The sequence below is a fragment of the Chenopodium album genome, chromosome 17 (assembly GCF_948465745.1).
Source record: "Chenopodium album chromosome 17, dcCheAlbu1.1, whole genome shotgun sequence".
Lineage (NCBI taxonomy): Eukaryota > Viridiplantae > Streptophyta > Magnoliopsida > Caryophyllales > Amaranthaceae > Chenopodium > Chenopodium album.
The window spans coordinates 33755104-33812699 of NC_137850.1; the positions used below are offsets into that span (position 1 = coordinate 33755104).

General features: G+C 36.1%; 2 protein-coding genes across 5 annotated transcripts; both read right to left on the minus strand.

Moving 5' to 3' along the window:
• Positions 1-2020: 2020 nt before the first annotated feature.
• Positions 2021-24769, minus strand: LOC145589595 (vacuolar protein sorting-associated protein 41 homolog). 4 transcript variants are annotated; one of them, XM_081646237.1, is made up of 19 exons: positions 24206-24769; positions 19106-19375; positions 18840-19019; positions 18447-18707; positions 17464-17596; positions 17155-17212; positions 14220-14322; positions 12834-12937; positions 12666-12759; positions 12432-12587; positions 12268-12330; positions 12100-12165; positions 11666-11866; positions 10441-10518; positions 10237-10356; positions 10027-10107; positions 9848-9933; positions 2891-2972; positions 2021-2807 (listed from the first exon to the last, which is right to left on the minus strand). In XM_081646237.1, the coding sequence occupies exons 1-19, from the start codon at positions 24470-24472 to the stop codon at positions 2388-2390; spliced, it is 2823 nt and encodes a 940-aa protein (XP_081502363.1). In that variant the 5' UTR covers positions 24473-24769; the 3' UTR covers positions 2021-2387. The 4 variants fall into 4 exon arrangements, with proteins under 4 accessions (XP_081502363.1, XP_081502364.1, XP_081502362.1 ...); XM_081646236.1 differs by having other exon boundaries at positions 2022-2807; positions 17155-17245; XM_081646238.1 differs by lacking the exon at positions 19106-19375 and having other exon boundaries at positions 17155-17245.
• A 10220-nt stretch (positions 24770-34989) lies between these two features.
• Positions 34990-36596, minus strand: LOC145588843 (acyltransferase GLAUCE-like). Its single transcript, XM_081645440.1, has 2 exons — positions 36240-36596; positions 34990-35895 (listed from the first exon to the last, which is right to left on the minus strand). Exons 1-2 carry the CDS (start codon positions 36594-36596, stop codon positions 34990-34992), a joined length of 1263 nt encoding a protein of 420 aa, XP_081501566.1.
• Between the last annotated feature and the right edge of the window lie 21000 nt (positions 36597-57596).

Sequence of the window (57596 nt, forward strand, 5' to 3'; positions counted from 1 at the left end):
AACATACTATAAAAATGGTTGCAACATATTATACTCTATACTATATGTAACAATTTTTTTTTCCATTTTAGGTTTCATATTTTTCTATCTTTTAGTTCATCACATCCATTAGTAAGTCTTGAACAAGGCAGGTGTACGTTACTTTTATTATAAGACGGTCATTTTTGGGGTAATTTAACTATTTTTATGTTAACTTTAACTTCTTAAAGGGTAACTTTTAATTTGTCATTGATTTGAATTGGATTTTAATTAATGTGTAATTTATTTTATAGATTCATGATTACATACTACTCCCTTCGTTCCCTTGTGTTTTTTACGTTTGGAATCTTGTGTGGTTATTAAGAAATTGTATAAATTAGAGGTATATTGGAATGTTTCAATGATTGAAAGTACAATTTTATTGAAAAAAATAATATTGTGCATGTGGGGTGAACAAAGTAGAGGAGAGAGGAGAGAAAAAGTAAAAATAAGTATTGAAAAACCATTAAAATAGTATAAAAAGTACAATAGCACATGGGAAAGTAAGGACTTTTGAGTATTGAAACTGTAAAACAAGGATAATTTTGTCCAAAATTTATGACTTAAAAGAAAAAGATACTAAATATAAAGAATAAAAAGAAACACCTTAAATGGAAACGTAAAAAACAAATGGGAACGTAGAGAGTAGAAACACTAATGTGATTAATATAATACATTATAAATGTTTTGTAAGATAAAATTTAAGGATTCTACTTGGTGGCCTCGTGGAATTTAAATTCAACGTGTAAGACAAACTTTTTTTAGTTCTCTAAAGAGACACTATAGACTTAATAAATTCATTTAAGTGGTCTAATCATCATTAAATTGACTAACCATGACTTAAATGGTACATTCATCCCTTAAGTACTATTTTTCTCACACACTCAAGCACTAAACTTGTCCTCGTAATTTCACCATCCATCCCTTAAGTACTCCAAGTAGTCCGTGCTTTGTACGAAGTTCCGTACTCAAACCAAGACGTAAAAAGTAGAATTGTTCTAGGGTTTGGACCAAATCAACTCTACTTTCATTTAATTTAATTTTCATTATATTTATTATTTTTCTTGAAGTTATTGACGTGTTTATTGTTTTATAGTTGCAAGCAAACGCGATCAAATTAAGAATCATGCTCCTATGTTCTTATTATTTTTCTAACGATTTTTATTATGTTGTTCATATAGTAATTTTTATATTATTATGGTTAAATTACTTCCAATATTATTGCTGATTCTATATTATTTTGATCATCACATTGCATATTTATAAGGAATATGTAATTGCAAATCACACCTAATGCTGATTTAGGATCCTTTCAATCTTGTTGTTAATCGACGGAATCACTAATATTTAGAATTATGTATACATTAATATTCAACCAATATGGCATAAGTTAGTTTGGAGCAAATTGAATCTTTATTTGTATGTCTTTGAGATCATAGGAATGACTCACTTCGTATCATCATCTCGGATCCTCCATTCGTGGTTCCTGGCCATATAAAGTTCGTAATCTCGTGGATTATGAATGGGGTGTAACCTTTACGGATCAATCGTTGTTGTCTTTCGGTGTCCCTTATCGTGGTTGTCTTAAATGATCCATGAACGGTTTACAAGTTCCTTAAAAAATTTATTGACGACTCTCAACTTTTATTGTCTCCTATCATATAACATCAAATCCCACTTCCTATGATTGTCAAACACACTCCCAATATGCTTAAGTAGGTGTTTCAAATGTCGCTTATAGTAACTTTGACCAAGTAACCAGAGAAAGTAACCCATGTATAACTGAGCAACCCCTATAACTCTAATAAAATAACCCCTATTATGGCTTACCACACAGTGTGGCTAACATAAGAATTTGTGTAAAACGTTTGCGTTACATCAGTATGTTACCTTTGAAAACTTAATATATTTGCTATCCAAAGAAAAAAAAAAAAAAAAAAAAAAACTAAAAACTTGTAATAATATACAAAGTATAACAGCTAGTAGTAAATTCATTTAGTAGGGGGTTTTTTTTTTTTTTATATCAAAACATAATTAAGGATAATGTTAATAAGACTTTGTTTGTACAAAAGATGTTAAAACACCATTGCAGATCCAAAATATGCACATATGATTAAGTATGATCAAACAAGTTTATTACAATGAATGACCATCGATAAAATATCAATTGACAAACAAATAGACTCGGGAATTCCAATGACCCCAAAAAAACCATGCTCTCGTTGTACAAGCAAAGCAGCCTCCCACACTCTCAAGTCTCAATCTCGAAACTTGCTGTTACAAACAAAAGAATAAGAAAAAGAAATGAGATAAAACAGATAGCAAAAGATACAATTTATACAACAAACCACCTCATCAAACCATTTTAGTCATCTAGCTGCATTAGTACATAATATACACCGCATTCGAGAGGAGTCTGACTGACTTTCACCATTCTCTTCGTCATCAAATTCATCATACTCAGAATCAAGGGAACCATCCTGAGCTTCATTCTCATCACTATATGTATTAACTGAGTCCATATAACAAGTCATGTGATATGCATGACAGCAAAAGAAAATGACAACCGAGACATTTTGGATGGAAAAAGGATCAAAGCATATGCAACATCTGCCTCCCACCCTAGTCTTGGACTTCAAATCCATGTTTTTAAAACTTGGTGGTTTTGCAAAGGACTCTTCCATCCTCTTTTCATCTCTCTTAGTTCTAGCCTCATCCTCTGTGTTATTCATATAAACCGCATGCCTTGCTTCTTTGTAGTACTTAACCAAAAGATTGACGATATCAGCCTGTTGTTCCCACCAAAACAACCAATAATTTCAGTGCAAATTGAAGATGATTCAAACAGCAGGCTACTAAATTGAAGGATTACCTTTAAAATATCATTACAACCATGTCTGAGTGAGGTTTCAGTTCTATAGTCAGTTATGATTTTGACCAATCGATCCCTGAGCCTGTAATTACATTACGGAGAATTAGTAACAACAATAGAGATTAGTAAAAACCAAAGTACTTTTAAGGTATCTATAATAATAATATTGGCTTTTTTGTTGTAGAGCAACTGTATAAAATTAATTTTAAGATATGCTAGTAGCTCAAGCTCACATATACAAATTTACCAAAACAATTGTATAACTTTTGTTTATACATGGATTTTACTCTAATCCTAAAAAAACTTCAATAGGTATGTAATTGTGCAGAACCATGCAAAACACAAACTTAAGCATTAATGACCCATTTAATAAGTAATAAAAAAGATGGTAATTGAAATAAGTTTATATACTTCTTTGTTTCACTATAGTTGCATCATTTTGACCATGCATGTTTGTTAATACTACACATGAAAGGATACTCGACCATTATCTTCTTTAATCTCTACCATCTTACACTATACAACCATAGTGTACATCCTTTCCTTAAAACAAGACTGCAATTGTAGTGCAGACATGATCTTCAGGCCTTTTTTCTTCCCTTCATTTTAATAGGTCACTTTTATTCAATTTGAGCCAACTAAGATCAACTTTTGGGCTTCACAATAGATGTGGCTTGGCATATTCCCAACCAATCCATTCCGAATTTACATCTAGGTCCTTCATCTCATTACAACTAAACCAAGCCATAGCTAGAATAAAGGGAACAAGTATCTGCCATACTCCACCAACTGCGATCAATCAACAGATTATTGAAGCAGCAAAGGGGAAAAGGCGGAGACACAGAGTTATGGTTACAACCAATACATAGAGCGTTTTAGCTTTAAATCAACACAAAGATATTTTTCAGCTTGTAACTCCATAAACTCCTCCATCTGCAGCTTCAAGTGAACCTAAAAGCGCAGAGTATCATCCTTAATATCCTAGCCATCCTAAAGTATTACATGAACCCAAGAGTACCTATTTCGAGCCAGTGAGCCCAGAAAATAATGCTCCTTACTCAGATTTTGAATGGCATGGTTCATTCAGCCCCTTTGGCCTTATATGATACAAATGATAACAGGAACTAAGTGCATGTCTCACTCTTAGAACTGTTCTATTTTAATTTGTTAATAATGTAAAGTGCTGGCAAGAATAGCTAGATTTTGTTTAAGTGGTTTAGTTTGTCTTCAAATAAAGCTGGGAAAACGGTATGATGATTTTATTTATTTCTAAAGGATAAATTGAGTGTTAAATGATTAGCAAGTTTAGCTTTTTTTTTTCCCTGATTGTGACTAAACAATCATTTGAATTAATCGGTTAAGCTTAGATTACTTGCGTCAATTACTTGGTTACTGTACAATATTATTATTCAGAAATTATGGCTCAAAAAGAGCTGGAAATAAAAGAAGAAATGATACAAGTACAAATGTTATATCAAACAACCGACCAACATAGTGAAAAGAAATAACCTAGTTATAGCCAGCTAGAGTAATTACTAAATTGCGTTAAACACTTAATAAAGTACTTCAGAGATTGGATGCAATTAAACCACCCCTTTATCTTAGGAAAGAAGACTATGATGCTGTAATAGACTGGTTTTGCTCAAACTATATTTACTCAATTTAATAGAAGGAGGACTGATTGCTCATATAATTAATCGAAAGGTTACAAAGGATAGTGGGAGTAGCTTGAGGCTACAACTCTCCAAGCAACTTGAGGTTGTAACTCTCTAGTGTTTACCTTACAAATTTCTGGATAATCTTCTCTAAGTTCCTCCTACAATTCTTATACTAGTGGACAAGTTGACCTTAGGGAGAATACATGTAATACTTTACTAAATAAGAAAAACCATAACTAAGCATTACTAAAGTTGATTGCCCTTCCTCCCTTCATACTTCTTAATTGAATTTGTCTTGATGTAAAGAAATGCTTCTTCCCTATGCTTGCTGTTGCCGCCTTTTCTCCCGCCTCGAATAAACCAACAATGGTTGACTTGGATCCATCACAGATGCCTAGAAAACTGATTCATGGATTAAGACAAATTGTTTGATACAATATATTGTCCAGAGAGAGGAGAAGCTAACTTGTGGTGAACTCAAAGGAGGGAGGCTCTTATGCAAAGAAGCTTTAGGGACTAAGTTTTAACCAGCCTAAAAGTTCTAGGAGTTTACTAACTTGAGAATGAGAACAATGACCATAAATGATAAGGTGGTACCCACTGTGACCATCACATCCCAAAGGTATGAGCGAGGAGCAACCTTGACTCTTCAAGGAAGGTGCTAATCTTAGACCCTGGACTAGGTGTATGGTACAACAACCCATCTTAATGGGATTCAAGGAAGAGAGCATGAAGAGAATATCTATGGAGAGGAAAAGAAAAAAAAAAAAAAAAAAAAAAAAAAAAAAAAAAAAAAAAAAAAAAAGAAAAGAAATGAAAATCACCAAGGGAATGACAAGATACCCAAAATGAATGGTGACTCAAGTGGAGAGAGACAATCATAACCCCAATTAGAGAGTAGATGGATACAAAAATGGGGAAAATACTGAGAGAGTCTTTCACTGCAAGAGGTATGACAAAAAAAACATCCAGAAAGAGATTGTAAGGTAAACTTGGGGACTTGTTTCAGTCATAAATTAGGGCACCGTGAGTACGAGTGCTATAAAAATGGTCCTGGTCCTCAAGCAAGGTTCCTCATAATGGAGAGCAAGGCTTGAATCAGTAAGCTGAGATAATTCCAAAACTAGGAACAAGTTAGAACGAGCCAGCCTAAGGGCGGAAGGGCTGTGCATTCGAGATGAATAGTTATGATGATGCGTAAAATGCTTCTGCTTATTTGTATTTAACCTACTATAATTTTATTTGATTCAAGAACGTCTCATTCTTTCATTTCTAAAACTTTAGTGGAAAGTATTAGATTAGGGAGTTCATTATCAGTTTCATTAGATATTGCGTTGCTGTGTAGGAAGTTTTAAACCATACTAGGTTGCATAGTAGTGGATTCCCTAAATAGCTAGGGCAACATTTCCTTCCAACATGGTTGAATTTGAAAGGAAGGATCTAGATGTGATTCAAAGAAGGATTAATTGGTTGAATACCAAGCGTAAATCAATAGTGAAACCCCAAAGGTGATCTTGGTTGGCCCCAAAAGATTAAAAATGACTTACCAAAAGGAAGGGAAGAAATTTCAGGTAATCCAACTTTAAGCGAGCTCATAGTTAATGCCTAGAACTTGATCCTTTACTAAATCTATATATTGTATGGCTCCCGCTGATATGAATGAAGTGAATGTCTAAACTAGATGACTACTTAGCAAAATATTATATAAGACCAAAGTCCTCAACAAGGCAAGCACCAATATTGTTGGTGAAGAAAAAAATAGGAGTCTAAGGTTGAGCACTAAGTAATGTAACCATCAAGAACAAGTACACCCACCTCCAAGAATAAATGTTTAGCTAAGTAGGTAGGAAAGGGGGAATATTGTGATAAATTTAGAATGTGGGAAAAAGACATTCGATATTCAACCGGACGCGCTATGGTCATTATGAGTTCATAGTAACGCCACCTTTACAAGATTCTTCAACCATACTTGGATGAGTCTGTAGTGAAAAAGAGCATGAGAGGCATTTGAGGGATGTATCAATGACTTTAATGGAAAATCAGTTGTATCTCATACTCTCAAAGTGTGACTTTAAATAAAGAAGGTTGCCTTAAATGGTAATGACACCATAATTGCAACACACAATAAAAGGAAGGTTTTTATGGTGAAAATTGTACTATTACCTTTAATTAAACTCATTGCCCACTTGTGTATACTTCTAACAACCCCTTGATTCCATTTTAAGTGTATTATATCATGTGAGGTCCACTTTTCTGAAATACTGCGATAAAGTGTATGTTGCAACTATAAAGAAATGGAAGAAGTATAATTTTAAAGGAGGCATGTTATGGAGATCCAACTAAGATTCAAGCTGTAAGAAGGATTGTAAAGGACTTTTCAAAAACTTCCAGGCCTATGACAAATCTAATGAAGAAAAAATCTAAATTTGTGACTCTAGAATGTGAGCAGTCAGGAAGCCTTTCTAAGGAAATGGGATGACTTTGTTAGCTTTTCCATATGGGAGAGCACATGTGTCTGTATAGTGATGCGACAAGTATGGATTGGGATGTGAGTTGATGCGAGATAGAAGGGTAATTGTATATGCATCAAGACAGGTGAGGCCCTATGAGGCGGATTACCCAATGCAAGACTTAGAATTGACTGGTATAATGTAGTATAATGTGTTACTCCGACACTTCCTTGGCTATGCGTGTTGCGTGTCGCGTGTCGACACAACACGACACGCGACACGACCCTTGACATGGCTCCGGGAAAGTGTCGACTCGGGGATCGAAAAAGTGTCTGAAACAGGTGTCGATTTCAGATAATCAAGATTTGTAATTTAAAAATTTTAGGGTTTAATTCAAAAATCTACCAAAATTTTGTGAATTGCTGAATTGCAGGACACATACAGACAATAAAAGTATACTAGTATACGGCTTTTGGTCGCCTGAAAATTCCGATTTCACCGATGTATTTTCCGGCACATTGAAAAGATCGCCGACAAGTTGTGGTTGCTATTTGTGGTGGCTGGCTGTTGAATGAAAGAACAAAGAAGTGTTTGCAAAAATTTGGTTACATTTCAGAAGAATCACCCAATTTTTAGACAAAAAGAAAGGGAAAAGGGAAAAGGAATGAGGAAACGCCATTAAAACTAGGGCTGGCAAACAGATCAGGTCGGGTCAGGTTCGTGTTCAGGTCAGCTAATTTTGGGTCAGCTACCCCCCAACCCGAACCTGATCCATTTAAGTTTTCGGGTTGAAAAACCCAACCTGAACCTAATATTTTCAGGTTCGTGTCAACCTGAAACTGACCCACTTTGACCTGATTTTTGTTTTTTCTATTTTGGGTTTTAAACTTTAAATCGGGTTGATTTTTATTGGGTTGGGGGTTGGCCAACCTGAACAACCTAATTATCCAAACAACATGATTTTTCAAAAAACAACAATTCAATCCATATCATTCTCACAATAAAGAATTAATCAAAAACACAATTGTAATACAAGTGAAAATTTGGGTCACATTTGTAACAAAAAAAGGCCAAACAAGTGGCTGTCAAGATGAACTCACCATATAGTTCTATTAATGATAGTTGTATAGTAAATTTGCATGAACTCCATAATAATTTCTCATCAATATGTATAAAGAAAAAGATAAATAAAATATATTAAAAGAAACCCCATAATAGTAGTAACGAGTGATGATTATGCATGTACATTGAAGATCAACTAATAGTCTAATACTAATTTTCAGAGTACTAATTAAGACTGAAGCTTGAGGATCAAATACATTGGAGGTTGATTGGCGGAGCAACCAAGTGACCCAACAAGAGTAGCAGACCATGACTCTTCCTTGAGAAATTGAGAGTTAAAGAGAAAGAAAATAAAGGAAAATAAAGGAGAGAAAGAAAGTGAGTTAGAGTGCGGCACGGCTGAACAATGTTAGGCATTTAGGTTTAATGGTTTATGATTCATATTTTAGGCTTGGGCCATGCTTTACTTCAAGGTTTTTGTAGAAAAATTTAGTCTACCTACCGATTTATTATTTTTTCGGGTTATATGGGTCATTTTCGGGTTGAAAATTTCAACCTTAATCTAACCCATTTAATTTCAGGTCGGATTCGTGTCAACCCATTTATGAAATCGGGTTGAAAATCTCAACCCTAACCCGTTATTTTCAGGTCGGGTTCGAGTCGGGTCAGATTTTGCCACCCCTAATTAAAACCGATGAGTTCTTAGATCTGAACTAAAAGAAGAGAGAGAAAGTACATTGTTTGACAGCTGTAAAGAGTAGCACGTGTAGATTTTATGTAATGGGTTTAGAAGGTTTATTTTTTTTATTTTATAATTTTATAAAGTTGGTGGGACAGTAGTGGGCCACTAGTCACTGGCTAAGTGGCTATAACAGATGGCCTTTTAAATTGTTGTACACAAATAAGCTTTGTAGTAATAAGTACTCCTAGGTAACTAGGTACTGTACTTGGATTTTTTCAAAAAAAAAAAAAAAAAGGTACTGTATTTGGATAAAAGGTCATAATAAATTATAATAATTAAATTTAAAACCCAAATAAAAATTAATCAAAAATTCAGTTTTATGACTTTTATCTATTTTTTATTTTTAAGTGTCGGATTAAATGTTTTTGGACACTTTATACAGTAGCCGTATCCTAAATATTAGTCAAGACACTCCCTTGACCGTGTCGAAGTGTCGACCAAAATTTAGGATTGAGATGTCGGACACTTCGACACCTTGTCGGACACGACACTTAGAGACGAGTCCGAGTAACATTTGTATAATGTGTCTTAAAGATTTGGCGATATTATAATAAGATCTGAAATTCAGTATCACGAAGGAAAGACGAATGTGGTTACAGATGCCTAAAGTACAAAGTCTGTGATGATACTGCAAGATCAGTTAAGTGCAGATTTTCAAAGATGGCCTTGGAAGTTATGGAGCATGGAAGTGTGGAGAAAATGTTGAATGTTTAGCCTATCCAACACTCGGATTATTTAGAAGTCACAGAAAGGTGGCCTGAGGATAAGAAGCGGGAGAAAATTCAAGAAGGCAAGTTTTGAATTTTAAGATATTTGGAGATGGGAAATGGGAAGTTGCATATGATGCTGAAGTCGAAGAGACTAAAATGAGTGGATGATATTCCAACATTCAGAGAGGAAAAGACAGATAGAGCTTACTAAAGACAAACAATGATTGACACGAAATGCAGTCTGAAAACCATCAGCACAAGGAAGATCAGAAAGGGCCTTTATATCGAATGTACATCTACATTTACAAGTACTACAAGGACATAACAGTACTAACCTAGGTATTTCCAGTCCATCGGGCACAACATTTACAATATGAAGAGGATCAAGGTTGCCAACAGTATGTTCCAGCAACATTCCAACCTGCAAACAGGAAAAGGCAAGCATGTGAAAAACAGAGACAATGATTGTTTCCCGTATAAATGGTTTAGGGGAAGGAATACAACAATTTTATACCATTTCAGGCCTCTGGGTAGATTGCTTGATCAATTCTTCCCAAATGTCATCATCGTTCTGCATGCTAGCAAACTCTAAAGCCTGCAAACAATAAGAACGCAAGCACCCACATGAATACGACCCGGACACACACCCTGACACCCGCACACATACATATATTAATTGTCAAACATAAATAGCAAACTGCAATATCTGATGAAAGATAATTACCTCTTCCATATCACCTAATTCATTGATGATAACAGCAAGGGCTTGTTTTGAATTTCCCATTCTTCCAAGAATGAATGCTTTCTCTTTCAGGAGACCTTTTCTCACACAAAGATCATAGGCCTGTATTCAACAAGAACTAAATACTTTAATACCAACTCTGACGTTCTAAATATTTGAATTAACTGCTTAATTGAATCTGCATACCTTCTCCAGTGTATAATGTTGACTGCTACGAAGGAAAGTAAGTAGCATTTTTGTATCATAATCTGCATATAGCTCCACCTATTAGCAAAAAATTACAAAATAAATAAATAAATAAATAATGACAGAAGCTCAAGAAGTCCAAACTACAATACAGAGAAATATGCTCTAATGCTCTAACAGAAGAACATGAATGCATGAGTCAACTAGAAATTTGAAATTGTATAGTGACTAAAAATGCAAACATCCTGAAATGCAGAGAGCAAAATCTACTTAGCAAGACAACTAAACCTGGCTAAAGGACTGTAGAGCAACAATCTGACAATCATGATTCATAAGTGAACTCCTGGTGAAGAGGCTGAGCAAGGTCGGGGTCTAAAGTTTCCTGGTGTAGATTCTGCTACCTTAAATTCATTCCCCAAATCCCAAGAAAAAGGACAGTAGAGCAACAATCTGACAATCATGATTCATAAATGAAATCCTGGTAAAGAGGCTGAGCAAGGTCGGGGTTTAAAGTTTCTTGGTATAGATTCTGCTACCATAAATTCATTCCCCAAATCCCAAGAAAAAGGGGAGAAAAAAAAAGGTGAACCAAACTTAATACTTCCTCTGTTAAATGCTAATTGCAACAAAGGAATATTTTATATGTCACAAGTAATACCCCTTTGTTGCAATTAATATTTAACGGAGAAAGTAGCATAATCGCCAAATTTAATATAAACACGACCCGAGTGTTTTGACACCATATCATAAGGCGCACTCTTTCCTATCAGTCAGCAAAGGTGCCACCCGTGTGAGGAAAGGGGGCTTATGTGGCGCCTGATTATAGAAGGCACATTCTTACTTATCAGCAATAAGAGCAAAGACGAGCGTCGATTGGGGAGCTTGAGAGCGCACAGCAGGCACAAGCAGGGCCAATAAAATAGCACAAGCACTGAAGGAAGGCAACACAGGATAGGAAGCTTTGCTTCTCATTCCCTAATAATTACTCCCTAAGAGCTTAGAAATTACAATAATTGCCTAATGAACACTAGATTGGCAGTAACATAATAATTCTATTTGAAGCCTAAAAAACTTTAGAAAATGTCTAAGAATGCATTAAAACATAAAATGGTGAGTTGGATTCAAACAGAAAGCTTCTAAGGCTTAAGCATCCTTAAGAAAAATTTTGAACTAAGCTAGCTAAGGAAATCAGATTTTGAAATTATGTCCATGATCTCTACAATACCTGCATATCATGAAAATCCCTTCCAGCATGAGGACTGGCCTCAAATAGAGCATGCAAGTACAGATACAAAAAGTATCTGGAATCACACTTATCTCCAGCCTTTAAAAGCTGCGACACTACATCAGGTGGGGTAATCAGATCCCTTTGCTGGATCAGCAAGGATGTTGCACGTTTGGTGTCAAGCATCATCAGTTGGACAACCTGTGATAAACAAAAGAAAGCTTTAAGTAGCAATATGCAAATATCCAGGGATCTATGACTAGTTGACTACAAAGTCATATGAAAATTGTGCATCAGTGAAAATGTCTACAGCACATGTATGGTGGAATTACAAAAATAGTAATGCCTTCCTATGTCAAAAGACAATCATAACCAAACAAAATACACAGTGGGACTCAAAGTCAATACCAAAGCTCATGATTACATTACTGTACCTTTTCACGAACAGCAGCATGCAAGTTATGCCTCTCAATGAAGTCGAAAACTTCTGGTTTCAAAAGCTGCAAAAAGAGGCGCAATGAGCATCATTACAGCACAATGTTGCATGTTCAGCATATCTGCAAATAGGCTTGGGAAAAAAATATATAGATCTACACACTTACATCAGCAAAGAATGAAAATGCTTTCTCATTTTGCCCAGTTCTCACGTATAGCTCTGCCAATGCCTGGATATTTGGCATTATTTATTAGTAACAATAAGAATGAAACACACCATATGAGGAAAGCATAATATTCGAAAACAGAGAGCAAGAACAAAGAGAATGACCTCTTTCAGATCGTCAGTCATTAAAGAAGCTCTAAGCTGAGGCTCTATCTCTGACAAAACAGTCAGGGCAGAGTAAATTGATCGTGGCCATGACTTCACAGCTGATAAGAAATCCTTGTGGTACGCAGGATTCATTGCAAGAGCCACTAGGGCAAGCTGGATCATAACAAAGGTAAAATCTCTAGTACATGGAAATCATATCAACATTGCAGCAAATTTTGTGGCACAACAAACCTCATATAAAGTATCACTGAGCTTAGGGTTCTCAGTTGGCATGTAACGGGCTAAAGCTGGTAGCTGACGAAGCTGAGCAAAGCGAATAATCCATCTATGAAGAGAAACCAACCCTCAGTACCAAGGGAAAAAAAGTAGCACAATGTAATATAGTGAAACCATAGTTACCTTTCCCATGCTGAAGCAGACCCTTGCAGCAATTTGGGACATAAAGCTGCAGCTTCACCATATCTTTTCTCAGCAAGTAAATGCTCAAGATACCTTGATCCCACCTGTTAATATAATATAAGGAAATCACAAGAGCTTAACAGTGAAACTAGATGTCAAAAAAAGTCAACCTCGAACACATGGGAATTTCTGATAATCAATGTATACATGCTAAATATAAGACAGAACTGTTTTTGTATTGAACAGACAGTCCAATGCTTGCAAGAAACAGACAGAAAGTGCTTCCAGGGCTCTAGTTTCAGAATCTTACAAAAGCTACTAAGATAAAAACATACACCAGAAGCAGAAAGTCGAAATCAACAAAAAAAATTCACAATAAGATTTCATCAACAACTCTGAGATTACACTACTGCAATTCAGTGGTTTCACAAGAACAAGGACACATGAAACGTAATGACAAGGAGAACAGCTTGTGAAGGAAACAACAAAAGCCCCAAAAATATTCAAGGTAAGTGAATTGGCAAGTATAGGGCACAACTTGAACAGCCCTATGGAAAGCTTCAGCTTTTGTCATGACATGGTAACACTTGAGACTTACAGAAAATACAGACAAATGCTGGCTTACTATTGAGGATAATGGCAAAAGGAATCATCTTTCCCTTGGCTTAAAGACGTAAACATTCCTAGTGTAAGATAGCCTTTATTGCAGACAATTGGAGGATAGACGCTTCAAATCTTCAATAATGCACCTACTTGTCTCAACACAGCCTCGCATTGTGGCATTCCTCCTTCCAAGGTAAATTCTATCCTCAACATCAAATATGATTTCTTTTTTTTGACATGCACAGGTTCAGCAGCAACCCACCAATGGTATAATTGTAGGACTTACAAGGTAAAAAATCTTATAGACAGAAAATATAACACATCCAAGATTAATAGCATTTGCTAGGGAAAGAAGAAAAGTGTAAAGGCAGTGCGGAGACTATAGACTCTGTGGAGAGCATGAGATACAGGGAGGAAAAAGGGAACACGAGATTTATCTAAAGAAAAAGGAGGGAAAAAAAATTCATAGACAATGCAGTTCAGATCTCAAAGACAAAACTGGTAACATGGTCTCCTAGGTATATTTTTATGATGGATGTGGGAATGTGTTAGAGGAAAGATGTGGCGGAGGTCAAGGAGGGAATGGGGGGGGGGGGGGGGGGGTGGGAGGTGGGGGGAGGGCACATTGAACTCTGAAGCCATCAAATACAAGACTCCTTTGCTTTAGGAGACTTTCCTTGCAAATAGGCCAATTAAACTGCAATGGGCCTAGATATGCTAGATAGGTAAATACCACTCCAGAAAATCACATAATACTATATAATCTGCGAAGGGAAGACCAACCTCTTCGAAAAGTTCTTTTCGTCCATGTGTTGCCTCAACTTCGGCGAGAGCTTTGTCATACCATCCATGTTCAAGAAGCCAATTGATATGATCTTCAGCATCCCTTGTAAATAGCCATAAATCATATCAGCTAAATACTAATTTAATTCAGTTATGGGATGATAGAGAAATAACTTGTAAAAAAGAAGGGAAAAAAAAAAAAAAAAAAAAAAAAAAAAAAAAAAAAAAACATAAGGCAACATAGAGAGGTAGAAGACGTTTTTGTAGGGTCCTCCTTAACTGGGTTCCCCTTCACTTTTCAACAGCACAAAGCAGAAACAGGATGCCTATTAAATCTTGATTGGCTATTACTGAATCCTGGCAACCTACTACTGTCAGATGAAGTATCAAGCAATCAGGAGAGCACATAGCCCAAAGCGCAATCAGGAGAGCACATAGCCCAAAGAGCAATCAGGAGAGCACATAGCCCAAAGAGCAATAATGTCTCGAAGTTCTATTCTATACCAAAATTTTGTCTGATATGATTCAACAAGTAGCTTAAATTACATTGACATAAAAGTCTAAACTAGTTCAAATTATTTCTTGATCTTTCCTAATTGAAATACAATGCATATAGCAACTATTGAAATGCACCAAGCACTGCAACGGGAATCAAAGAGGTCAACTTCAAAGCAGTATTACTTGCAAGCAATAAAGGCCCTCCATTTTACAATCTTCTTCAAAGGAGATATTGAACAAAGCAGACATAATTTTACAATAAAGGCCATCCACTAGATCATCCATAGCATATATGACATTTGTAACCCCGGGAAAATCTACTGCAAATTCCTCACTGAAGAGCCCTCCACATTTTCCTAGTTTGTAAATGTCAATGCCCAGAGCAATTCAAAAGTTTAATTTGCCATTCCGAGTTTTGCCCTCCCTTAGAAAGAATCAGCAAATCAACTTCCTACTTCATTTGAGGACAGAACATCCTTAGACTAAAATTTGATCCAAAAAACTAGCAAAGTATGAACCCTGAGTACAAACTTGTGTAAATTTTCTACTTTTACTTATAGTTTGGATTAGCTTAGAGTAATTATTCAAATTTTAAAACCCACTTGCAGATCATACATACGGACTTACATGTTATGCAGTGGGCCAAGCCAAACTCATGTACTCCCTCCGTCCCCAAAACTTCGACCCTTTTGGCCTAATTTTAGTCCCAAAATGATTGACCATTTGCATTAAAATACCCACCAATTTACATGTGCAAAATTAGCTTTCCCATATAAAATTTGGTTTTTTCATGCATTTTAATACTTTTATCTCTCTACTTTTTTACAAACCCCATGTAAATTTATCTTTCCAATATGTTTTTATTTCTTTTTATTTAAATTTCTTAATAACCGCGAAATCAACCCAAAAGGGTCGAAGTTTCGGGGACGGAGGGAGTATAAACATACCAAGCTTGAGCTTGGAAGTGGCTCATTTAATAAGAAAAAACAATTAAAATTTGAAAATAATAATCCCAACTATTGTCAATTTGTCAGCCTACTTTAAACAATCCCAACTTTCAATTAATTAGGAATAGCCCCAACTTTTGGGATGACTTTCCGAATCTGTCCAATAAAAAATAAAAATAAAAAAGTCGCAGAAAAAATTAGTCTTTCAGCTGATTTTCACTTAAATCCCCTTTATAATCCCTTTGGGCTTTGGCCATTACAACACTCCATTTTCACCCCCTCCCTTCATCACTATGGCCCACCACCATCTCCAGCACAAAGGTACCTCACTAGAATTCATTGTATATAGATCCACCACTGCCCCATCTTTGACCTTCTCTCCTTTCACCAATTCACCCTCCTCACTGCTGCCCAATCAGCCCCTCTTTCCCATTAACAACATTGTCCCCTCAGCATCATCAAACAAGCCCCAACTGTCCACTTTAGACAGCCACCTGCCCTCTCTATCTATGTACTCTTCCCTGAGAGCATCCATGCTCCCACTTTCTCTCTCTTCTTTTTCATCAATCCCTTGATCCCTCTGTCTCTCCTCTTTTTCATCAAGGTATGACATAAAAAGAAAATATCTTGCCCAAATCACTACATAGGCCCAGATAAAGAGGAAATTCAGCTCAAATTACTGCTCAAACTCATTCATATGTAGCCAAGCCAAGGACATAGTGGATTAAACCAATCTCAAACTCCAGACTTCTAATCAAACCAAGCTGAACCTTACCAATACTCTTCTCCACCAGATAGCTTGTGACCAATCATTCCGTGCACTTCAAAGGCTCATATAGCGCACCTGTTCTCACGGATGTTCTTTTATGCATCCACGAGTAAATAAGACAACTTTTAAGCAAATTGGGGTAAAGCAGAAAAGATTTAGGAAATAGGATTTCTTTTTCCCAGATTTCAATGTCATATTAGTCTATAGAAACAAAGAGCACAAAAGGAATTGAACAAATCAGAAAATACAAAGTCACCCCTTAGCTAGACCATACCGTTGGGTAGAATCTGTTTCTTCATATGCTACCAGAAACGTTGTTGGAAGTCTGTTTCTGGTAGCATATAAGGAAATAGAATTTCCTCAAAAGGAAAGAAAAGACAATCAGTTTCCTCAAAGCTCCAAAAACAGTCTTCCAACAGTTCCAATAGCTTTGCCAAACACTAACTAAGAAGTATTGTCTTCATATGCTACCATCTTAGCAGCTAGTTAGAAAACCCATTACACCCAACTATCTGCATCTTCTAGCTTTCTTCATTTTGTACCATTTTCATTCAATTAAACACAAGTTGATCGCCATAAAGGGGAAGAAGCAAAAAGAAAAGAGAAAGGAGGAAAAAAAAACACTTACATCAATCTAACATCAGATATAAATAAACAACAGATGAAAGAGAAGATGTGAAGAATGTAAAACACAGGGAAGGAGGTGGTATAATAAACTAACCTTGGTTTTGCAATTACTATGTCTTTTGGGGATACAACATAGTATAGTGGCTCATCACCTGCAGCCCATCGACCATTAGTATAGTTGCTCCCTGTAATAATAATAATTCTTAGAAGTCCAATAAAAAAATGTAAAGGCATGCATACTCAAGCCAAATAAAAGGCATGAACAGTCCCCCTCCCAGCTACTTAAGTCCTTAACAGGGAGCCTCCACCAATAACTCCCTTCTTCCCTTACCCAAAAAAAAAAAGGACAAGAAAATAGAAAAGAAGAATAATTGTGGATGATAAAAGACTTAATAAACTAAACCTGATAGAGGAGTGTGTGAGAGACAGTAGTCTTTTGCTTTATAATGTTCAAAACCATGAACTGGTAAAGCGTCAGTTGCCAGCTCATCATTAGTCCATGTAACAATGCGTACTTCTGGCCTCTGCGCATTAGCCTGATTAGAGAGCCAAAAACATCAAGCATATCACTGGCCTTGATCCAAGACTGATTAGCAGAAATATAAAAAGACAGTAAAGCACTACAAACCCAATGGTAAACTTATGAAACTGTTAACTTCATAAGCATACAGAAAAAGAGAATAGCTCCATGGATGAGAAATATGTCCATGTTATTTTGAAAAAAAAATATCTGTTCAGCAGTAACTAGACAATACAATTTTAATCATTAAAGTAACTGAATTTCCATTTATTAACTACTTTGTATTAGCATAACAACAAGAAGTTAATAGCTACTACAACAATTTTAAGCACCCTTTTCAGCGTACCATACACTCCATTGATGAAAATGAGTGTGTCTTTCCAGACAATATTAATGTACAGTTTAATTATATCTTCTGTTCTTACTTTCATAAACCACTAGGACAATTGCTAAAAAAAATACCAAGACAGTGTTTATTCAGGAGTTTAGCTTAATATATGATTTACATTTCTGTGTTGTGTGAAACCATGATGTAAATACAACTGTTAAATAGATCTGCTGCACAAAGCACTATCAATCTGATCACAATTTTTCACAGAGAAAGTTACAAAAGTCCTCCCTCCATCAACATTATCAGTACTTATGTGTGCTACCTCGTGACTTCACACCTAAAATACTCCACAACCGACCAAATCCCGATCAAGATCTAATACAGTAAAGAGATCTCTGTACAACCTCTCCCTAGAAGCCCAAGATCTTAAAACAAGTACCAGCAGTTTTAAATGACAGGCATTAAGCAACCAAAACAATATCAACATCAGACACTTAAAAGTACTCAAAGATCCAGATCCATCAAGAAGAAATACCTGACGTGATGGAGCTGTACTACTAAAGTCCTTCTCTCCATCTTCCTCTCCAGGGACATAGGCTAGAATAGCCAAACATTCACCAAATGGAGCAATGCCGGATATATAATAGTTTGTCTGGAAAGATGCAACAATATCCACCTGGTTTGAGCTTGATACATAAACAGGCTTGTAGGACCCATTGGCTCCTACATTCTGATTTCCCCTTAAAGAAGCAATCTTCACTGATGTGCCCCAACCAATAATCAGAAGTGCATCATCCTGAATTCAGCTAATTTTAGTAAGAAAAAGCATGAAGTCAAAAGTTGGGACACAAATAAACAGGCCTAGATTGAAACTAGCAAGTATTTTTATCATGCTAAGTACTGAAAGTAATAATAGTTCGATGACAACCTGCCAAACTAGGTGCGGGAGCAAGAGCTCAGGATGTGGACTTCCTCGCGGTCTCTCAATAAAAGTCACGCGCTGATCATTGGCAGTGTCATAAACCTTCACACCTGCATCATTAGCCCAAGCAATGAAACTCGTCCTCCATGCCACTGCATGTATTGGACCCTCGCCAGAGTGCAATACCTAAAATCAGAGTAAGCATAAAACAAATCAAAAATGCATCAATTCATTAACTGTAACTATCATAAGCCAAAAAAACAACTCCAAACCTGCTCCTGATAACCAAACCACTTCTTAGCGTAGAATATTAATTGACCAGCTAATCCTCCAGCCACAAATCTTTTTAATGATTTTCTTGCATAATCAGGATCGAGAGCTATTGCCTTCATTGGTCTATGATACTCGAATTTGCGTTTTTCGTCAGTAAAGAGACTGCTTATAACAATTGATCCATCATCAGAACAACTCCCAATATATTCGCCATCTATATCAAAATTAAGGTCATTTACAGCAGCCTTGTGTGCATGAAATTCCTTTACCTGTAAAAGCCAATCAAGTCCTTTAGAATTGAAAATTCTTCAATATTTAATCTGGATTTTAACTCCGCCAGTGGGTTTCCCGCCAGTGGGTTTCCCGCTGCCAGTCCCAAGCCTGGATAAAGGAGGAGGGTTACGGTAGGCCAGTGACAGCCAGTATAAAACTTCGTCACATCCCATGACATGAGCCAAACAGATATTTTCGTGGGGGCGTTCCCTACTCAGCGACGCGCTGCACTTCCTAGACCCGGGTGTAGTGATAAGTATGCAAGGGTTGCTAGGTCGTCGCCCAGAAGCGACGCGCCACATTGCCCGAGTGTGGTGTCAAATGAGCAAGGGCGTGCCATTGGGGCGTTCCCTACTGAGCGACGCGCTGCACTTCCCAGACCCGGGTGCAGTGATAAGTATGTAAGGGTTGCTAGGTCGTCGCCCAGAAGCGACGCGCCATATTGCCCAATTGTGGTGTCAAATAATCAAGGGCTTGGAGTTGGGATCAGGAGGGAGCGTGGGAGAAAAGAATTTAGTTTGCGGATTGGTTCTTGGAATGTGGGGTCTCTTACGGGAAAATCAGCAGAATTGGTAGAAGTAATGAAAAGACGACGCGTGAACATCATGTGCCTCCAAGAGACAAGATGGACAGGAGAAGGAGCTCGAGGCTTGGTTTTGGGGTATAAGGTATGGTATGTTGGGCAAGAAACGAGCCACAGAACAAGGAATGGTGGAGCTAGGAACGGAGTTGGTGTGGTTCTCGATGAGAGGTTGGCAAAAGAGGTGATCGAGGTCTATCGGAAGAACGATAGGTTGATAAGGCTGAAGTTGCTATGTGGCAAGGAGATTGTGAATGTTATCAGTGCTTATGCTCCCCAAGTGGGTTTAGATGCAGAAGAGAAACGACAATTTTGGGAGGACCTAGACGAGGTGGTGCAGGGTGTCCACCACTCTTATATTGGAGGGGATCTAAATGGGCACGTTGGGGCGAGCCGAGATGGCTATGAGAGTGTCCATGGAGGCTTTGGGTATGGGCAGAGGGACGCCGGTGGTGAAGCTATTATGGATTTTGCCCAATCATATGATTTAATTTTGGCTAATACTTGGTTTAAGAAGAGGGATTCACACTTGATAACTTTTCGGAATGGAGCAAATGCAACTCAAATAGACTTCCTGCTCACAAGGAGCATAGATAGACAAAGTTGCATAAACTGTAAGGTTATCCCAGGGGAGAGTGTGGTCACCCAACACCGGCTATTGGTAATGACTATTCGTCTGAAAGAGAAGGCGAAGAAAAAAGTTAGACAAGAAGAACCAAGGATAAGATGGTGGACCCTAAGGGATGCAAAAGCTAAGGTTTTTACAGAAAAGGTAATTGAAGAAGCGGATTGGGATGGAGAGGTGGATCCGGACATGACTTGGTTACGAATGAAGAACTGTTTCCTAAGAGTGGCCAAAGAGGTCTTAGGGGAAGTAAGGGGAAGAACTTCGGTACAGAGAGATACTTCGTGGTGGAATGAAGAGGTGAAAGCAGTAATTAAGCAAAAAAGGGAATGCTATCAAGCCTTAGGAAAATGTAGGAGTGATGAAACCTTTGCAGCGTATAAGGAGGCTAAGAGCAAGGCAAAGGCAGCTGTTCGCCAAGCAAAAGAAAAGGCATATCAGGAGGTTTATGAAAAGCTTGATTCCAAGGAGGGAGAAAGGATCATTTATAAGATGGCAAAGAGAAGACAAGAGGCAAGGAAGGATATTGGCATGGTGAAGTGTGTCAAAGATAAGAACCAAATGGTCCTAGTGCAAGAGGAGGGCATCAAGGACAGGTGGAAGGGGTACTTCGATGAATTATTTAATGGAAGTAATGGAGTTGTGATAGGAGATACCTCTATGAGTGATGAAGAAATCAACATGGAGTATGTGCGAAGGATTAGGAGAGTAGAGGTGGAGATTGCACTGAGGAAGATGAAACCTAAGAAGGCGGTTGGCCCTGATGGGGTACCGATAGAGGTGTGGAGGTGTTTGGGTAAGATTGGTATTGATTGGTTAACAAACCTTTTCAACAAGATATGGACGGCTACAAGGATCCCACAAGATTGGAGGAAGAGCACCTTGGTCCCGGTTTATAAAAACAAAGGAGACGCTCAAGATTGTTCTAACTATCGAGGAATTAAGCTTATGAGCCATACTATGAAGTTGTGGGAAAGGGTGATTGAACAAAGGTTGAGGGCATGCACAAGCATTTCAGATAACCAATTTGGTTTTATGCCTGGGAGATCTACTATGGAGGCAATCCATTTGATAAGACAAATGATGGAGTTTTATAGGGTAAAGAAGAAAGATCTTCATATGGTCTTTATTGATTTAGAGAAGGCATATGACAAGGTGCCAAGAGAGATACTTTGGTGGGCAATGTTGAAGAAAGGTATCCCACGAAGGTATGTAGACCTAGTTAAGGATATGTATCGGGATGTGTCAACAAATGTGAGGACATGCGGAGGGTTGACAAAAGATTTCCCTATTACAATCGGATTGCATCAAGGGTCTGCATTAAGCCCTTTTCTTTTTGCAACGGTTCTAGATGAATTAACTAGACCAATTCAAGATGAGGTTCCATGGTGTATGCTGTTCGCAGATGATATCGTTTTGGTGGATGAGACTAAGGATGGGGTTAATGTCAAGTTGGAGCAATGGAGGCAAAGGTTGGAATCTAGAGGGTTTAAGCTAAGTCGGAGTAAGACTGAATATTTGGTATGTCGTTTTGGCACTCAGAGGGGGACAAGCAATGAAGTGGTGAGTTTGGATGGAAAGGATTTGACCATGAGTGAATGTTTTAAGTACCTAGGGTCGATCATCCAGAAGAATGGTGACATTGATCAAGACGTGACCCACAGGATTAAGTCAGGGTGGCTTAAATGGAGAGCGGCCACGGGAGTGTTATGCGACCGCAGCATTCCCTTAAAGTTGAAGGGAAAATTCTACAGGACTGCCATAAGACCAGTGTTGCTCTATGGTACAGAATGTTGGGCTTCTAAGAAAGAGCATATTAAAAAGATGGAGGTTACGGAAATGCGCATGTTAAGGTGGATGTGTGGAAACACTTTAAGAGATAGAATCAGAAATGAGGTTATTCGCAAGAAAGTAGGTGTGGCGGACATTGTAGATAAATTAAGGGAAAATCGTCTGCGTTGGTTTGGACATGTAAGACGGAGACCCGAGGGTGCACCGGTGCGAAGAGTGGAAGAGTGGGACCATGGAGGGATTAAACGAGGAAGAGGGAGACCAAAGATGACTTGGTTGGAAGGAGTGAGGAAGGATATGAAGTGCATGGATTTACGTGAGGATGAAGTTTTGGATCGTAAGGGATGGAGGAGAAAGATTTATGTTGATGACTACACGGAATAATCAAATTTGGTTCATGTTAGCCGACCCCACTTTTGGGATTAAGGCTTTGATTGATTGATTGATTGATTGATTTAATCTGGATTTTCTATCTCAAGCAAGATAGATACTATTTAAACAGAAAGCAAAGTAGCAAGTAACAAAGAGAAGCCTCTTGAGTACCAAAACATCTCTCACCATCACCCAGCATGGCAGCATGTGTAAAAGGGGCAAGAAAATTAAAAGGGAGAGAGATCTACAGTTATGATTACTTCTAGTCAGATTATGAACTTCATAAAGTCCATTTACGATGGAGCTGATTAATTCACCATCTTTGGTTCTCAAATACTATTGACTTAATCAAAATTACACGGTAAATTGTCACCATCCTTATATTGTGAAGTTCAAACAATCCATTTACGGTAATAATGATCATGGCACATTGGATACCCCGCTTCGGGCGATATCCTTACAAGATTACTATGGTGACATGGGTCCAAGTGTTAGTGTTAAATATGACAGGGGTGTAGATTACCCTCGTAAAAAAAATTCCTAGGAAAAAAGTTTATTGACCTGAAACTCCAAAAATTAGATATGTATACAAGTGGCTTTCACGATATAAGAGAGTTTGCGTCTTCAAAAAAAAAAAAAATAGAGGGTTTGTTTTGTTTGAGGATGAGAGGAAGGGGGAGAGGAGTACCTAGGTCACCAAATTCTCATCATGTCAATCCAAGATGATTACAGCATAACGCATCTATGTTAGATGCAATAAAAAGAAAACTCAATGCCATGGACATATAGCAAGTTTCTAATGTAAAGTTAGACATGAATCTCCATTATTAGAAAAAGAACACACCATTAAGCAAATTCAAGCAAATGCAGCAAATACTTCGCGAGAGGGAAAACTACAAACACTCATTAATTAATTGTATTACCCCCTTGCTCTAGACTTCTAGGAGGATTATTATTTGAATAGCAACACCGACATGACCTTCTCGGTACCTATTTCTCTTTTTTCTTTTTTTTTTTTCCTCTTCTTGAAGCAGATGAACTGCAACACAGTTCAGATGAAAAAAAACACCCAAGACCACCCACCCGAAATTTTGCGAATTATTGATTAAAACATAGTACAATTCAATGTGCATCGTTCTGTAAAAATCAATCTTGCACCAATCGTCCTAAATTTCTAGGTCATTCTAGTAATTTACAAGTAACTATGCTATGACAATAATAGAACAAGTTAGTCAATTTTACACAATGAGCAAACAACCTAATTTGAGAATATTAGAAGCATGCTAAATTCGATACTAAAATGCTAAATTCGACACGAAAAACAAAAACAAATGCTGAATTCAACTCATTATCCAATTCCAAAACCGATTAAAATCAAAAAAATTCCACACTATCCCTTAAACCGATTAAAGCACAAAATTGGGGAAAATTAAGAAAGATTGAGATCATAGGAAATACCTGATTTCCGAGAAAATCAAGCAAATAAACGGCACCACAATGAGTACCAAGCGCGATCATACGTTCAGAAACAGCGATACAAGTAGCAGCATCGGTCGATAACAAAGAAGATAAACTGCCCCCCATTCTCTGATACTTGAGCTTCGGTTCTTCTTCGTCAGAAGCTGTTGCTTCTTCATCTTCTGATAATTCTTCTTCTTCATCTTCTTCTTCCTCCTCTCTTTCATCGTCGCCATCGACGCCATTTTCCGAAGGAAAAGGGGCCATCTGGAGAGGAATTGGAGAAGGTATGATTGAAATTGATGATGAAGATTGAAATTAGCTGATTGAATTACGAATTGGAGAATTATGAAAAAGGATGAAATTGAGATCGATGAAGAAGTAGTGAAGTAGGGTTAATGGAGGAGTGCAGAGGAAGAAGATGATGATTATGAAGAAGAAGCCATTGATGTTCTCTGTTATCAGGTTAGTTTCTCTCTCCTCTTAGGAGAACGAAGCTGGCATGTACAGATGTACAGGATGAAAGTGAACGTCGCCCTTTTTTTTCAGATTGATTTTGTTGGGAAAGTGATTAAAAATGAAGTCGGATTCAAACTTTAAACCAAGCTCTATCTATATTACGGAGTATTTTCTCGAAAAAAAAAAAAAATTCTATATTCCGGAGTATAATTTAGGAAATTTTGTTAAAAAAAAAAAAAATGCATTATTTTGTTACAAAAAATCTTTTAAAAGTTTTTGGAAATTTTGATATTTGCTACCTAGGAAAACACCCGTCCTCACATTTGCTATTGATTTAAAGTTTTTTTTTACTTTGCTACCACCTAAATCGGAGGTATTACCGCCACACTCGACAACTTGTGAAGTGCTAAGGCTTATAAAATCTCAATAATACAACCCAATAAATCTAAGTGAGCTATTTATACAACTTTACAAACTTGTTATAAAAACACTAATCGATCACTTGAGCTCCTTTAGATACGATCGCTTGATAAACCTACTTAAACAATCTTGACTGCTCACCATTAAGGACAAATTCCAAAATAGACCGTCGCAGGGCCACCATAAGAAAAAGATATGGCCGCAAACACAAATAGCACAACAAAACAACACACTCGTCAACAAAAAGCTGAGTAATCTCCGCATATCAGAATACAGAGTATAACAAAATAATCAACATTACTAGCTCAATTAAACAATGTAGTTCAAACTACATTACACATTGTACTCTGAAAATAACCTTTATCAACTCAACCTCGAATAATAATATGAACCTTCACTCAATTAACTTATAACCAATAAGTGTGTCACGCTCTTTGTTTTATACCTAGCCTTGGACATGGGTAATTCGAATAAATAAACCAACAAGTATAAAAACTTGAATACTCTCAATAACTAGAAAACACCTTGAACCATACCACATACGGGCCAATTCCCACTGTAGGGGACCATAGAAAAATAAATAATAAAGATTATACCTCATTCTTAGCTCATGATTATCATCCTCTTACCAACATGCCAAGGAATAAGTTATATAACGCCGAGCCTCAAGCCAAGAACAAATGATAATCTCAACCTTTTGATCTACTATCATATACGAAGTACGATGTAAGGGACGAAATAAGTTAGCAATCTTGCAGTTCACGACTTTGATTTTCCAAATATATTGTGCACCTTCTCTTTTAATCTTATAATGCAATCAATACATATGATGATGGAGATTAGAGAATAAAACAAAAATTGATAAAGAAAATCAAATAGAGACTTTTTACAAGAATCAATTTTGGGTTTGGTTAACAAATCCCACGCACAAGAAACGAAAACGGCTGCTCCCTTTTTTTTTCTTTCTAAAATACAATAACTTTAATTATTAGGGTTTAAGATAATTTATAGTTTGTAAACAAGAGTTCTACTAGACATAAAATAGGAGTTAAAAAATTACTTTTTTTTTTCTATAAAATATATCATATAAAATCGTAAAATATCCGGGTATTACAATCTACCCTCCTTAAAACAAGTTTCGTCCTCGAAAATTAAAATAGAAAACTTTAGGGTACGGATTCCGTTAAGTTTATTAAAAAAAAATCAAAAATTAAAAAACAAAAACAAAAAAAAATCAGCCACCCTTAAACCCTCTCGTCAGCCAACCCCTCCCGTCAGCCCTTCCCCTTCCGGCTGTCGGCCCGAAACCACCAGAATCGAACCCCTCCCCTTCCCCCACCCAAAAACTATCACCCCTAACCCTAAACCACCGGCCCGAAAACCACCCAAACGGGTTTTAGGGTTTCGCTTATGGTGGTTTTGGGTGGTTGGTGAACTCCTTCGCGCCGCCTGTTGGATGCTATTTGTGGCTAACTGGTGGGCGTGAACTCCTTCGCACCGCCCATTTGATGCGATTTGTGGCTGATTGGGGGTTTGCGAATTGGGGGTCTGCGAAATTGGTGGTTGTGGTGGTGTTCCAAGAATCTGCGAGTGGCTGCGAATTCGGGGTCTGCGAAATTGGTGGCGGTGGTGGTGTTGCGGGCTTCTGCGAAATCGGTGGCAGTGGTGGTGTTGCAGGCTACTGCCAATTGCCGAATTGGTGGCTGGAAGGAGGGGAAAAGGGAAGGGGTGGGTTTGCCGGTGCCAGCCGCCAGAGGGGGGAGGGGCAGCATTGATCGGGGATAGGAAGGTGGCAGTGAGGTGGCTAAAGGTGGCTGAACGATGGCTGGACCCCAGTAACGGAAATGGTAACGGTATAAGGCATTGGGCAGTGATTTTTAACAAACTCCGATTTAGGTGGTAGCAAAGTAAAAAAAAAAATTTAAACCGGTAGCAAATGTGAAGACAGGTGTTTTCCCTAGTTGCAAATGTCAAAATTTCAAAAGTTTTTTGGCAAAAGAAAACCTAATTTTTAGCATTTTGGAAAAAGAAAATTTGATTGTGAAATTTCTTTTGTTGAAGACATCTAAATGTCTCTAATTCATTTAACACAAAGTATTGGGTGCGACAAGCCACACCCAATGTTTCGTTAGTCGAGAAGTATCATCGTCATCTTCTTGTGACGATGAAGAACAAGTTTCCACCCGATGAGAAGTTGGTGGTGGTTACAGCGAAGGAGAGGAGCAAGGTCATCCATGGCGGAAAAGAGAGAAAGTTTAATTGCTTGATATTCTCAGATTTTTCGAAAAGTGCCCAAAAAATCGAATTGGGGCTTTCTTATGTGATGTATAATTGTTAAAATTGATTGTCCCATATGATTGTATGTTGAATTTTGAGCATTTTGATAACGTATGCATGTATTTTGGTTAAAAAATGAGCAAGTTATGTTATACCAATGACCTTGAGTACGAGATCTTCAATGGAGGTTCTGTCATTGTTATACATATCATCAAATAAATTATACATATTCTCAAACAAGTTATACATATCCTCTATTGGCTATATGATATCATGTTTGGATGATATCCTCTATTGGCTATATGATATCATTTATGATTGTGTCTATGATATTCTTTATTGGCTAGATGATATCCTCTATTGGCTATATGATATCATCCAGCCATGATACCAGATAGCCAATAGAGGATATCATCTAGCCATTAGAGGATATCATCCAACTAGTAAAAATATCATTCAACCAATAAAGGATATAATATAGCCAATAAAGGATATCATCCAGCCAATAAAGGATATCATCCAGTCAATAGAGGATATCATCCAGCCAGTAAAAATATCATCTAGCCAATAAAGGATATCATATAGCCAATAAAGGATATCATCCAGTTAGTAGAGGATATCTTCCATCCAATAGAGGATATCATTCAGCCAATAAAAATATCATCCAGCCAATAAAGAATATCATCCCATTAGTAAAGGATATCATCTAACCAATAGAGCATATCATCCCGCCAATTGAGGATATCAAAACTCCGCAATTTGTCAGTCCGAACTGACACAATACCTTTTCTTCACTTAATTAATCTCTAATTTCTTCTAATTACCCTCTAACTCTCACTCAACTATTGAATAATTAAATGAATTTATAAATAAATAAACAAAATCCGTCACCCCCACCATCGGTCAACCACCCCCTTCCCTAACAGCAGCCACCCCTCCCCCAACTAAGCAGTCGCCTCGATCTCCCACCCTGGCGGCTACCTTCCCTTTCCCCTTTCTCTCTCCTCCATCTTAATTCCCATTTCTCTCCCCTCTCCACCTTCTCCTACAATGGCATAAAACCTTTTTCCTCCAGCTAAAACGAAGACTACTTCGCCGCAATTCACCAAATACCCAGCATTGCTCGCTCGTAAATTCGAGGTAAATTCACCAAACCCTAAATAAGCTCCAAATCACTATGACCAATGAGTTCATTTCTAGGTCGAGGTGGACAGTATTTCAAGAATTTGAGGTCAAGTGGGTGTTTCTGGGCGAGGGTGGGTTTTTGTGGTGGGCTGGTGGTGGGTAGGGAAGTCAATGGGGCGGGGCAGCGGGGATGTTGGCTTCCCATCCCCATCCCCACCTAACTTTTTCATCTCCATCCCCATCCTCATCCCCGCGGTGGGTCCAAAATTCATCCCCATCCTCGCCCTGATGGGTACAATTCCAAAACCATCCCCGCCCCCACTTGGATATCTACTCCCACCTAATCCCCACCCAAGATCCACTTAATCCCCGCCTCTCAAATACACAATCCTACATAATTAATATAGATTATAATAAATAAATAAAATAAAAAAAATTCTTAATATTACAATTTTTTTTTTTTTGGAACAACACATTTTTTTGTTTATAATATAAGTGTATTACGAACTATTATAATTAATATTTTATTTTACATAATTATTTTATAAAATTGTATAAAAGTATAAAATTTTGTTTTTAAAGATATATAAATGTGGGTATGAGGTGGGGATGGGGCGGGTACAACCTAAAATCCACCCCCGCCCCATCACCCATGGCGGGTATGGTTTTTATCCCATTCCCGCCCCATCACTCACCAAACCGAAACCCATCCTCGCCCCAATGGGACGGGTCTCTCCTACTTGACCCGCCCCACTGACATCCCTAGTGGTGGGAGTAGGCCGGTATACTAAAACAAACTCGATTTGTGTGACACGCGCAAACCAAGATATTTGTGATAATTTTTTGTCAATTCTGACCTCAAATCGGATCCAAATGGCCAAAACCCCTAAAATCTCTAAAGAGCATGTTTTTGATATGGAAATCGAAGAATTTTTTTAAACCCTTAGATTTAGGGTTCCCTTGACGGCAAAGTGGTGAAAAGTAATTTTTAGAATTTTTTTTGGTATTATAATAAAACCTTTAGAAGTTTTGGTGGTAAAAAAAAAATTCGTGTTTTTTGTAGTGGTAAAAGTCAAAATATTCTCAAATTACTTCTTTTAGAAATAATACAAAGTACATCAAAAAGTAGTAAATATAAATAAGTTACTCCACTAATGATTTTGCACCTCACATTAGTTCTTTCCTAGGCCAATTCAAATTATGAAATGTAGACTTATTAAAGATTTTAAAATTAGTTCTTTCACGATCCATTTTTCTCTTCAAAACTCTTATCTCATAGTTGCCTTCTAGAATAAGAACAAAAGGATTTATACCCACCTTCTACATCTTATCTTTAAAACTCTCATCTCATAGTTGTCTTCCATAATTTGTTCTTCCCACAACACCAATTGCATCGTCAATACCAAACCTCGCAAATCTTTGATCAATAATTGATTGATTTTGATTTTGAAGACTCAACTAAAGATATCATGTTTATCCTCCTATTTTAAACCTTGCGTCTTCACTAATCTTGTAATTTCAAGCCATTTGGGATTGCAAGGGAAGTTTATAAAAAAGTTAGGATATCCAAACAACTTACACTTATAGAACCATTACATCCAGGCACTGGTGGAGCCAGCATGGGAAAGGGGGGACAGCGGTCAAAGGAGCTCTTATAGAGCTTGTGAGTAGTGATTGCAAGATCAAACCCTTCGGAGCTCATTTAAATCTCTTATTTTGAATAATTACTAAATGACTATATATAAGCTTTAAACCTGCAATACTGGTAAATCATCTAATCAATATTGCCTTCTTGGTTAGTGATAAGAGTTAGTATTTGTGAAGGTTGGGGTTCAATCCTTGCTGCAGCTAGCCATTTCAACTTTTTTTTTTAAAAAAGGAAAGTTCTCAATGGTGCTCTTCAGTTTTTTATTTTTCTCGGTGGTAAACATCAAAAAATCAAATTATCTTTGGTAATCAACTATTTTTGTTATTATTTCAGTGGTCATTAATGAGATTAATCTACAATCATAAGCCTAACCATAGTTAACTAAAGGCAAAATGACTAATTTATCCTTGAAAATTAAATTTTCCTTTATTTTTTTAACAATTAAACTATTTAAAAAAAAACCACTAACCATGCTTTTCCCCAGCCATCACAGTCAACCAACCACCAGCCACCACCCATGCCTTATCCCCCTTCTCCTAGCGTCGACCATGCCCAGACCCTCTGGCGCCGCATGAACCACCAGCCCCCTCCTTACCCCTAAGAAACTCTAAACCCTTTAAAAACCATCCCCAATCCTCGAAAAACCCCAACCATCCCCAACTGGAACCCCCGGTGTCGATCATCGATTCCATTTCACCCAATTCACCCCAAATTTCTTCAATTACAACAACAATGAGTCCACCAACAATGGCATTTGAAAACCCTAAACCCTTCTAAATGCCGACAAATCCCCAACAATCTCGTCGATCTCGACCTACGGTTCGTAAAATCGGGGTTTTGTTGATGGGGTTCTGTTAATCAGGGTTCGTGAAATGTCAACCTCGTCGATCTCGACGTAGGGTTCATGAAATTCAACTCCAATGTCGACAAATCCCCAACAACCATGGAAATTATCGCACATTTCTTTAATGTGAGATGTTGTTATTGTTAGAGCAGAGCTGCGGAAGAGAGATGAAATGAGTGCGGGGGTGGGAGTTTAGGGGTCATTGTGACATGGGGGTAGGGGTTCAACTTAGCGCCGGTGTAAGGAGTGTGTTCCCATCGTAAGGGATCCTTCTCCTTAAATGCCCATGGCCCTTTAAAAGCCTAAAACTTTACACTTATTAGGGTGTATTAGGATTTGAATTCCTGACTGTTTGGGGGACCTTGAATTAGAATGGATCCTATCATCACGTTTTTTTGTAAGAAACAAGTAGGAGTCGCCAATGAGAAACTCATAAACCTCGTTCATGCCTTTCTCCCAAAGGGACATTTAGCACGAATCGTAAGTTTACCCATGCCCAAATTGGTCTACGTGTACCAAAAATGAGTTTGGGAGCGAGGATACTAAAATAACGTTCCTTTTAGGGAGAAATCGCTATTCTAGCCCTAGTGCGGCCTCTACTAGCTCTTCCTTTTTCACAATTTCATCACCAAAAAATCTATGCAACGTGGCTCCTAAAAACTAAGTTAGTTGATTTTATTTAAAAGCATTAATCACGTAGGAATTACAGCAAAAGTCGTTATTCTTTGTTTAATAAAATTCGTGAAAAGAACAAGAAATAAACAATGTTTGCCTTGACTTAGGTGATAAAACAATCAATTAATTATTTAAATTCCAGTCTTGATTAACACAAGAATACTATGTGAATTAAATTAATTAAAATTTTGTTTAAAGTGATCAAACAACACTATTTATTCAATTTAAGTTATTTAAACAATAAAAGAAAAGTGATTTATCTAAGTGCTCAGGAAACTAACCGTTTTTCTTTTATGCTAAATCTTCGTGTTATGCGTTTATGGACTATCTTTCTTCTTTGTACCTCCAAGAGCTTCAATGGATGGATTAGGGTTGAAGAGTACTTGGGAAGAGAGAGGACAAAGTAGTATGATGGTAAGAGGGTTTGAGAGAATAAGGATTTCAGAATTCAGGGTTTAGTATTCTGATTTTTCTCTCTCTTTCGGGTTTGAACGAAGACCCCTATTTATATGCGTAGGAATCTAGGTTTAGGGTTTTAGAGCCGCGCTGTCAGGTGGCGCAAGCAACTCTTTAAGTCGCGCAAGGTGCCGCGCGCGCGGCGCGCGCAACTCACTGAGTTGCACGGGATGCGGTTTGCCTTATACGAAAATGCGTTTTTAAAACTTTCATAACTTTTGATTGTGAAGTCGGATTAAGGCGTGTGAGTATCATGGGAAAGCTCTAAATTTCTACTTTCCAATACCGTTGGATTTAGGTTAAAATATGTTGTGGATCAAAAGATATGGTCGTTGGAGTGCAAGGGTGTCGGTTTTAGGGCCCGGTTTAGTGTTTTGGTCATAACTCCTTCGTTTTAGCTCGGAATTGGGCTTATAATATACCGTTGGAAATATCTTTGAAAGGGATATCCATATGTATAGTCCATGCACGGAAATATGATGGTTTTTTTATCTGTTTGGCTCAGTTTTCAACAATGTAAGATCCATTGGATTGAATCATTGCATTTGCTGCATTTGGATCCGTTATTAATCAAGTTTAAACATGTATGAGCACGTTTTAGGCCTAATTAGTAATTATACAAGGCTCTAAGATAACTTGGTCTCAAATATGAGTTTTAACTTACTTCATAATGCATTTCGTAGTCCATAAACACTTCAACTTTGATCTAGCATGAAGAACGAGTTTTTGCAACATCATCGCACTTCCTTTCAGGACAAGAGGCCAAAAGTAGGTGTCTACAGCCGGTGTTGGCACCAACTGGGAGCAAGGGAATTGGATGGGTGGGCAGTGATGGCAGGGGGAAGAAGTGGGGTGGTGGGTTTTTGTTAAAAAGGGGTAGTTTAGGCATTTCAATTTTCCCTCCCTTTTAAAACACTAACCATGGTTAATATGCTTTAAAATGCTTAACTAATGTTACCACTGAATTAGTTTTATAAATTATAGATTACCAAAGATAATTTGATATTTTAGTGTTTACCACTGAGAAAATAAAAAAAAATTGATGAGTACCATTGAGAATTTCCCTAATAAAAATTATTTTTTGTTCTAGTTTTTCCTGACGAGTACTCCATATATTTATTTCGAGTCATTTTACTTTTTTATTATTATTAATTTTTATTTTTTTCTTAATAATTACTCCATAAAACTGGTATATAACTATGTTAGTCCCGTGCGATGCACAACTTTAATAATAAAATATTCACTTGTAAGTGTGTAACATATAATTTTTTAAGCAAAATCCCTCTCGTTTAAATAGAAAAAAATAGAATAAAAAAGAATGTTGTCAACAATAGTTTTGGAGGGAAAATATTTTATAAGAAGCTGCCACGTTGATGGTTATGATGTCAGCGATAATTACTTTAGCATTAGTTATAGATAGATGTTAGTTGGTTTTCTTTACTAGGTAACCCATATTTTGGATCTTTGAGTCATAAAACTTTAAATATTTTAGTATCTATTTGTTCCAAATTTCCAATATTTAAGCGATGTCCCTTCGTCCCCCCAATTTGAAATTCCTGGCTTCGTCACTGCATCTAGGTAAATTTAGACTATTTACCTACCTTCATTAGTAAAAGATGATGGTAAAATGACCTGTTTTCTAATGAAGACATATTTTTATTTCCCATTTAAGTAGCCTAATGAATACTTATGTAAATTTCAAACCTAAATTCTTTTGGTTAGCTCTAGGATAATCTTTCAAACTCGATCATCATTGTATATGCATTCACCAATAACTCCTGAAATAACTTAATTTCTTGAAAGCAACATTGTAGTAATCTAATATAATCTATCTTAAAACCTACACATGAAAAATTCTCTAATACTTACCCTAGGTATACCTCAAATACGATTGCAAAAAAAACCACAATGTATAGAACTCACTTAGGACAAAGTCTCCTACAAATTAAAGACAACAAAACCATATTGCTACACTTTCATAATTTTCAGCAACTTTTACAATCTTAAAACCTCATTAAATAGTTAAAAAATTAATTTGAAACCTTATTAATACTTTTCTTTAACGGGTAATCAATTTTCATTCTTTGAAACGTTAAACTAGTACATAAGGTCAATTTCTAGCAATATTATATTTAAAGCCTTGACTAAGAGCAAAGTATGGTAAGCTCATTACCAATGAATATATAGGCTATTATATGAACAAGGGTATGATTATTTACAAAAACGTCATTAATGAAATAAATTGCTTTCCTATCCTTCTTCTATTTATACTCTTTTCAAAACCAAACTTTCTCTATTTATATTTAACGATTGAATATCAACCTTTTAAATAAATTATGGAAATACTTAACTAATTTATAAACACATTAAAATACGCGTGTGTTGCAGCACTTCCATAATTAGTAAGTTTTAATTAAGCGAGTTTTTCTTTTTAAAATGAGTCTAAAATTAGAAACTTTCTTGTTTGATAAATTTCCAAATTAAGACTTATCTATTATTTTTATTAAGTGATTTAAAAGAAAGCTTGTGTTTTTAAGACAAGTATAAATTAAATAACTTTGTAGACAAGTATAAATTAAAAATTAAAAAAATTTAAAAGAAACATAGATGTTGGTTTATTTCATTAGATTACTATAATTTAAAAAATTAAAAATTATTTAAAATATTTTAAACAATTATATTGATTTATAGAAACAAAAATGATATTAACAAGTGAAACATAGATGTTGGTTTATTTCATTAGATTACTATAATTTGTACTTATACCGTACTATGATCAATGACTTAAATTCATTAAAAATGCGATAAACAAGTACATATTACATACAAATTAAATAAAATGCAGACATAACCTATGAATCAATCATGTTTTGATCAAGATCATATGTTGTAGATATTAGCCTCAAATTGATTCATCTTATGAGGCTCGAGACTTATCCACGCATTAACTCCTCCCCCTTCTCCATGTTGGCCTTCATTTCTTTCGGAAAGTAACAACACAAATTCATCATTTCCACTAACAATTGGGCTTACATGTGTTGGCATCCCAAATCCAAAGTCAAGGTCACCAAATGGAAGCTTCCACCAAGCTGATACATAAAAGTTCCCATTAATTGTTGCTGGTACACCTTTATAAATTTCTAACCAGTCAATCACGGATCTAACATACTCTTCATTAACCCTTTCTTTGCCTTCCTTTATTAATTTAACACCAAATGAAATGGAGTTTTTAACTATATCAGCAACCCTTGAAGTGGCAAAGGCGGTGATGATGGCATTTCCAACAAAACCATCTGGCAGAGGTGGTGAGATTTTGGACCTTATGTCTACTGCAAAAAATACAGTTGAGAGCTCATAAGGGTTTTCGAATATTACTTTTGTTCTTTCCTTCCAAATATGTGCCACGATGGCTTCGAAACTTGAGCAATTCACCATTGTCTTTGCTTTAAGGCGACTAATAATTTCATTATCAAATTTGAAAAGCTTTTGACTATACTTCTTTGCAAAGATCAACGGAGATGATGATGATTCATAAGAGGTAGTAAAGGCTGTTGCCATTGAAGAAATCTTTGGTAACTTTATATACTCTTGATGAGGAAAGTTGATTATAAGAGGATCTCTAGCTTTTATATGTGTTCTATCATGGTGGATAAGTGGGACTTTTAAATTTCCATCTTTACATATTGAAGCAAGATTTAGAAACATATGACTAGCAGCTTTTCCATCAAGTATTGCATGGTTTGTTAAAAATCCAACTGAAAATCCTCCACATTGAAATCTTGTAACCTAAAACAAAGGAGAAAAGTAATTATACAATCCCAAGATATACATCTATGTAAAATCATTAAAAACTTAGTTAAAATGAAAATGATTTTTTTTTGTATTGTACTAGATTGCATGACATTATTTAGGTTATGATACTCAATCTATATCAATATTTGTAACTACTTTTCAATCTTACTATATATGTACAAACATTTTCTTTTACGTGCACATAAAAAATTCAAATTATTACTTTGGTGTTGCATTTTTTATAATTATTAATGCCCATATATCTATATAAGATTAAATACAAAAGAAAATAAGTGTTTAATTACATAATAACAAACAAAGGTGATGTAAAAGATTACCTGAATGGTCAAGAGTGATAACACACATAAGTTCTTATACAATCCTTGACGATGAATAAAATGGCCGAAAGAAGGATTGGGAAGAGAAAGATTTCCAAGATCTGCTAAAGTAAGCCTTGATTTTGCACTAACAAAAGAAATTCCAGCATTATTACAAATAAGCTCTAATCTTTTGGTCTCACAATTAAAACTAAGCCTACCGGCCATATAATAATATGGGACAAGTAGTTCACAAGTTGCCTTCTTAATTCTTTCAGGAATGTCATTTGTTGACAATTTTTTGTCTTTTGGAACTTGAAAGAAGAACACGGTTTCTACAGGAAAGCTTACAGCTTGATCAATATTTGACAAGAACATGGTTTCTTGAGGGAATGAATGTTTTGGAGAAATCAATGTTATTACTTTATCTTTTATTAAATCTTGGTCAGTTACTACTATAGTGGACTCCATAGTGAATTTTTATATGATGTATAGTAAAGGATGGTCTAGTTATATACATGTATATAAGTAAGTTCATGTTAATATAGCTAAAAGAAGGTCTAACTTATAGGTATGAAGGTTGGTGGAAAGACGCATGAAATAAGCATTATGGGTTAAAATATTACAACATTCATGATTCATGGATCCTACATCATTGGCATGAATTTCTCATTTCTTTCCATTTTAGAAGGGGTGATAGACAATTTAAGAGCACTTGTCACATGACAGTGTAGAAAAATTGAATAAATATATTTATTATTAAGAAAAGTTATCAATTGAATTATTAAGTTATATGTAATGAGCTCATCGTCATGTGTTGGGAAGGTGAATGATTTTTACAAGACAAATTTAATTTATTAAAATTTGATGTAGAAGCCATGAATAAATGAATGAATCATTAAATGATACTTCTTCTGCTTTTTTAGTTGACACATTTCTATTACGGAGTATCACGCTTGCCAATGCATGTTTTTAACGATTGATATTTCTAAGTAAATTTTGCCAACAACTATCATTTGAATGATCATTTTTTAGAACAACCACCTTTTTTTTTTTGAAAAAAATACCACAAAAACACAAAACTTTGAGTAGAACTACCACATTTATTTTTTCGGCAAGAGTCCCCGGCGGGTGGGGCCCACTTTATAAAATTTCGATCGATTGGGTTAGGGACAACAAGAGAATTCAGTTGCCGAACACAATTATAGGTAAATTGTCTTTAATTTTGTATTATGGTTGATTTAATTTCTCAATTTAATCTTAAATTTGGATTCATGATTCAAAGATTGAATTTAGGGTTTTACAAAATTGGGGGATTTTCGCAATTGAATTGTATTACTCAATTTAGGATTAATATCTGTAGGAATTTTGTTATTTTGTATAGGTTTTTTGGAGGAAAATTTATAAAGTGGACATCCTCAATCAAAGATTCTTGCCAAAAAACTTAGAGTGGTAGTGCTACTCAAGTATTTGGGTTTTTGTGGTAGTTTTTTTTTTAAAAAAAATAAAAAATTAAATGATAGTTGTTATCAGAAGTGGTCATTTAAATGGTAGTATTTGACAAAATTTTCTATCTCTAATTATCAACATTGTAAAATTATAAAATTAAAGAAGATGTTAATAAAATATACATTGAGATGATTCAAATAAGAGCCCATGTGACTATGTTTCATCATTTCTATAAATCACAAAAAAGAGTCAAAGTGTATAGTGTGCGAATAGTGTAAAAATTAAACGGTGTCAACTTAAAAAAAAAAAAAAAGAAAAAAAAAAGAGGAAATAATAAACTTTTTAAGCATTCTTATCATCTTGAATACAATTATTTTACTTAACATTAGGCGCATTAGAAGGATCTTTTCTTTTAATAATCACTTAATCCATGTCAAGTAAAATTAAATGTGGGTATACACTGATACTCTAATATATAATTTCTTGTAGCATTAAAAACATGCATGTTCATACATTTAAGAACTAACTTGATACTTTAAAAAATAAAAAAGTTGGTGTCTTAGGTGATGTCCACATTTGTTTAACATATTTGTTTTTAACTTGTAGTGTAGCATCTAACAAAATGAGAAAAGGAAATACTAAAAAGTACTAAACAATAATGGGTGATAGAGAACTGTTGGTTGCTAACTGGTTTCGATTTCAATTTGATTAGGTACTCGGAAATTTTGCTCACTTCTACTTATAGGTTAATGATAATTCATGGTCAAAATTTTAATAATTTGACCGTATTATTGGCAATGGGGAAAAATTAGGGACGAAAGGAGTAGCTCATTAACTTTAGTTATTATTATTTATAAAAAATTTCATCAAAAAAAACTAACTCTTTATTATTATTTATATATTTAGTACTGGGTAAGTGATAATTATACTAATTGATGTTGAATAATGGAATATACGTTCTCTAATAAAGTGTATGAATTAATGATGATCCTAAAAAATAAGAGTAATGGTAAACACAAAATTAATTAGAGAAATAAGTAAAAAGGACATTGGAATGAGAATTGGGTTTCATTAAGATAATAAACATTATTTGTCACAAAAAAAAAAGATAGGAAACATTAGGTATTTAATTTGTAAGAAATTAAACCTAACAATCAATTGACATTTCAAATATATATAATTAGGAACTAGTTGTATTTGGTGCATGGTTATTTTGTTTAATGTGCCAATACATTATTGGTTTAAAAATCTTTTTTCTAAAGGGAAACGGTCTATATAGCCCCCTAATAACCAATTCATTACTAAATTCTCGTAGCTAGACATCTACATATGAAATCAAAATTTAACATAACAAATACTTGTACATTACAAAAAAAAAAAAAAAAAAAAAAAAAAAAAAAAAAAAAAAACATAGATTTTCTTCATTGAAGCCACAATCATTGAATAGATCTTACAGTGTGGTACATCCCTCGACCCTCGCTCACGCCGCTTCTTTGTAGCTAAGGGGATTTCAGGGTACATGCCTCCAATTATTTGTTGGCCATAGAAATATACCAATTACTAGCTAAACCTGATCCAGTGATATATACTACTATCTAACAAGTTTTAACATCTCCAACAACTCCAACATATATAATAAGAATTTTAAACAACTACAAAATATTATTTTACAAAATAAAAAATTCTAATTTTAATTTATTTAAAGGAAAAACTACCCCCATTAATCCTAACTCTGCCTCATTCGCCAATATCTATCCCAATTTTAGTTTATTCCCTATCACTCTCAACTTTGTACCCTATTAATTTTTATAACCCCAAGTGACTTAAAACCGGTTGAAGAGGTAAACCTTGCTGACTTGGGATTGGTTGCATACATGTCACAATCTGATTGGTTAAAAAATAAAAAAAAATCAGATTCCCAGTCTCAACCCTCAATTTCACTGGGAAACGGTCGGCCAACCTCCTTCACCCACTGAAAACCACTGATCGTCCTCCACCACCCATCCCCGACCCTCGAAACCACCCAGCCAGCCCTCTTCGACTCCCAAAACCACCAACCAAACCCGTGAAAACCAAGCACTCATGCTTTCTCCGTCGCCAATTCACGGTATTCAACACGCATCACCACCAAATTCTTAACTCCGACCTCATCTTCAACCTCATTGGGCTGGGATTACTTGTTGAAGAGGTAAATATTGTCGTTAGTGGCCGATTTCGTCGCCGGTTTTGTGGCCAATGGTTTCGAATGTTAGGGTTATGGTTTGGGATTTGGGGATTAGGATTTGGGGGATTTTGGCTGTTTTGCGTGGTGATTGAAGAGGAAAGGGGAGGTGGTCGGGGTAGCACCATCACCGGCGCTCCGGGGGGAAAGAGGTTGGGTTGGCCGTGGTGGAAGCGGGCTGTTGTTGGTGGAGTTGCCAGCCGGCTCTGTTGAGTGCGTGAAGTGCATAGGGAAGGGGAAGCGTGGAGGTGGGCAGGGAGGCGGCGATACGGAGGTGGGGGGAAAGGGAGGTAGTGCCACCGGCGTCGTGGACTACTGGTTGGTTGCTGGTGGCTGTGGTGGGCAACTAGAGAAGGTAGAGAGGGAAGAGGGAAGAGGCTAGGGAAGAGGGAAGAGGCTAGGGAAGAGAGAGAGAAGGTGTTTTTTTAATTTTATTTATTTAATTTAATATTATTTTTAACTTTATTTATTTATTTATTTATTATTTTTTATTTTTTAAGCCAATCATACGCTGACACGTGTCTTGTTACCTGTAATATTAGGTTGGATGACTGGTTAGGGGTGATAAAATTTAATAGGGTACAAAGTTGGGAGTGATACGAAATAAACTGAAGTTGGGATTAATATTTGGCGGATGAGGCAAAGTTGGGATTAATAGTGGCAATTTTTCCTTATTTAAATTGGCTCGATTTTATTAATATTCCGTAAACTAATTGTTCTCTTAAAAATAAAAAATTGAGAGGCAATTTTAAGATTTTCCTAGCAAAAGAAAATTTGATTTTTATTATTTTATCTGGTCCAGATTAATTAATCATTTCTTGAATTATTTATTTTCATAAAAAGCGAAAATTAGGAAAAAAAATTTCGGATTTCTAAGTGAAATAAAACCTAATTTTAATTACTTAATTTGTCCAAAATATTAATCAAATTAAATCGGAAGCTTGGAATTTTCAGCCCTAATGAGTAACTAAATAGATTTTGTTTGGATTATCATCCAAATTTATTTTATTTTAAATTAATTTAATTCCTAGGTTTTTCTATTTTCATAAAATAAAATCCTAATTATATTTGATCATATATGTTCGGAAAATTTGTCAAAAATAAGCAAACCTTTGCCCGGTCTTCCCAAAATAAGCAAACCTTTTGATTAACCCAGAGTAAGTTGACCTTTGATACCATTTAACTTTTAATGAGTAAAAAAACTGGCAACCGGGTAATTAATAAAGATGCAAGTAATATTAAGTTGGCAAGGGGTTAGATTTATATTTTATATTTATTTTTTATAAAAAAGGAAAAGTAAAAAAATAAAATAACCTTTCTTTTCCCTCCATTACCCCACTTAGCATTTACTACCCCAACTACCACCGCCTTTCATCTCCTCCTTCTTTCGAACGCCACTACTAAAGCTTCCAACCACAAATATCATCTCAAATTAATGTGGATGAGTAAAATTAGAGTGGGATAAAATTATTTTTCAAAAAAAGGGTAGTACGGTTAAAGCAGCAAGTAGGAGTACGTGTTTATGCAAAATTCGTCAAGGTAGGAAGGGCGGATTGCGATTTGTTTGCAATTGGAGGCATGTGACGAAACCCGCAGTTAATTCGTGTTGATTTTGGCTTAATTGTGTACTGAATTTAACTTTGTACATTAAAGTTGATATCTTTTTTATTTCATATGTTTGGGGAAGAATTTTAAAGTGAGAAAATTTTGATTTTGTGTTTGTTTTGTTGTTTGAATTACTCTGATATTGTTGTAGTAAAGCAAGTTTTTGATTAATTTAGCATAGTTGTTGCTTGTGTGGTAAATAAATGGTTGAATTGATTCTTATGTGATTGTACTAGGTTCCTAAAATGGCTGATTCTGGTTCTATTTCTCTTCGTATATGGCATGGGGGAAATTTTAAGCATGTTAATAATGGTGAGTTAGTTTATTTGGGTGGGGAAGGAAAGTTTTTTTGATGTCGACCCAGATTTATTGTCTTACTGGGAGTTAGTTGATATGGCTAAAAATTGTGGGGGCTATAGCAATGTTGTTGGTGTGTATTATGTGGTCCCTGGTTGGAAGTTAACAGATGGCTTAAGGAAAGCATTTATTGATGTAGAGGTGTTAGAGATGGCAACATTAGCTGTGAAGTTTAGAAGTGTGGTTTTTATGTGACTCATTGTGAGGAGGAACTAAGACTTGATTCAACTGAACCATCCAAAGTCAAACACAAATATTGTTGCTACAAAATTAACACCAAAAAGGGGACCCACAAAGTCAACCATGCAAACTAGATCTAGTCCTAGGTGTAAAAAGTCTATTGTGGAGTCAAGAGTTGATGACACAGCACAAAAAAAGGATTTAATATCCATCCCTTCACAAAAAACACATGCACCCAAAAAAGATTCTGCCAGCACATCTATTAGATCTCAGCCAACAAAGAGCCATTCTTCCACTAAAAAAATAGAAAAATTGATTCTAATAATCCCACCTTTACCCGATTCGCTCGTAATAATCCCACCTTTGAATTATTATTTAATAATCCCACCTTGTACCCCTTTCTTCACTTATTGGTCTTGACTGACTGGAAACGGTTACGAGAGTCAACAAAAGAAATATTAACCTATGGATTTACTTTCCCTCCCAAATTTTATGTCCCACATTAATTCCCCCAACTACTTCTGTGTAATCATACTCTATCTCTTCTACCCTTTCATTATCTTAATCTGCTTTCATCTCCCTTTTAATTTTTTTAACTCAATTGACATTATTGAACCACCAACCATGAACTTGTACTTCTCAAATTGAACAAGGTTTTTGTGCATTGAATACGAAAGTCAAGGACGAGTTGCGGTTGCAATTCTCAACCTTTTCCTTTTTAAATTGATATTAAATTTTGGTATTTACATAGATAAGTCGCATGTTATGAACTTTATGTGGGATTATTGATGTATTTGGTGGCCTAATTGCCTGGTGATTTTATGACTATGTGTGTTTGCAATTGTAATGAGTTGTTGCGTGATGTTTAATGTCTGACACAAGATGAACCCTAATTTTTCATTTTGTATAATTTTTGGGTAATATGAATGTTGTTATGTTTGTTAATTGAAGATATATTTTTGTGTAATTTTTCTAGATGGGGGATCCAACTCCTACTGTGACTTTGAAATATTTATCTGGAGGGGTGTTTAAGAGTGAACAGTTAAAATATGTGGGGGGGGGGGGAAGTGTAAGACTTTTTGTGTTGACCCTGATGAGTTGTGCTGGTGGGACATGGTTGGCTTAGCAAAGAAGTGTGACAAAGTGGATAGTGTTGAAGGGCTATATTACTTGATCCTAAGGCTTAGTTTAACAGATGGATTAAGGTCTCTGTACAAAGATGAGGATGTGAGGGAGTTAATTAAGCATGCTCTGAAGTGGAGGGTAATAGAAGTGTATGTTGTTGATGAATTACCAAAGCAATACTATGTTGACCCACCACAACAATTGACCCATGTGGAAAACATAGATACAGATGTTACTGCATTATCAGCACAAAGGACCCCACATAAAGATGCTCCCACCTCAAAAAAATCCACTACACCAAAGAAAACCTTACATATAAGCCCTAAAGTCAAAAAATTATCCACACCAAGCAACACAGCTTCTAAACTTCCCATATCAAAACTTGCTATTGCACTTGTACCTCAAATTGGAATCCCATCTCAACCTCACACCAGATCTATCTTGCCCCAAAACACTCAATCTGTGCCTCATATCCCAGAAAATAGTGAAGGATCTTATTCTTGGGAGGACAATAGGCCAAATAGTCCACTTCATTTGAATGATTTATTGCATTCTATTGGTTCTTCTGGCACCACAGATCCATTATATGAGCCTGAGATTGAGGAGGGTGAGGTGAATTCAGAGGTTCCTATAGGTGATGTGGAGTTAGAGCAAGAAGTTGTGGGATATGATGGTGAAGATATTTTACTTGAGGATGGGGAAGATAATTTAATCGAGCATGTGTAGTAAGAGTCAGATGCTTCTGATGAAGAGTATGTAGCAGCTAGAGAGAAGGTTAATCAGTACAACAGTAAGGTGATTCAACTAGCTCAGCAGCTTCAAAGAGATGCAGAGGAGGCAAGCTAGGTCAGGGAGCAGCTCAAGGAGTTCAACAGCCAACTGATGAAGGCACTGAAGAAGGTTTTCAGTCTGAGTATGAGGAAAGTGACAATGAGATCCACACACCAGAGAATATTGGAGATGGGGGTCACTCAGGCAAAAAGAAAAATCAGGTATCCTAGTTAACTTGAACTCTGATTTTTTTAAGTTTAGCTTTGTATTGGGTCAAAGATTTGCTAATAGAGATATATTTAAAGAGGTTGTGGCTAAATATGCAATACTTCAGGGTAGAAATTTGAGTGTCATTGCTAGCAATAAGAATAGACAACAGAGAATAGGTGTTAGGTGTGCTGAAAACTTTCCTTTTTATCTTTATGCTTCTTGGGACTCTAGGAGGGAAACTCTAGTTCTTAAGAGAGTAGTTAGTGACCACACTTGCTATAGAAATATGAAGAAGAACAAGCAGTTGAAATCCACTTGGGTAGCTGTAGACACCCAAATGTGTCTCCCCAAAACCAAACCCGGTGATGAATACCTTTTGCGTCGAATGATTATCGAACAAGGTGAAAGTGTGAAAAGTCAAGTGTTGCGGTTAGTTTTTATTAAATTCTTTCTTTCTGTTTTCGAAAAACAACTCTATTTTATGAAAACAGCCAATCTAGTTTAGTTTGTTCCACAAAAAGGGTCCAATAATAGTGTAGTTGGATGGGGCTTGCAAAGAGCTTTCCAACGATATATTATAAGCCCAATTCCGATGAATAATGAGGAAGTTATGGCCAAAATACTAAACTGGGTCCGGTTTGATCTTTACATGCGGCCCAATGATCTAGGGGAGGGCCCAATATTAATTATTATTCCTAAAGTTATTAGAATTAATTATAGTCTTCTAGAATTCTTTAGAAGGTTCTCTTTAATCCTAATAAGATTAGAATTAATAATTAGATTTTGATAAGTTTTATTTGGAATAAAATATTATTTTATGAAAAATACGGTTTCAGTTTTCATACGGACTTTACAAATCGATTTTGATTCATATGTGGACTCCGTGTTGAAAGCGCGTAGAAATCCAGCCTGTCGCCACGCGACAGACCCTGTCGCCAAGCGACAAGGTCGATTTTGCAGCGACAGCGTGGAGTTTTATTCCTTGTCAAATTCTACCTATTTCCGGACTGTTTTCTTATAAATAGGGTCCTGAACCTCCGTTTTTATTCATCTACAATCAACAATTCACAATCATCAATCAATATTTTCTCTATGCTCTCATCTCTCTAACTTTTCACAAACAAAATTCCGCATTCACGAGATCTAGAAACACCTAGCCAAGTTCGAAATTGTCTTCGCCCTAGACGTGAAAGGTTGAGGGTTTGGTCCCAAATCTCTATTTTAATTATTTGATTTAATTATTTGATTTTTTCCTTTAAGTTACTAACGCGTGTATTTTGTTATTAGAAAGAGGCACGAGGCATCAAAGTATGTAATCTTATTGCTCTATTCTTATAGAAAGCATGTTTAAATTTGTTTAATTCCTAGTATCAAGTTAGGATGTTATTATTGCTTTCTAGTATCATGTTTAGGGAAAAGGTTATAATATCAAATATGCTTATTATGATTCCTGCGATGCTTCCTATTCTCTTTTCTAATATCATGTTAGTATCATGTTAGGGCTAAAGCTTTGATCTTTATTGTTTAGTGACATGCTAGGGTTTGTTATTAATCTTGTTAGTATCATGCCTAGGATCTTGCTATTAATATTATGCTTTAACATGATTATCACTACAAGAAAAATCTCTTTTTGTAGCGATTATTTCGTAGCGATTGTACATTCGCTACAATATGCAAGTATGTTTGTGAAATAATTAAGGATGTCGTATCATTTTTACAATCGCCATGGTTTTCCCATATAAAATCGATACGGAAAACATAATGATACATATCAACACTATTTTTACACATTTATATAATTTTGAGAAATCGTATCATTTACAATCGCCACTAAATCCTAAAAATCGATACGAAAAGCCTTTTCAACACTAGATATATAAATATTGTTTGACAAAGAATACATAAAATATGTCATATCTTATTGGTGAAACATTTAATGTAAGAGTTTGAGGTTGCATGTTCGAATCTTGTAAAGATCATTCTCATGTTTTTTTTTTTTTTTGAAGAAAATGAGTTAAACATTTATAGCGATTTTAATCGCTACAATAAGCACAACGTTTGGATGTAGTTTTTTGTATCGATTATTGAGGCCAACCCCAGCGATATTGAAAACCACTACTAAAGCCTAAGGCAACGGGGGATATTGTATCGAATGACCATTCGTTGGGAAAGCTTTTTGTTGCAATTACAATCGATACTAAAGGTTAAAATAACCGCTACGAAAAGGTTATTTTCTTGTAGTGTATGATAATTATGATTATTACGATTGTTATTATGATTATAACAATTATGATGATTATTATGTTGCTTGATGATTATTATTGTTATTGCTTGATCACGCCCTCTCTTGCAGGTTTAAAGGGAATTTGTACTTGTAATCACGCTTAATAAGATAATTAATAATCTTGTTTAGGCTAATATGATTATAATTCAAGTGATCACCAATAAAAGTTTATTTGTGCATTAATATTCAACCAACATAGATAAACAGGTTTAGGGTTAACCTATTGATTGCATGTTAGTCAGAAAGCGCACATGAATACAAGAAAAATGAAGTAGAGGCCTATTTAGGGCAGGTTCAATCTCTTTTTGGTTGGATTTGTACCTTCATCCCCGAACCCTATTTGGTTCAAGACCTTTTGGAGTTGACGATCTCATGGATCGTTAAGGGGTGTAACCTTCACCTTGTGAACGGTTTACAAGTTCCTAAAACTTGTTGGCGACTCTTTTGCTCTAGCTTCCTTCCCTTTGGACGCCACCATACTTAAGTGTATGATCACAGTGGGTACATAACAGCTTGGGGTTAATGGCTTGAAATATTCCCTACAGTAGCAAAACAATTTCTAGAAGTTTTTAAAACTAGACCCCACTGGCCTGCAAAAGAAATAATAGAAACTGTTAGAAGAGCTTTTAAGGTTGTTGTTACAAGGGATTTTGCTTATAAGGTTAAGTACACTGCTCACAAAATGCTGCATCGATCAATGCATGATCACTATAACAAGATTGGTGGGTACATAACAGCCCTTAAGACTAGTAGTCCTGATTCAACAATAGAGTTAGTGACTAATGTAAGCAAGCAACAAGATCCACCAGTTTTTCAGAGGTTATTCATGTGCTTTGAAGGTTTGGCAAAAGGGTGGAAGGAGGGATGTAGGAAGGTGATTTGTGTAGATGGGTGCTTCCTCAAAACTTTCCTTGGTGGTCAGTGACAGGCTAAAGTCGTAGTCACCCAATCAAAAATAATACCTAAATCCACTAACTATGCAGATAGGGAAGAAGGGTCGAACCACAGGGAAACGAGTCAATTTATTCCTAATAAATCTATATAATCTAGATTATCAAGTAACCAATTTGTTATTATAAAGGAGAACTAAACTACTAGTAGTAAAAGTGGAAAAGAATAAAAGTAGGAGGAAAATCAAGGAATAAAAGACCTAGGGCATAGGTTCAGCAATAAATAATATTCCAGGGTAAAACATAATAATCAATCATCAATGCATCAATTAATCAGATCATAAAGGGCTTTCGCTACGTATTACAATCACAGAATTAATCTACCGGTATTAAATCTCATCTCTCGAATCTCGACTTAACCATTTATAAATTAACCTGCCTATTGAAACGAGACCTAAACATCAATTCTCATCTCTCGAATCTCGAATCAATATTGTCAAACTCATGCATAAAAGATCAGGCCTAATCTAGTTATAGAGCATTAAATCAATCAATAGGAAATTAATCAAGCATTGACAATCAACAACAATAAATTACCCCTTCATATTATTTTTGGATCCCCATAAACCCTAGAAAGAAAACTACTCAGACATAATCGAACATACACTAAACAAAGCAATTAAACAAGTCATGATGGAAGAAATAAAATAAATAGCTGAGATTAAAGAAGAAGAAATCGTTACCAAAATCAATGGAACTACAAAGTTGAGCAAGAACAAAGTTGAGAGAATTTTAGAGAGAGAAAATAATCTAAGTAGAGGGAGAAAGTCTAAAAGAGAAGGTAAAAACAAGATTCCGTACTCAAATCGTACTTAAACAACTCTAAAAACAATCCTAATTAAAAACTAAGAATTCGACAAATCTGAACCCTCAAAAACACGCGCCCGATCGGGCCCGCCTTTTTCTTCGCAACTCTCCTGGGTAGCCGCGCCCGATCGAGCTAATGCTCACCCGATCGGGCGCGCCTTTTCTGATGCCTCTGACTACGTGCCCGCCTGATCGGGCGTAAGCTTGCCCGATCGGGCCCGGTCTCTTCCTCGAGGCTTGGACTTCGATTGGGCTTGATTCTTCGGCCCAATCCGGATTTCCTCTTCGGGTCTTGAATACTTGGTCCAAATGCCCCGGTATCACACACCGAGCCCTTAATCACCGACTCTAACCGGTCCTGGGCTTCAAAGATGGTCGTGTCCTCCTAATGTCCGTAGTTGCTCCATGAAAAACCCGGAAAACGCTCCAAAGATATAATTTCCTACAAAAGTCAAGCAAAACTACAAAAACACTAGAAAACACCAATTAGTAATAAAAGTGGCTCTAAAGAGCCAAAAACACTACTAATTATGACCAAGGGACGGGGGTAAAATACTATATAAATTGGACACATCAGTCAGTTGCTCTCTGTTGTGGGCAGAGACGGAAACGACCAGATGTACCCTATTGCGTGGGGTGTAGCAAAGGGGGAAAATAATCGTTCATGGGAGTGGTTCTTTGTTCAGATACAGAAGTGCATCGAGCTTGGTGAAGGTGAAGGCATTTGCATAATTTCTTATGAACACCAGGTTAGTTTAGAATTGTTTTTAATTTCTGTAATCTGTTTACAAGCATTCTGTAGTTCAGTTGTTCATTATTGTTGCTTTTTTTTAAGGCTATATTGAATGTTGTGGCTCAAGTCATTCCAAAAGCAGAATATCGACATTGTGCCAGACATGTTTTGCTAACTGGCACAAGTCATTTAGAGGTGATGAGATGAAATTGCAATTTTGGAAAATTGCAATTTTGGAAAATTGCAAAATGTTACAACCAAGCAGATTACAAAGATGTATTGGAAGAATTGAACACCATAGACCCTGATGCTGCTACTGCTTTCAAGGGTTATAATCCTCAAGTGTTCTGTAGAGCATTTTTAGATCCTTCATTCAAGACTGATGCCATCACAAGTACTATGGTGGAAACCTTCAACGGTTACATAATCAATGCAAGAACCAAACACATCATGTACATGATTGAAGATATTAGGGAATCTCTCATGCAAAGATTAGTGCTGAAAAGGCTTGAAATGCAAAAGGGTACTTCGGTTTTATGTCCAAAAATACAGCAGAAGCTAGATAAAGAGAAAGAAAAGGCAGCCAATTGCGATGTACACCCATCATCAGAGAGCTTGTTCAATGTTAACTATCATTTAGACCAATTAGTAGTTAACTTAGAGGCAAAAACTTGCACTTGCAGAAAGTAGGATGTGCTTGGCATACCCTGCTACCATGCTATTGCTTGTATCTTCTTTTTGCACCAAGGAGCTGAGGATTATGTTCATCATTGCTACAGGAGGGATGTGTACTTGAGAGCATATGCAGGTGAGTATCTTGTTGCTTGTTTTCATATTCATGTTGTACGACTTATCTGATTGTGAATTACATTGTATGATGTAGGTTCACTTCCCCCATGTGAGGGGGAAAGACATTGGCCTAGGAATGAGTTTGCTTTGGATCCACCGCCAATTAAGATAGGCTTAGGAAGGCCAAGGAAAAATAGGATCAAGGATCCTTTCGAACTTCCAAAGAAACCTGGATCATTGAGCAAAAATGGAATGGAGATGACTTGTTCAGTTTGTCAGGTGAGAGGACATAACAAGAGAAGATGTCCCAATAGGGACACAGCTGCTGTCAGAGAACCTGAACCAAAGAGAGCAAGGGGAAGACCAAGGAAAGATGGCCAATCCCCTCACTCAACCACATTTGCTCAACCATCATTTAGCACTATCCAACCAAATCCTCAATTTACCATTGCATTTGGGTCAACTATTGTTAATACTCAAACAACAACTACACACCACACTACAACAACACAACCAAGTATATTAGGGAGAGGGGGAAGGATGATTAGAGGTGGAAGGGGCTCTAGAGGGGGAAAAGGTGATAATGTTGCTGCAAGAGGCAATGGAAGAGGTGGATCAAGAGGGAGAGGAACAGGTGGATCAAGAGGGAGATGAAGAGCTGGATCAAGAGGAAGGGGCCCTATTGGGGTTGGAGTACTGTTTGGGAGTGATGGTGCTCCTATTACAAGGGTGAGTAATTTACCATTTTTTTTTTACTTTTTTTTCGGTTATGCAATTATGTTTGACCATGTTCTTTTTTTTTTGTTGTTGGTACAGAGCTCAAGCACAGCTGTGACTAGTCAGTTTGTTCCTAGAACTCAGTCAAGCCAAGTATCTTGACTAACTGTACTTCTGCACTCCTGTTAACTGATATTAAGTCCTATGTTGAAATTGTAATATTGTTATGTATTGAACTAGGTAGCTTAGTTTTTGAACAATATGGCACACTTCATAATTTGAAATATTTTGATACAATTATGGCTGCCATGCCAATTAACTAAATATTGTAATATTTTGGTACTCTTTATGGTTTACTATATTACCATTGTTATGCATGCCACAAAGTTATTGCCTACTTAATGTATTTGTTTGCAAAGAAAGCAGAGGTGTAGCAAAATTATTTCATTGATAACTTCAACAGCATACATTTTTTCCACTACACTACTGAACATAGCCTACTTCAAATATAACAACAAAATAGCAAAGAAAATCCAAGAAAAATAGACACATTGAAAAATTCTTTTCATTTTGTGAACTCTTCAACAATTCAATGCGCAATTCAGAAATCTCAACCTTCATCTCTTGAATTTCATCCTCAAGGTTTTCCTTTTTTTCTTGCAATTTCTTGATTTTCTCTTCCATTAACTTCTGCTCATACTCTAACTCAGATATAGTAGTGTCTTTTTCAAGAATCTGGTAACGAAGGTCAGCAACTTCATTTTCACAAACAACCCATTTGAAAAACTCACATCCTGTATCCCACAGTTGTTACAATTAAAATTTAATACAAACCCTAAAAGTTTCCAAATCATTGAAATTAAAATACTTACAGGCCATAAAGGGCACCCATGAAACTTCATTCCAACATTAGGACCATTTCGAACAGTGTGAACCACAGTATCTCTCCCACAGTTACACTTAACCCTTTGCATACTTCCCCCTCTTGAATTAGACGAAGATGCAGATCGAGAAAACTCAAGGTTTCCTCTAGCCATAATGATATAATTGGAGGTATTATGAAAAAGGGATAATTTTTTAGTCAATTGGTAGAAAAAATAAAGGGGGGAAAACTTGAAGAATGAAAGAAAATAATTAAAAAGGAGGAGGGAGAAAGAACAGAGCAAAAGGAAAAATAAGCGTTGAAAGTTAAAGGGAAGGGAAGGGAAGGTGGAGGGGAATAAAAATATAATTAACATTATAAATATAACAGTCATAGGCCACGTAGGATAGGTAACCTGTTACAACCGGTTTATGACCTACTAGGACCAATAAGTGAAGAAAAGGGTACAAGGTGGGATAAATAATAATTCAAAGGTGGGATTACTAAAAGCGAACCGGGTAAAGGTAGGATTATTAGAATCAATTATTCCAAAAAGATAAAGGAAAAACAGTTTCTAACCCTAAAAAACCCTCTCAACCCTCTAGCAGTAAACACAAATTTCTTCATAAGCATAAACCAGTACCTCTTTCTCCTTTTCAATAGAGCTCCCAAATTAGTTAAGGTGAAGAATATGATTGGGAGGATCCTAGGCCTGAGAGTCCATTGAAATTGCATAAGCTGCTTGGTTATGAATCTGAAAGTACTTATGAGGAAGATCCACTGCATATACCTGAGACTAATAAGGGTGGTAAGACAGTGAAGTTCTTTGAGAAGGTTTATGATGATGAGGATACAGATGAGGATGTGCATTTGGAGGATTTGCAGGAAATAGAAGTTGGAGTGTTAGATGATGATGCTATAGATGGTGTTGATGATGATCTGTTGAGTGATGAGTCTGATACATCTGATGAAGAGTACAGAACTGCTAGAGATAGAGTTAGGAAGTGTAGTGCAAAATTTAAGGAGATTGCTGAGCAAGTGGTGAAAGATAATGCTAAATTGAACACTGAGTAGCAAAGGGAAGAAATAAAAACAGGAAATAATGAGGGCCAGTCTGGGTATGCATCTGAGTATGAAGACAATGGTGATGATATCCATACTCCTCCTGGCAGTGGTAATGAATCTGGTAATAATGATAGAAAGATAGGATAGCTTGTAAATCCTGATAGTGATTTCTCACATTTTAGGTGGCAAGTAGGCTAGAGATTTGCAACAAAAGAAGGGTTTAAAGAAGCTGTTGCTAAGTATGCCATCTTGCAAGGAAGAGATGTTCATGTAGTTGTTAGTAACTGTAATAGGGGTCAACAACTTGGCATAAAGTGTGTAGAGGGGTGTCTTTTTTATCTGTACACTTCCTTTCATTCTAGAGCAGCTACTTTCATTGTCAAAAAGGTTGTAGATCAGCATACCTGTCATAGGAACATGAAGAAAAATAGGCAGCTCAAGTCACCTTGGGTAGCAAAGCAACTTTTGGAGGTTTTTAAGTCCAGACCTCACTGGCCTGCCAAGGAGATCATTGAGATGGTGAGGAGGGCTTATAAGGTGATTGTACAAAGACCATTTGCTTACAAGGTGAAGTACCATGCTCATAAAATGTTGCATGGCTCCATGAAGGATCATTACAACAAATTGAGAAGGTATTTAGAGGCTATGAAAGAGTGCAATCCTAACAGTAATAGTAACTATTCAGTCCAAGCCCAATGAACCACCTGAGTTTAGGAGATTATTTACTTGCTTTGAAGGGTTACAAAAGGGCCGGAAAGAGGGTTGTAGGAGGGTCATTTGTGTTGATGCCTGCTTTATAAAACATTTTTAGGGGGACAACTTCTCTCGGTTGTTGGAAGAGATGGAAATGAACAAATGTATGCAATAGCTTGGGCTGCTATTGAGGGAGAGAATAATTTATCATGAGAATGGTTCTTCATTAATCTGCAAGAGTCTCTTGAACTGAATGATGGTGAAGGTGTTGCTATTATTTCTGATGAACATCAGGTAAATATGGCTTGTAATTTTTGTTCATTTATCAATGCACTGCTTTCCTTTTGTAATTTCTATTCATTTTTTGTGTTGTAGGCTATTTTGAATGATGTTGCCAAGGTTCTTCCTAAGGCTGAACATCGACATTGTGCTCGACACATATTTGCACTCTGGCATAGAGAGTTTAGAGGTGATGAGATGAAGTTAATGTTCTAGAAAATAGCAAAATCCTACAACATGGCTGCTTTTAATGAGGCATTGGATGAACTAGCTGAGAAAAATGCTGATGCAGCTACAGCCTTCAAAGGGTATAATCTTTCCTTTTTTTGTAGAGCTTATTTAAACAATTCCATGAGAACAGATGCAATTGCAAATAATATGGCTGAAACCTTCAATGGCTATATCATTAATGCTAGAACTAAACACCTGATTCATATGCTTGAAGACATTAGGGTGGCACTCATGCAAAGACTTGTTCTGAAAAGACAGGAAATGGAAAAAACTAATCCAGTCTTGTGTCCTAGAATTCAGGCCAGATTAGAGAAAGAAAAGATTAAAGCTGCTGAATGTGATGTTTTGCCTTCAACTGATAGCCTTTTTAATGTGAAATATATTCTAGATCAGCTGGTAGTTAACCTAAATGCTAAAACTTGCACATGTAGAAAGTGGGATATGTTAGGTATCCCTTGTTGTCATGCAATTGCTTGCATTTTTTCTCGAACCAAGAGGCAGAATCTTATGTGGATGGATGTTATAAGAGAGAGGTTTATTTGAGAGCATATGCTGGCTCAATTACCCCATGCTCAGGAGAAAGACATTGGCCTAGAATTGAGTGTAAAGTGAATCCCCCCCCCAATCAAAATAGGGCCTGGTAGGCCTAGAAAAAACAGAATTAAGGCTCCTTATGAAGATCTAAAAAAGCCAGGCACTCTAAACAGGGTTGTTATGGAGATGACCTACTCCATTTGATCTATCAAAGGCCATAATAAAAGAAGATGACCCAATAGAGATTCTTCTGTTCCAAAGGAACCTCCACCAAAGAGAGCAAGGGGAAGGCCAAGACTTAGGCTTGAAGTGTCTGCACTTGGCCAGCATCACTCTCAAGACCCACAACATCTGCAGGTCCTTCTACAATCACTTCTGCCCCTGCTGTACACCATACAACAACTGCACAACCATCTCAACTAGGAAGGGGGGCAGAATGATATTAGGGGAAAAGGGATCAAGAGGTAGGAAGGCTACAACAGGAAGGGGATGTACTGCAGCAAGTGGCAGAGGATCTTATGATGATGGCAATAGGGGTAGGGGAAGAGGTATAACAGGTAGGGGAAGGGGAAGAGGAAGGGGAAAGAACCAAGTGCCAATTGGGGTAGGGGTTACATTTGGGAGTGATGGATCAGCTCTAACAACTGTAAGTCTTTTCATACTTACTGTCATGAAGATTTAATGATTGTTTTTAATGTCACTAAGTTGATTGCTTCTTAATGTGTTGCAGGTTGCTGAGAAAGGCAAGAGGCAGAAGGTGGTGAATTTGAGCTAACTTACTCAGTCAACTCAGACCTCAACACTTCATCAACCAACTCAGTGAAGGGACTAGAAGTTATGCACAAGTTTGTAATAGGCTTAAAATCTGACAATTTCTAAGTATATTCTGGTGATTGAACATTGTTGGTATTTGTTAAACTCAGTTGCTTTGTGATAAAAGCACTAGTCTTTTGTTTGCACCAACTTTAAACTGTTTCTATAGGGTAGTGTTTATTTTGCAAACTCTTAAATTCAGTACCTAATAATGTAAAAAATTAGTATTTGGAATTGCAAAGTTATTGTTATCATCAAATTTACAAATGCAATGTCATTGATCAAACTTCATTCATTAATAATTAGCAGTACAGCAGGGTTTCACTTCACTTATCAAACAACAGGTACATCATACACCAGTTTTTTGCAATCTCCTACTTAAGGAAAAAAAACCAAAAAACCAAAACAGATCCAAGAAAACAACAGTGCCATTGAGAAGTTCTTCTCATTCCTAGAGCACTTCATAAGTTCAATACGCATTTGACCCATTTCATTCTTCATGTCTTGCACTTCTTCCTCCAAATTCTCCTTCTTTAATTGCAGTTTCGTAATCGTTTCCTCCAACAATTTCTTCTCATACTCCATCTCAACCAGGTTTGTGTCCTTCTCAAGGATTTGAAATCGAAGATCTGCATCCCCATTAGTGGGTGACATCTACACAAATGTGTCGCACTTAGTGTGTTGTACAATTCAAACCCTAAATTTAGTTTGTTTCACCAACAAATCCACAACTTATTAATTCACAAATTATAGGTAATTGTTCAAAAATAAACTTACAGGCCATAAGGGACATCCATAGAACTTGCTTCCCACATTTGGACCATTCTTCACTGTCCTGACCACCGCATTTCTGCCACAACCACATTTCAATGGAGCATGCCCCCCTCTTGAAAAAGATGACGAACCAGAACCAATTGATGATTGCCACATCTTTAATTGTTTTTAATTTCACCTTTGTAAATTTGTTTACAGAGATAATGGAGAGGTTTTTGTTTTGTTTTTGTTTTTTTTTCTTTTGAAAATTGAATAGAGAAGACAAGGGAGGGGAGAATTTATAAAAACAAAGTAATTTGGGGATGAAAAGTCAGTTTGACCCAACGGTCATTGCCACGTCATGTTGAAACCGGGTATTGTAGGTCACATTAAAAATTTACTCATTAAAAGTTAAATGGTATCAAAGGTCAACTTACTCTGGGTCAATCAAAAGGTTTGTTTATTTTGGGAAGACTGGGCAAAGGTTTGCTTATTTTTGACAAATTTTCCTATATGTTTTAAACTTTTAATAATCACTTCTCCTATACTTTCAAGCAAACCTCTATTTCCTCTTATTCATTTTCATGATCATCTTGCAATTCCATATTTTCATAACCTAATTTATACTTGCCCACCAAGTTAGCAATGCTCAATCCTTTATTTTATTATTGCTTCTCAAGTAATTCATTATCCTTTTATTTTTCATATTTAATTCTACACTTATCTACCATAATTCTCACACCCTTACACCTATAAATAGTTAAAAACCCCTCTCTTAAATACCCAAAAATCCACAAAAATTAAGGAAATGACTTTAATGCCCCCGTTATTCTTATGCATGCCTAAAGAAGTTATAGCTTTAGGATTTCTCACAATAATTCCATCTTTTCATATTGTCTCCCTAAGTGTATTCACCATTTTTATACACAAACCCACCTTATTATATTCTCTCTTACTCTATCTTACACCTACTTACGATTCTTCAAAAATTTCTTAACTATATTTAATGACATAATGTGTAAAAAAAGGAGGTAGTCTAATGCATCCCTACGTTATAAAAAGTAGAAGATAACTCTTAAGAATAGTGTGCTACCAACTATACCCTCAATGTGCTACCAACTGTACCCTCAAAAATATGTAAAAAGATGTGTACAAAAATGTGTATTTACTTTTTTACCCTCATTAATATGTTTACTCTCAATAATACATTCAATGTTTTTTTTTAATCATTAAACATATCATCAATTAATTCAAAGTTTTTTTTAACAAAAACCTTTTAATGTTTTTTTTAATAAAAATATTCTAATACTTTATACTTCATATGTTATTTTACTATTTAAAAAAAAAAATTGTATGTACGAAGAGACTGTTTACTATCAAGAGACTGTTTATTTTCACTTCTTTGTGGTCGTCCTTTAATTGCAATTATTGCTAAGCCTTATTAGCTTTTGAAATTTACATTGGTTTTTTTTAAGGCACAAAAACAACGTTATGGAATTTGAATGGGATTCATATTAAATAGTGATATTTGAGCAGAAGTTATTAAGAGGTATAAAGAACTTTAAAATCCTAAAATCAAGGAAAATTGATGATTAAAAAAAATAGAGTATTAATTATGGAGAGAATTTAAGAGAAAAAATATAACTAATTGGTTATTGCTTTAGTATTAGACTAGGTTAGATCTCGTGCCATGCATAGTGATTTATAGTTATAAACTAAATTAGCCCCGTGCGATGCACAACATAAAAAATTTCTTTGAAATAAATATATTTTACATATGTACCTCATATGAGAAAAAAAAAATATAGAAACATAATCATTAATTGCAATGTTATCTAAATCTAAATAATTTTGAACATAGTAAAAATTTAACCAAATTATACAATACAGAGTACTCTTAAACCGGGAGTAATTATATTTGGAAGGCAGATAGGTTTTATAAATCCATAA

What these genes read in the sequence shown, in the direction of transcription:
- LOC145588843 (XM_081645440.1), bottom strand. Translation starts at nt 36,596, where the DNA reads ATGTTCTTGTCAAATATTGATCAAGCTGTAAGCTTTCCTGTAGAAACC. An exon ending in TATCACTCTTGACCATTCAG is followed by an intron (nt 35,896 to 36,239) that starts GTAATCTTTTAC and finishes CCTTTGTTTTAG; the next exon opens with GTTACAAGATTTCAATGTGG.
- LOC145589595 (XM_081646236.1), bottom strand. Translation starts at nt 24,472, where the DNA reads ATGGCCCCTTTTCCTTCGGAAAATGGCGTCGATGGCGACGATGAAAGA. An exon ending in TCCCGCACCTAGTTTGGCAG is followed by an intron (nt 18,708 to 18,839) that starts GTTGTCATCGAA and finishes AGCTGAATTCAG; the next exon opens with GATGATGCACTTCTGATTAT. An exon ending in ATAGTAATTGCAAAACCAAG is followed by an intron (nt 14,323 to 17,154) that starts GTTAGTTTATTA and finishes GCTATTTACAAG; the next exon opens with GGATGCTGAAGATCATATCA.